The sequence below is a fragment of the Amblyomma maculatum genome, chromosome 1 (assembly GCF_055883805.1).
Source record: "Amblyomma maculatum isolate TAMU_Amacu chromosome 1, ASM5588380v1, whole genome shotgun sequence".
NCBI lineage: Eukaryota > Metazoa > Arthropoda > Arachnida > Ixodida > Ixodidae > Amblyomma > Amblyomma maculatum.
The window spans coordinates 379,626,983-379,699,071 of record NC_139344.1 but is presented as its reverse complement, the minus strand read 5'-3'; the positions used below and the strand labels follow the sequence as shown (position 1 = coordinate 379,699,071).

Here is a 72,089-nt window from a genome sequence, read left to right as displayed (position 1 = left end):
TGTGTCGGGAAGCGACCGGAAAGTCCGATGTTGCAAGGAGATGTATCACATAGCAACATGGAATGTAAGATCTATGACGCAAGGTAAACTGGATATCGTCAAGCGAGAAATGGACAGATTGAACATTGATATCTTGGGTATCAGCGAGCTCAAGTGGACCGGAATAGGAGAATTTAACTCCGGCGACCATTATGTTTTTTATTGTGGGCACGAATCCAAGAGAAGGAATGGGGTCGCTCTCATAGTAAACAGAAGAATGGGCAAAGCAGTGCTAGGGTACAACCCCAAAAACGACCGAATGATTTCACTTCGGATCCAAGGTCACCCTTTCAACATAACAGTTATCCAAGTCTATGCACCGACCACTACTGCTGAAGAAGCTGACGTTGAGAGATTTTATGCGGACCTACAATGCCTTTTAGACCGCACCCCATCATCAGACGTCATTTTTCTCATAGGAGACTGGAATGCTAAGGTAGGGAGTGAAGAAATATCCGGAATTACAGGCAAGTTCGGTCTTGGTGAGCCAAATGAAGCCGGGCAGAGGCTAGTAGAGTTTTGTCAAGAAAACAACCTGACCATAGCGAATACTCATTTTCAACAGCACAAGAGGCGCCTGTACACATGGACTTCACCGGACGGTCTGTACAGGAATCAGATCGATTATATTATTTGCCGGCAGAGATGGAGAAGCGCTATACAAGCAGTAAAAACAAGGCCTGGGGCCGATTGTGGCACCGATCATCAGCTTCTTGTTGCCAAGATTAAGCTTCGATTGAGGAAAACGCAGAAAACTAGAAGGCCTTTCAGGTATAATCTGGATCAAGTTCCATTAGAATATGCTGTGGAAGTGAGGAATCGATTTCAAGAATTGGACCTAGAAGACAAAGAGCCCGAAGAGATGTGGACTGATGTTCGCGATATAGTACAAGAAGTTGCTACTAAGGTAGTTCCAAAGCAAAAGAAGTGCAAGAAAGCAATCTGGTTATCTGAAGAGGCTTTGCAAATAGCTGAGGAAAGGAGGATGGCAAAAGTTATAGGGGAAAGAGAAAGATACAAGGTTCTCAATGCGGATTTTCAGAAAATAGCAAGGAGAGATAAGAATGCCTTCCTGAACATACAGTGCCAAGCAGTTGAGGACAACAGCCAATTAAGGAACACAAAAGCTCTGTATAAGACAATCAAAGATATCAAAGGAAGCTTCTGTGCTAAGCTGGCCGTGATAAAGGCCAAACAAGGCAAGGACCTCACTGAAGCCGCAGAGATAAATAAGAGGTGGCAAGAATACACAGAAGAACTGTACAAGAAGGACCCGAATGTGAAAACCCAACATAAGACTGTTGTGATCACTGATCTCGAGCCGGGCATCCTGAAGAGTGAAGTTGAATGGGCCTTAGCCAGCCTTGCTAAGAACAAAGCTAGCGGAATTGATGGCATTCCAGCTGAGTTGCTTCAAAACCTCAACCATGACGCTGTTAACATTCTGCATACATTATGTCAGAAGATTTGGACAACCCTGCAGTGGCCACAGGATTGGAGGAGGTCAGTTTACATCCCCATTCCAAAGAAAGGCAGTGCCAAAGATTGTTCCAACTACCGCACGATCGCGCTTATTTCGCATGCTAGCAAGGTGATGTTGAAAATCCTCCAAGGTAGGCTGCAGCAGTATGTGGATCGGGAGCTTCCGGACGTGCAAGCTGGGTTTCGCAAGGGCAGAGGAACTAGAGACCAAGTTGCCAACCTTCGCTGGATCATGGAAAAAGCAAGAGAGTTCCAGAAACCCATCTACTTCTGCTTTATTGATTATGCGAAAGCGTTTGACTGCGTAGATCACAGCAGATTGTGGCAAGCTCTCCAAGAGATGGGAGTTCCAATTCACCTCATCTGTCTCCTCAGGAACCTGTATGAAAGGCAAGAGGCCGTAGTCAGAACTGGGCATGGTCTTACTAATTGGTTTCCGATTGAGAAAGGAGTGAGGCAAGGCTGCATACTGTCGCCCTGCCTATTTAACCTATATGCAGAGTGCATCATGAGGAAAGCCGGTCTGGACGAGTCTTCAGCTGGAGTGAAGATTGCTGGAAAATGTATCAACAACCTTAGATATGCGGATGATACCACTTTAATGGCAGAAAGTGAAGCGGAACTCAAGAGACTTCTGATGCGCGTACAAGAAGAGAGTGAGAAGTTTGGGCTTAAACTGAACATTAAAAAGACAAAGATCATGGCGTCTTGCCCTATCAAGTCCTGGAGCATCAAGGGACAAGAAGTGGAAGCTGTGACAGATTTTCTTTTCTTGGGCTCCAAGATTACCTCGGAAGGAGACTGCAGCCATGAAATTAGGAGACGCCTGCTTCTGGGAAAGAGAGCAATGGTTAGCCTTGACCGTCTAGTAAAGAGCAGAGACATTAGTCTGTCAACCAAGATCCGTATAACTCGTGCTATGGTCTTTCCAGTTGTGATGTATGGATGCGAGAGTTGGACTGTGAAAAAGGCTGACCGCCGAAGAATTGACGCGTTTGAATTGTGGTGCTGGCGAAGACTCTTGAGAGTTCCTTGGACTGCCAGAAGATCAAATCAGTCGATACTGTCGACCATAAACCCTGACTGCTCATTGGAGGGTCAAATTCTAAAGTTAAAGCTCAGCTACTTTGGTCATCTGATGAGAAGAGAGGAGTCGCTGGAGAAAGATTTGATGTTGGGAAAGGTTGAGGGTCGCCGGAGAAGGGGTAGGCAGCGAACGCGATGGTTAGATGGCATCCTCGAGGCACTGCAGACTAAGTTATGTGATGTTAGGAAGATAGTGAGAGACCGGAAAGCGTGGCGTGACATGGTCAATAGGGTCACGAAGAGTCGGACACGACTGAACGACTGAACTGAACTGAACTGAACTTGAAGGGATTTATAAAATGATCTCATGATCAAAAGGCGATGACGGCGACGTGAATGTATCTGTTCTGGTATTTTGTACAAATTTGCATACTTAATTTTTTGTTTTGAAAGTTTAGGCTGCTCGCTCACATAAACACATAAATCATCAGAGATTGGTCCTTTGATCTTGTCTTGCAAGGCCTTTCACGTGTTTCGCTTTTCGCCGGACGAATAGATGACGTCGGCACCTATACTCCTTTCTAGAAGACACACATACCGACGACTTGAATGTTTTGTCATCGGTGATGTATTACCGTTTGAGGTGTGATATGAGCGTTTCAACGTACCTAAGCGACTCGGACTGTGAGGGATGCCATAGTGAAGGGCTAATTATTTTTACTATCGTATAATATTTACAATGCACTAACACCATACAGCACACGGTCAATCGCTAAGCATAGCAGTTATTCAGCAATGAAAAACAAACACTGCAATGCTTGGCGCCTAAATTAGACTACACTACACTACAGTGTGACGTTATACATAACGTGACGATGACTTTAATGGTTTTCAATCTTCACCCAACAAGCTATGCAGTATTACATGGACGAGGATAAGTAGGAAAAATACCGTGTTCGCCACCAATTATAACTACCACTACTACTGCTGGTACTATTATATCAGCCTGACCGGCACCAGACCGCAACTTTCCGAAACCCACCTACCACAGCCATTTTCTAGAATGCATGGAGATGACAGCGCCGTGTATAGGTGCCCACAAAAGTTTTCAAAATAGCGAGATTACGAACGTTTAAAAATTTTGTAATTTCGTGAAAAGAGGCACTTCCAAGCACTAAAGATAAACATGGCAAGTCGCAAAATTAAGTAGCCACCATACCATTCAAGTTGTGAGTGCATATTAGGGGGTCTCAGAAATCAATCTTTTCTTTTTCTACGTTTCTAATTTTTAAACGTTTAAAGAGCACATCCACATCCAATAAATATTGAACAGAAGCAGCAAACAAAAGCTGTGAGTGAAAACCCTTCAAAACTCGTCGGCATAGGAACTCATCCCAGACAGACGCAGCAGATCAATTACAGTGGTCAAACAAAGAGACCCATAGTGTCTTTCGACCTCAAATGATGATCAGCCGAGTGTAGATGCCATCCTTTCACGTTAAAGATGACCATTAGAGATTCATGCAATTTATTGCATAGACGTTTGCTCGATAACTTACTTGAGTAAAACAAATATTGCCAGACTGCATGATTGGTGTAATATTTCAGACAAGGAACGATAGTTCGAATAAAATGAACATGACGCGTTACGTTATTATAACTAGCGCATTCCCAAATTGCGTAAGAAGCGCCATCATTGGAGCAGCTTCGCTTCTCAATAATCTTTGCAGCGGCCAATCTCGCGTCTCTCTAACCCATCAGCGCTATCCTTAAGCTGCACTTGTGTTGTTTCAGCTCTTGATAGATGCCGGATATGATTCACTTTGAAAATGTGCATGCACGCTCTCCCCAACGTGTGCCGTAAGTCTTGCGAAAAGCACATGAGCAGGATGCCAGCAGAGGAGCTGGTAAGGGAAAAAAGTAGGAATGACCTACAAACATACATCAGTTACATATCAGTTTTTCACAGGTGCCAGCACCCATAATTACTCTCTTTTCGGAGTAATGAGGCCAAGGCGACGAGTAGAATGAGTGTGCGTACTGCGAATATACCAAAACAAGAACAAAAAAAAAAGTCATAGCTGGGAATAGATATCAGTGAAAAGGGGGGCACAATTGAACGCAGTGGATCTAGGGGGCGATTTTGGTCCTCCACGAAAATTTTATCTGCCATAGCAATCTGGGTTCCGTCATGATAACAGCATTAGTCACCTAATAATTGATATTGTTATGTGGTGACAAGCGAAGAGGACAGTCCAACATGGCGATAGGGAGGAAGATGAGGAGGATGAGGAGGAGGAGAATGGCAGTCGGTTGCCGCAGCGCGAGGGCTCCTCTCGTGCCACTGCCGATCTTCTTCTTCGTAAGACTTCCCGGGGCCACCGAGTGACCGTCCCGATCGGTTCGCTTGAAGTTGATGGTGACATGACGGTGAGGATGTTCAAGGAAAGACAGGAGTGAATGATTTGTTTGTCACCACAATGTCTGACGCGTGGGTGATCCGCCACCCCTGGAGCTCTTCAACCATCCGCCACCAAAGCATCCATGGGACCGATGCCTCCAGGTCGCGTAGGGCGGCTTGGGCGGGGGTTACGTGTTCGTGTCCATCGGTTCCTTTGGGTCCTTCGGATCTTTCGAGTCATTCTTCTCGATTCTGGTTGGTCTGTCTGTTCGCCTTGTCTTCAGATCCGGGCTGGGGGCTGGGCGGTGGTAGTTGGTCGGATCAGGGAAGGAAGGGCTGGGGAGAAGCTGTTCTGCGATGTTCCTAAGCCCTCGGTCGATGGCCCCGGCTCACAGATGGCGTCGATGCTCTAAGGCGAGGATGGGGATGACGTACGCCTCACCGCCAACCAAAATGTTACGTTGTGGCTAGCGAAGAGGACAGCACAACATGGCGATAGGGTGAAGGATGGTTTAATGGTTGGCCTAGCAGGAGGGTTCCTCTCGCGCCACTGCCGATCTTCTTTTTCGTAACAATATCACTGTATGATAAAATGGCTTCCAGTTGTTCGTGAAATGTAGAATGGGGGAGACGCATTTGATACTATCAATATAAACAAATGGTCTTGTAGAACACACCACTTGGAGAAGACGTTTTCGGTACACTACATGATGACGGTGATGCTTTAATAATGGCGATTAAATATGCTTGATGAGTGCTTTTATTTTAGTAAATGTGGTCCATTACATGTGTTAACCAGTGCGTACTATGAAAGCTGGAACGTAATCAAATGTCAAAGATTGGAAGGAGTTGGAAATGATGATGTTAGCAATTTTCACAAGGCATAATTTCTGAAGATCACGGTTGCAGGTCTCTCCACGCTCAAAAGAATCGACTGTTGGCTTAGTTGGTACTTAATATGAGTCGATATAAGGCGAAAAATGAGTGCCTTGTCTATTTCTATTTCTTTGTTTCATTCTGTCCATTTTGCGCCGTATATCTACTCGCTCCACGTTCTTGTGGACAAAATTTCACTGACGACGACCCTGATTACATGCAGATGTGAGTTATTCATTTCTATTTTATATATCCCTATTGGTCATGCATAAGTAAAGTAATCATTATTACACTTACCTTTTTTCGCTCTCACAACCACCGTACGTACTTCCGGCTTGTTTGCTACACCTCCATGAGTCGCCTAAAATCTATTGAACTGTCCCTTGTTGCTCACTGCTGAGCGCGTGGGAAGCGGCAAAAATATTTCGAGCTCGATCCGACTGGGCGAGTGGTATCCGCTCAGGACCAGGTCGACCGGAATCGTTCAAGGTTCAATGTTCCCATATTTAGCAAGTGTTCGAAAAGATGCGTGCACACTACACAGTACAGTTCACCGGGATGCAGTCGGCACGAACTCACAGGTGGCGGCGCAGACATTTCATGCGCGTAACAAACTGGCATGATCCAGGATGCGAGTTCACCGCGCTAATGGATACGGAAATCGGTTTCATGATCGGGACAAAATGCGACGACTCTATCAGTGCACAGTTTTTCAAATATAGCATAGTGCGTAATAATGAGTTCTGAACATTATGTTTGACAAATTACTTAAATTGCGAAGCGAAGTGCTCGCGAAAGCTACTCACGAAGGAATTAATATTTTTTTCGTGCATACCCGTATTTCTGAACCCGGTGTTACATTCAGCTCGAGCAATGTACAAAAATAGGCTCTTAGATGACGCGTGCTGTGGTATGACGCATGGTTCAAATTTTTTTTTGTTCTCACAGGGTAAACAAATACTCAACGAGTATGCCAAAATAACTGCGGGACTATTCCTTAGGTACAACTTGTTAGCACTGGTCCAGAGTAGGAAGCTGAACCTCATCCATGCTGGCAGCGAAATGCATAACAGGGCAGACATTATTGTTGTTTACATTAACAGCGTTTCATGTGCTTAATGCAGATATGAAAGCCTGCGTGGCTAGCTTGGAGGAATTTGTCTACTTCTATTTCAGTCGTATCACTTCTGCCCACCGAGCATGCATGATTAAGCGTAGGCGATATTTAAAGAGAGTTGCCCTGCCTATAACATGATGCCATAGACCTTTTTACCCTTATTTTAACAAATAGTATGAAACCAAAGTCCCTAATTAAGCTGCATGCGCAAGGGAAGGGAGGAATGTGAAGTTGACTGTGAAGATTGCATTTTCTTGTTGTATAATGCAATACCGCTCCTGCTGCTGTACCCAGGCAAAGTCAAGACCCAGTCTAGCCACCATAACCCAGTCAGAAGGTTCAGCACCTCCTTTTTTTTTGTCTCGTGGGCAATACCTGTATGTTGCCTGAAGAAAAAAAAGTTTACAATCTCGGTTTTGTTTTTCGCACTGTACTGTGTGAGTCCAGGCGTGGGAGCACTAGCCACTCATGCATAATTACCTAGTAGAGAAGGCTGCCGAGAACACCCATTTTGTCATTCCTAAAGTCGATAGCTTCGAAGATCTGACGCTCTATTGGCGGGTTCACCGTGGTCATAAATCATAACTGCATGGACCTCACAGGAAGGGAAAGGCGCAGTACCTTTCACACGTTTCTGTGGACACCTGATCGCGCCGTAAGTGAAGGGAGGGAGATGGGAGTGAAAGTGGATAGAGAGAAAGAGGAGCCGTAGTGGAGGGCTATGCAGTAATTTCGACCACCTGGGAATCTAACGTGCGCTGAAATCACACAGCACACGGACGCCTCTTCATTTCGCCTCCATCGAAACCCAGCTGCCGCGGTCGGGACCGAACCCGGGTACTCCGGCACAGTCTGTTTTATATTACGGCAGCCGAAATACGCATGTTTGATGTGGTGACGCTTGCCACAGTATGCAAAATGCAGTTCATAAACAGGCTACTGCGCTACCGGCTGCCGAAGTTCCAATTCTTTAATTCATAATTTCATAACGCTTTTCGCGATTCCCATGAGGAGGACAATTTCTTTTTTACTTTGCTTCGTTTACTGTGTAGCAGAACGAAGCACCGCATAGTTACACTCTTGTGAGGGATAAGCAATTTCCTCATAGTGTTTAGACGAGGGTTCTGATCTCAATTAGTATGCATTACTCTTTATAAAGGAGTTTTTTAGAAAGCTTTGCAATGAAATATCCGTTAATGGGCCACACATTCACATACTGTCACAAATTGGACGCAGTGCATTGATGTCATTGAAACACATAGATTTTCTGACCACCTGAAATACAAAAACATGCTTAAAAAAACAAATCCGCTTATCCTATCTTGTCAGCTTAGCTACCCACCCTAAAGGTATAACTGAATAATAAATTGTGCAGTTTTCTGTGATCAGGCGTGCACTTATGAAAACCAAATTCTGCTAAGCTCGCACTGTGATTCTTTGCACATTGTGATGTGGAGGAGGAGGAGAATACCTTATTGAGGTGAAATTGGAGTATTGTTTCTTCGTGAGAGGACGCTTCTTCCCATGCCGCCCCAGGGTTGGTCGTCGCTCGATGGCGTTCGACGACCTCCTTAGCCCAGGCCGTGATGGCGTATTGCCAGCCTGGATCAGAGCTAAACAATGCGGCCTCCCACTGTTCCGAATTTGTAATCTGCAGGCCCTCCGGCGGTTGCATGGTTTCACATTTAAACATGATGTGCTCTAGATCTGCCCCTGATCACCGCAGAGGGAACATGAGGGGCTGTATTTGCCTGGATACCATTGTGCTAATATATGCGGAATAAAGCACGTATCTGTCTGAAGTTTTCTGAGTACTGTTGTGATTTGCTGAGTGTAGGGTGGGGTTCTGGATATTTCAGTCGGTTGCTTTTGTACCTATTCGTAATTCCTTTGTACGTGCGGTCTCTCTCGCGAACCGATCTTAGCTCGGGGTAACGCCCCTTCCGGCCTATGACGAATCCTCGGACATACTGGTGCGCCGCCTCGTTTCCAGGGTAACCTTCGTGTGCGGGGACCCGCAAATGTTTGATCTAAAGTGCATTTTCAGAGTGGTCAAAAACCTTCAAATTTTGGCTGCTGGCTTATGAATTCTGCCTTTTTCGAAACTTCGAATGGCTGTTTTTGAATCGCTAAATATGAATTTGGAATTCGTCGTCACAATCGCCAGAGCTACAGCTGCCTCTTATGCCTCCTCTGGCGATCGTGTTTCGTTTATTATTGCTGAATTTTGTAAGTGATACGTGTGATCGACTAGTGCCAGGGCATAGGCTCTCTTATCCTCGTGTTCTGCCGCGTCCACATGCGAAATCTAACAGAGTTCACAAATCCCGGGCTACATTGGGAAATATACACCAACCTGAGTGCAATAAAACAAAGGAACAAAGCATGGGAGAACGCGGTTGTTAAATTGTACGTTTCATTCGTACATAGATTTGCAGGGGCCTTTACTTTCCTGACAAAAAAAAAAAGCTCCCTGCTGCCTGCCGTTCTTTATTAAATACGCTGTTTGTTTACCTCTCTCACGAGCTTCACAACTCTGAAGAGGCGACGGTCGCCTCAAGTAGCATATATGTCCTGGCTTTCATAATCTGTTCTGGTAGGAACAGACAGTGACAACGCGGCAACTTGTTCATGAAAACAAACGACGAAAACTGTATTAAACTTTTACATTCTAAAAGGGGTGGTAGACTATAAGCCCAATACGCATGTCCTTCGGTTTTCAGCAAAGTGAATGTGATCAGTACTCCCATTCGGCAGGCGGACTTTGCCGTCTCCCTCGCCGTTGGTCGAGTTCTGCCTCTTTAGGTCTAGATTTGCCGGCACCATGCAGACCACGAGGTAGATAGCAGATGTGTCGCTTGAGAAGCATCTTCTTACCCCGATCGGCTCTCAAGCCGCGCACAGATGGAGGTAACCCCCCCCCCCCCCCCCACACACACACACACACAACGCAAATGGCGGGCACACTTGTCAATTACTGTATAGGGCAAACCACCCTCCATTCCAAAGGAAAAGAAAACAGAGAGAGCCGAATCTTGATTTTATCGTTTCGAGTAACTTGAGAGCCATAGAGCTCATGCTAGCACTGTGAGCATAAGCGTGGGCATAAGCATGCTCACGTTTAAGCAAGTTTGAAATGGTTTGCGTAATCTTGTTTTGATTTGAGTAGTGAATTACTCTCCACAGTATTCTACCTTCTGCAGCTACAGAAATATATCTTGAATACCTTTAGAGATACCAATTGGCGGTTACCTCGTCGTGCGCAAGGTCTAGCCGGCTATCAGTTGGGGATGAATAAATGGTAAACTACACGACACGTTTACGTCATCTCTTTCTCTCTGTGATAAGGTGTGCAGGCGTACAGTCTAGAAATAAAACAGAGAACGCCTCGCTGATGAAAACCTCTCACGCGGAACATACCGAACGTTAGAAAGAAAGCTTATATATATGCATATGCCAGCACGTTCCGGGGGTGGGCTCACGTATTAGCCCTAGTATAACCCTCATACCTTCCCTACGGAACGCGTGAGATACCGCCAAGCACTAGAAGCGTGCTCCACAACACTTCGACACTTGTACGTGTACCATAACTGAAACCAGATTAGACAACGTGTTCCTAATCTGCATCTCAAACCGTAAAAAAAAGAGGTTCTTTCATTGCGTTTCATCTCACTAGCACGCATATGTCCACATGAAGTGAGCGCCTCTTCTTACCCAGAAATCGCGCCTAATATGAAGATTTCCACTTACTATATATCACTCATTAGAGGGTGTATCTTGGAACATTTCTTCATTTTCAAGTTTCCAGCGCTGCATGTGGTGCTTACAACTGCGCTTAACCCGCTGCTTTAAGTAATACACACACAGTTATTGCGTTTAACTAATGTGTCTAACTTCGAGTCTTGTAGCTTGTCATAAATGACAACCTCTGAGTTTTCTTCAATGTTGTGGCTAGGTAAGGGGAACAAAGAACTAAATAACTACATTTAAAAGGTCACTGCCATTCACACCAGCAGTTTATAACTTCGCCTGCGCATTTCACTATTGTTGCACAGAAAAAAAAAAAAATATTGCATAACGATGATGTGGGCCTGGTTGACATACCACGTATTTTGGAACCCTTAAAGTGCCACCTCATCATAACGCGACAACGCCGGAGTGGCACAGAGGTTAAGGCACTCTACCGCTGAACCAAGGGACGCGGGACCAAATGCTGGCCGCGGCGGCCGATTTTCGATGGAGGCGAAAAGCAAGGCGCCCGTGTGCTGTGCGATGTCAGTGCACGTTAAAGAACCCCAGGTGGTCGAAATTTCCGGAATCCTCCACTACGGCGTCTCTCATAGCCTGAGTTGCTTTGGGATGTTAAACCCCACAAACCAAACCAAACCAAACCAAAGGACCCAAGGCTGTCTAAATATCTGGACCCCTCCCTTACGGCGTCCCAGATAGCTTGAGTCACTTTGAGATGTTAAACCCTATAATCCAAATCATCATAACGCTAGCTGGAATTAAAATAATTCTCCCTTTCTATACCAGCCAGCATAAAAGTGGTGTGAGAAATTATCAGCATTGTTTTTGGTTAAAAATAATTGGCCACAATAAAAGGAAACATCTGCGCGCATATATATTATATAATATATTATTATAATATAATAATATAATAAAATATAATATATATTTTCATCTGGAAAGCAAGAAAGTAGACGGGAGCCTTTCTGTACTAAAAGAAATGCTCATTTATCACCATGGTCGTGCCACAAAATTGCGATGTTCATTACTTTAAAGGTTTAATGTTTTCTACGAATGAAAGTTGATTTATCGTTTGCTATTCGCAACTACCAAAGAAGCTAAAAACAGGATTATCACAAACGCGTTGAATGCCTCTCAGTTCTGGTACAAGTGTGTTGTCAATAGTTTACGTATGTAACGATTATTTCCCTGATTTTGTTTTAATATATCTTATGCATCTGTTTATAATACTGCTCTGCGCGATAGTTATATCGCTACGATTTAAGATGTAGATTCTCAAAATTCTGAAATAGGTTTCTGAAGGAGAAAAACTTAAAGGGACGATCAAATTTAGCCTTAAAAGCAGGCGCGACTAGCACTGTATTTTTGTTGACCGAATGTTTTCAATTTTTTGTTAATAATAATAGGTTCATTGAAAAAGGAAGGCTCTGTATCTGTCACACTTGGTATGTGGACCCCTGCTTGATTTATTTATTTATAGGAAGGGAAAGGCGCAGTAACTGTCTCACTTGTTGTCTGTGGACACCTCAACCGCGCAGTAAGGGAAGGGATAAAGGTAGGAGTGAAAGTGGAAAGAGGAGCCATAGTGGAGGGCTGCGGAGTAATTTCGACCACCTGGGGATCTTGAACGTGCGCTGACATCGCACATCACACGGACGCCTCTTCGTTTTGCCTCCATCGAAACGCAGCCGCCGAGGTCGGGTTCGAACCCGGGTACTCCAGCACAGTAATCAGGCGTCTTACCACTGCACCACCCGTGACCGCGTCGTTAGAGAGGGGAGGAAGGTGGGAGTGAAAGAGGAAAAAAACGGACACCGTAGTGGAGGGCTCCGGTATCATTTCGATCATCTAGAGATCTTTGACGTGCGCTGACATTGCACAGGTGACGGACGCCTATTTGTTTCGCCTCCATCCAAACGCAGCCGCCGGTGGCCGGGATGGAACACGGGTACTCCAGCACGGTAACAGGGCATCTTATCAACTGCACCACCGTGATTGTTTTTCCTTAAACATGGTATTTATTACACTGAAACGATGTCCTATGTACATGGACTATGACCCAATTATTTAGAAAAGAGCATCCAATCAGCACGATACGCAGTAGTATACACCAAGTCAGCAAAACTCTAAATAAGGGGTAATGTAGAGCACATCGCTAAGAATGAGTACCACTCCGGTTCAAAGTCAGCCTGTGCATACAATTCTATTAAATCGACAATCATCCTACAGAAGCGGGTTTTCGTAGAAACAACAGATTCACAATTTCTGTCTATCATGCGCTTTTTACGAAGCTGTGTAACCCAATTAAAGGTTTATCAAGAAATGGCAATGCGGCGAGATATCGTAGAGAATTGCGGTGTCAAATCGAGTCTTTTTTTTTTAATGTCCGCTGCAAAATATCCCGAAACAATATTGCATCTTTACAATCGATGAAACAGTACTCAATGGTTTCCAGAGAATAACAAAGGTGGCACTTTACTGTAGATACCAAAATGCCCCTTTTTTCCCTAACCACGTAATAACGGGCAGGGTCTCAGTGTTTAACTTATTAAAGAAAGACTTTGCACATGGCGAGAGCGGTACTTTCTGTACTTTTGAGTACATTGTCCTGGTAAACCAAAATACACAGAACGGTGCATGGGTGGAGGAAAGATCATACAAATTAAATCTTTGTACAAACACTTCCGCGATACAGAAAACAGGGACTCTGGCGACAAACGAACACGTAGGAATCGAAGAGATAAATACACCTCGCGCATTACGCCCCATAAGCATGGACGATCAGAAACGTTAGAAGACACAATATCTGGTAAAACATGAGCTAGATTAACTTGCTAAAATGCACGTACTATAGAATCGGACGCGTCACGGAAAAACATGAAACGCGAAACTATCTGCCGGACATACAGGTGGACCAAACCAAGGCCGCTGGTGCTTACAGTCCGAAAAAGGTTATCACGCCACATTGGTTCAAAAGATGAATTCCACAAAACTGTAGCGAACACTCTTTGGAAATGCTGGAAATACAGTATTGCGCAGTGAAGAATTTGCAGTACATAATAAATTTTAGTGGCTAGAAACGGATTACAGGCGGTTGCTCTACCAAAAATAGAGAGACCATGAGGGATAAAAGTCTGAGCGTAGCGCTGAAGAGTAGGCACACGGTCCTTCTAGTGAGGCGCACTCCAAGGTACTTGGGTGGCTTCAATGTCACTGCCACATCAGCGTATTTAGCAGGCATCGATCCCCACATTGCAAACCAGAGACAGCAACTCTTAGATCGGTTGATTCGAGCACCTGACACTGAATCGAAGTCCCCTGTTAAACGAATAACCTCATCAATGCTTGGTTTGTAAGCGCAGAAAAATGCGACGTCATCTGCATACGCTAAAGCCTTCAGCTCGTCGCCCATAATACGAAAACCACGAACTGCTTTGCTGCTTATGACATTTATGCAAAGCGGCTTCAAGTATAGAGCGAACAAGAGTGGGGACAGTGGGCATCCTTGTTTAACAGAGGACTCGAAGGGGACATGTTATGATAGTCATTTACATTCAATCGTGCGGAACATTCTTTGTAACAAAGGCGTATCCCAGTAGAAACAACTGGATCAAGATTAGCACGATCTAAGAGAGAAAAAAAGAATGGGGGGGAGACACACAATCAAACGCCTTTGCCAGGTCAATTTGCAGCAGTGCCAACTGCAATATTGCAAAACGGTACGCGTCACACGTAGATTAAACTGCATTGACCGGCCTCTAAAGCCACATGTTTGATGAGGTCCAATCAAAATAGACACTACAATCTGTAGCCAATTTGAGAGGATTTTAGCGAAAATAATATATTAAACATTTGAAAGCATGATAGGCCTGCAGCCATCCACGAATCGGAGTTTTTCTGTATTATCAGTTTTTGGTATTAACACAATGTGACTTTTGGTAAAGACTGCGGCAGGAACCTGACATCAATACTAGACTCAAAACTTTGGAGTAGGACAGGGGAGAAAGCAGTTTTGAATGTCTTGTTAAATTCACCTGATAGACCATCAGGACCAGGCGGTTTGGAAAGCTGCAAACGGTCAATTGCGTCTTCCACTTCAGTTAAGATTAATGGAGAACTTCTAGCCTTACATTCGTCCTCAGAAAGCGGCTTAATCATAGAAACAACGCGCTCCAGACAAAGGTCATCAGCATTACTTGTAGTGGCAGAAGAAACGACAGGTGTAATGATAGCCGTTCGCCTGTAACTCCCCGGAGCTCAAAAGTTTAGCTTCGGCCAGCGCTGCCTTGCATGTCACCATCCACACATGGGACATCTGGAACTGTCCGATTGAAGTATTATCACTGAGGTCTATGGCGCCACATAAGGCACCTCGGAAAGTCGTGGGCATGGTATAGGGACGGCCGGCGAGGTCGGCATGCAAGAAAACGGAGTTGAAAACCAGTTTACAGGCAGACAGACTGGGAAGGACGGTACGTTGAGTATTACTGGTGTCAGGCGCCGCAACAGCACCACGGCTGAGGGCCGATTTATCCATTTCGACGAAGAACATAAAAACCGCGACCGTTTTGAACGCAGTCTTCCATTTTTTCCTCCACCACGACCACTTCTTCACTGCGGCGGGACTTGCATTTTTGGCTTATTTGGTTTTTGGGAAAGGTAGGCGCAGCGTCTGTCACTTCTCAGTGGACATCTACACTCATCTTAGATGAGTATGTTGTCGGTTCGAACAGCTGCATCACAAATTTAATTCCAAATCCTATGCGCATTTCTCCGACACCGTTGTTTTATATTCTAGACTGCGGCAAAGGTAACCCCTTTCGATAGAACGAGCTTCTCTTAAATTATCTGTCAAAAATTACTAATCGTAAACACAGATAAGTATATTCGAGAGACAACAAAGGACACAGTGCGTCTGCAACGCAGGAAATGACTGAACATACTTGATAGTGCACATGTGTGCGGAGAGCAAAGCTGAATGTCGGATACACCAGTGCGCCCCATTTTGTTGAAAAGTGGTATTGTTGCGCCATCAGCCGGAAACTGAGCAAACCCTTTCACTTGGGAATTTGGGGTCTCCGAGATGGACGTAAAATATCTCGCGTTGCCCCAGTGTTGCATTTTTTTGCAGCGGTTTCGACAGATATAGTAATACGCGATTGTGAGCCTGAAGGTAGAATGAGATCTAATTTGTGGATATATTTTATTCTTTTGGCAGCAAAGTATTCGCTATGTGTCGTACGTGGCTTACTGGTGTCAGGCGGGTTACCTCGCTAGGGAACACTCTGTTAAATGAAATGCATATTGGCATACACCTCTTGGTGTGGGTTTCAACAAGTACAGCCATTTAATCAGAATATTTGTCAAACCTAATAAATTACTTTTGTATAACTAACTGCAAGGTTCTGCATAACTATGCCGCAACAAACTGTGCAACATATGCGAAAACAATTCTAAAAGTTTCAAAAGATGCACTGCGGTAAAAGGAACATTTGAACGTGCTGCACCAAGACACAGCTACGTTAAAACGGAAGGAAAATGTCCTTGCGCACATATCGTGACTCCCATCTTCCTCACATTCAGGGCATAGTTTTATAAATCAAACTATTACATTGATTTGCCGCTCCACGTGATATATTCTAAGAAGTAGACGTGTTTGCTAAAATTCTGTCCCAAACATGTGGTTCATATTTTTGGGCTAATTGTTATTCCGGTGTTGCATAGCAACGCCGCCACGAAAGTGTCCTGGAAGTATTTCGTAGTACGTCTCTTCCGAAGTCTGCCAGGGCAGCAGATGTTATGGGCCCACCAAACGGCATTTGCATCGTTCATTCATTCGTTGATTCTTTCGTTTTTTCGTTCTCTGTCTGCTTCCTTAGTTAACTTTAGAAGGCGAACAACAAAGTGGCGCGCAATCGGTACTATGCTGAGAAATCCAGTGCAACTCTTTTTGTGTATGACTATTTGAGATTGGTTAGAACTCTTTCTTTTTAGCCGGAAAAGCTTCGAAGGATGGTTAACTAGATGTAATATACTTCTCTAAAGTTGGATGGGGCCATGTGCAATACTTAGTAAAATGAGTTCCGTAGTACTGAGCACAAAAACCGAACGCAATATTTACGGTATATGTATGTATGTATGTATGTATGTATGTATGTATGTATGTATGTATGTATGTATGTATGTATGTATGTATGTATGTATGTATGTATGTATGTATGTATGTATGTATGTATGTATGTATGTATGTATGTATGTATGTATGTATGTATGTATGTATGTATGTATGTATGTATGTATGTATGTATGTATGTATGTATGTATGTATGTATGTATGTATGTATGTATGTATGTATGTATGTATGTATGTATGTATGTATGTATGTATGTATGTATGTATGTATGTATGTATGTATGTATGTATGTATGTATGTATGTATGTATGTATGTATGTAAGGGAAATGCCTTTCCTTGAAAACGGCGAAATTACGAATGGTACCACGCCTGGTATTTTAGAGCGTGACCTTAACTCTTCGCACTGCAACACCCATGGTCACGTGGCGCAGTAAATTTGGCCTTGAGCTGGGAGCCCATATGGCGGGCTCCGGAAATTTCGACCTCCTCGAACAGAAACTCCCAAGGTCATTCGCTTGCGCATTTGATCTTGAGCGGGGAAACTCCGCAATTAAAGGATCTGCAAGTTTTTACCGCCTGGGGTTCGTTAAAATGCTCTGACCAGCAAGTAGGTGGTAGAAAGAGGTGGGGTGGGGTGTTAACAACTGCTTCGCTGGTAATTGGTTGTTGTCTCACCAAGGATGAGATGCGTTCCGAACTGAGTGCGTCAAAGCCTCGACGCAGGCATTAGGCTGATGTATAGACATGATTAACAGAGTTGAACTGCGGATAACTAGGTTTAACGGAGATAAACCTCCGCAACTGTCTCTCCACATTTGGGTAAAAAATCATTCCAACATGAAAGAATTGGGAAATTCCTTTTATAACAGCGTTCATTTCTGACTTTTATGCCATAAAAAGTTTCGAATCCTAAATTCGGTTGATAGTTTGGTTTGTGGGGTTTTAACGTCCCAAAGCGACTCAGGCTATGAGAGACGCCGTAGTGGAGGACTCCGGAAATTTCGACTACCTGGTGTTCTTTAACGTGTACTGACATCACACAGAACACGGGCGCCTTGCTTTTCGCCTCCACCAAAAAGCGGCCGCCGAGGCCGGGATACGATCCCGCGCCCTTGGGCGCAGTTGTCGAGCGCCGTAACCACTGCGCCACCCCGGCGGGGTTCGGTTGATAGTTCAATGCTTTGGTTTAAAACTGTAAATTAGCCTTCTCGTTTCACTATAAGCGTACGCAGATACGTTCTTGTTACCTTTGTTATCTCTGATTTCTAGGCCAACTTTGACAACTAACAGGTACTCTACATGCAGAGAAGTCTTTCACATCTTTCGCCTGATATGAATTTGCAAAACCTATTAGAAGAATATAACACTCGAGTGTGCAGCCAAACGGAGTAGGTCTGACCCATGGTCACTCTGATCAGCGCAAGTTTCTCCTTTTGTGGCCGGGAGGTTGCCCAAGACACTGGGATCCTGGACTGAGGAAAACAATTCATGTTTGTGAATCAAGCAGAATTTATTCTCTTTCGCTGATATGAACTGCTTGTACATCTGGATGGAAGTTTTCATAATGTGTTAAATCACCAAAGTGTTCCAACATAGCTTGACGACACACTGCATGTGTGCTTTCTAGAATACATTTTTGTAACTCCGCGCTATATTGCATTCTAATTTCGTTTCGAAGAGCAGAACGCAGCCTCTTGGATGATCACAGAAATGTCATAGCGCTGCATTTTTTTCAACGCTTGCGGCACACATCCGCGAAGTGGCGGCACTCAGAGAAACTATAAGCACTCATGTGTCTCGTTCGATCTGTGCTGATACGACAGATATACTATCAGATTTGTATTTATTGTTTACTAGATGTCTCTTGTCACCGGGTCTGCATCAGTGTAATGTCATTCATCTGGTGACTTCACAGCTCTGACATCTTTAGATGTGCACTTAGCAAGGCGTTAGCAGCGTTGGGAAACATTGTAGAACTTGGTTAGATTGTTGCCGTTGATGCCGTGCTCTGCTCGAACTTTTTTTCAAGTTCTCCGAACGAAGGTCGCCAGGATCTCCATGGCTTAGAGACAACTCTAGGCGAACTGGGCATCGCACCTTCTCTTTTTGAAAAGGCATAGTCGAGAGACAGCTTTGTGCCATGACAAGGTTGCACGCTTGCTCTTCCAATCTTTACATTAGAAATTAGTTGCCTGACTGCGCCTCTGAAAGTGCGCGTTGCTGATGAGCATAAAACTATATCCTAAGTATAGATAATGCCTGTAAAAATGAGGGGGGAAATACTGCCTCTGTTGCGCTTAAGAGCTGAAACGACGAGGCATAGCACTTCTAGAGCAGGTTGGTATCACTGAAAAGCAGATTAAGAGAAGCCTGTCGGTTATTATTTAGGCAAAAAAAAAAAAAAGAAGCTTTTCGTTTAAAATTCTGGACAGCGAATATTCCACCATGCACTTGCACTGGGCGTTACTGGGTGTGTTACTGCCCTGCAATACGATTCGCAATAAGCAATAATGGCGCGGATATGCTCCGCTTGACAACTGGAGCTGAGCTACCATCGCGCAGGCCGTCGGCGTATTTGTATGAGAAGCCCCAGAGATGTCGTGATATTAGGCAACCTGTTTTGTCTTGTTTCTGCACGCTGCGTCCATCCAGAGCCAGAGAGTAAACGGAAGCTGCAAGATAACAGAGAGCATACGCTATGCACTGCTGTGCGGAAAACACCAAGCGATATCCACGTTGCATCGGTCCATTGAAATGTCTCACTCGACGTTTGCCCCGGTAATTATAGGTTTTGATACAGTAAGCATTATAGAAGAGCTTGGTTTTCAGCATGGCACTAGTCAACGATGCTCAGCACCGAAATGCAACTAATGTTTGCCAGTTAGTAAGATTTTTAACTAATATTGAGTAGTTACCTTTTAGCTCACCTATCTATTTTAGACTTTAGAATTCTCGAAAACCTATTCTCGTCGACGCTGCAGCGTAACAAAGTTTGGCGCCACACTTGGATGAAAGCAAAACTAGAAAAAGCGCTAACCAGGCATACGAGTGCGCCTTACACAGTGATGAGCCTGTCAGTAGCTCTCAGCCTGCAAGCCGTACGCAGTCGGGCGCTGTATAAGGATTACGAGACACTCGCACTGCAGCGTGATGCTCGCTAGTAGGCATGACTGTCACTTTCCCTGAATGAAATTAACAAAATAACGTGCCAAAATCAGCAATATTAAACTTACCCATGTTAGAAGGATAGCAAACATGACCATGCTTCCGTTTCTAAATCCGACAGCTTCAACTATGTAACCGGCGATTGGTGGAGTAACGATTGCACTAAAGGAAAAGGAAGCAAGAAAGAGATAGTATTTTTTAGTTTAATATTTCGTGATAGATGTGCAACTTCGTTTCGTGTCTTAAATAATGTTGACCGGATTAAGTTGAGTTAAGCAATAAGATTTTAATATTGTCTTTGGGACTTAGAAACGCATGATGGCATACCAGCTTGACTGCATATTCATGTTCAGAAGCACTCCTCACATTTGCATGTTAAAAGCTTACATCTGTTTAGAATTACAATGTCACAATAAGTTTATTTTTCATTCATATACGTCTATGCGACCTTTTGTACTCAAATCCTACATCAGTCTAACGCAGTTTCATCATCTCATGAATATACAGTCCTCTTTGATATAACGAGATGTACTCACCCGATCATTTGGAATCGAACCACGCAGCTTGAAACAAATGCGCTAGTTTGTATTGTTTCAGGATATCCTCCGTTCCTACGGTAGGAAGATAATAGATATCACAAGTTTCTTAGCCTTGCTAACGTATTTCGACCGACCGGCATCGCGAGTAGCGAATTACACTTACAGTGCGATGTTGTACGCGTTGTAGTATGGACACGTAAAAAGCAGAGCGCATGAGAAGCCAACAAATACCTGAGACAAATAAATCAACCAAAGAGCTCTGGAAGAAGAGAAAGCAACAAAAAACATATTGGAATACAGTTCGACTGCAGGCAACAAAAATATTCTTCACTGCACCTTTCTTCTTATTTTGATGTCAGTGTCATGAAAGTACTCTACAGTCAGAGAAATCTGCACAAGGACCTAATTCATGCTATTTAGATTGCCCTTTTGGTAGTTATCAACATTCAGGATTCTCCAAAGGAAGTGAAGAAGCAATGCACGAAATTAACGTTTTGTTAACTAATAAAGAGAACGCCACACGCCTACACAAACTATATGGGAATCAAGATGGGGATTGCAAAACTATTAATATAATGACACTCTTGACGATTATTTTTTTTAATTCGAAGAAAATCCTTCTACTGTTTATAGCACACACTGCAGATACCAGCGCAAATATACGCTCAGTTCTGGACAATAAAAGAAGAAATTAAAGATGGAGGTCCCGTGTGAAAAAAGGTCCCGTGTGAAAATCGGAAAAGTGCTATTTCAACCGAGACCTTAGGCTTCCAAATGACAATCGGGTCAACCTGGGTAGCAAATCGCAGGCTACAATTGCGACTTTTATTATTCGAAAGTCAGGATAACTCTCCTCTAACTTTAAGGTGACAGCGTTAATACCTCTGCTACTATCACACCTCTGGCGGGTGGTAGTTGACAGGTGACATGACCGAAATTCTTAGGGCGGTGGGTTAACTCAACGACGTCACGGGACCCCGCAACTTGGGCGAGTTGGCCTAAGCTGCCATTTCGTTTAGCCTCTGTGACATGGGAGTAAGACTTTACGGTAGCCGTCGATCCCGAGTGAGACACATCACTCTTAGGCCATGCAGGGGAATTAGTAAGGCTTTTCAGAGCTTTATATGTATTATAGTGATATGTATAATAATTATAATTAATCAGTAATATACATATGTGATTTTTATGGATTACTAATCTCAATTATCTATAATTAATTGCATGTACGTCAGATGGCGTCCACATAATGTACTAGCTTTCGAGTGCAAGGTGATTAGTTATTGTAATTCAGACAGAGGTGAAGAGATTATTTATCAAGCGAATAGAAAAGTGCAGGTGACGGTCAACGAAAGTAGCCTGTAGAAGGGCGCTTTTAACGCTGTCAGGACATACTCGTAAGGGCGGATCCTAATTGTCCCCTGAACTTTTTCTTTCACTGACGAGGACTTTTGCTGCTGGTAAATCGACGGAACCGGTATCTCTGGAGGGCATCAACTTTCTTGTATACTGACGAATAATTCTGGCATGCGGGAATCATTCGGGCATTTTTTGCTAGAATCATTCATGGTATTCAATAAAACTTGTTGCTGGGCTAGTTGGTGATACATTCTTAGAATAAAAGGTAGCGCAAAATGACGAGGATGGAGGAAGAGACACAAACACGAACGCTACTAACGACTGGCCTTATTTTCCGCAGTAGTTAACAATATATAGGCCTACACATCACATACACACATGACAATTGGACAGCCACAGCCTTCTAAGCAGAAAAGGAAATCTACTTACATATCTAGTAATCGCTGAAAGACAGGTAACAAGATAATCAGCCCAGGAAGGGCGTCAAAAACAACCACCGAAGAAACCTAAACAAAAGCGAGCACGTGCGTAAAGGACGGTATGCTTATTTCTTACAGATAGCTCTCCAAGAAGGTGCGCTAGAAAGAGTATAAATTAATTAAAGCTTCGCTTACACAGTGATTCGATTTTTTTGTGAATGTGGAAGGCCTCCAGCAAAACTCTGGCTTTTGTGCATCAGCGTCTGCCCAGAATATATATATATATATTGTTAATTTTCAAAACTTCTAGAATTTTATTTGAGTGTAACTTTTATCCTTTTTGAGGCGCCGCCTTTACTGCAACGCAATGACATTTGTGTTGGGTTCTGCGTGGTGCCTATTTTATGCGAGATTTTTTTTAGCTTTTATTGATCGCCTTTTGAATTAAGCTTTTAGTGGGGGCTTAGTTTTAAAGGTTTTTAGATATGTTGCTGATTTTTAATTTTTTAAAAAGCTTTTAATAAGTCTACTTACGAACTTTCAGTTCGCCAAATTTTGCAAATGTTTAATCACCATGGCAAAGGCTTGTCTTTCACCCATGAACTACCGCAGAATAGCGTGATTGATTTTTTAGACCTGGAGCTGAAGTTAAGGCAGGTTCACGCCTGCTGGGCGTATTTCCTACGTGCTAAGAAAGATCTTTTGTCTTACGACTCCTCCCACTCTAAGACTGCAAAAAGAGCCATTGCTTCGCTCTGCTTGGAATCTGCGCTTTGTAAGTCATGTTCACACGAAAGGTTTGATAATCAGGTTCGCAGACTTTTGGATGCTGGCTTTCCTTGTTCGGTCTTAACGGCAGTCGCAGAAACCCTCTTAAAGAAATTTAGACCTCGCCGAATGATGGCTGATAATCAACGCGCTATTGCCAAACCTTAGGTAATGTCTTACGTTCACAAGGTTTCTCATAACCTCAAGAAAGTGGACAGAAGGCACAATGTGCCGCTTGTTTTCTCGGCACCAAATAAGTTGGCCTAACTGTTACCCCTCATAGGTGGACATGTTAAGCGCGGTTTCAATAAGCGACACGAAGGAGCCTTCGTCAAATGTGTCTTGGGAGTGGTTTACCTTATTTCCCTGTCCTGTGGAAGATGTTACATAGGGCAGACGTGGCGGTGCCTTAATGACCGTTTAAGGGAGCAGGCCCTAAACATAGCACAAAACGATAGGTTCGCGAATTAGGTTTCGCACGTTCTGACGTACAAGTGCGAGCCCCGCTTTATTGAGGCAAAGATTTTGGGCAGAAACTCATGCACAAAAGGCAAAGTTTTGCTGGAGGCCTTTCACATTCACAAAAAATAAAATCACTGTATAAGCCAAGCTTCAATTAATTTATACTCCTCCGAGCGCGCTTTCCTGGAGAGCTATCTGTAAGAAGTATACCGTCCTTTACGCGCCTGCTCGTTTTTCTTTAAATTTCTTCAGTGGTTGTTTTTGATGCCCTTCCCGACTGATTATCTTATTAACGATCTTTCAGCTATTATTAGATATGTCAGCAGATTTTCTTTTCTGCTAAGAAAGCTGTGGTTGCCCAGTGGTCATGTGCGCATGCTATGCGTAGGTCTATATATTGTTAACTACTGCGGAAAATAAAACCAGTTGTTCGTAGCATTCTGTTTGTGTTCATTCCTCCGTCCTCGTCCTTTTGCGCTACCTTTTATTCTAAGAATTCTTGTATTACTTTTGGCTAGAAGAAAGCCCTGACACGTGCTTTGATTACCTTTTGCACTTAGACACAAATGAGGAAAATCAGCGTTTTTAGTTTCGTTGATTTCAAAGTTCGCTCTCCTCAAAGCTAGCAATGCCTACTTTCAGCAGAATAGCACGAACTACATGCATGACTATCCAGCTGCGTACCATCAGCTGCATAGCTGTAATGCACATGCATTCGAAATGTCTCGGACGATCTTGAGCTGGTCGTTGTGTGTGAAAACTTCAGTATTTCACGAAACATTTAGGTAGAACGAAAGGAAGAAGATGGTTTGCACGGTATAAAAAAGAAGAACCGAACAAGGGTAAATAGGGTACGCCTCAGGTCGCAGATGAGCCAACGTTTCGACAAGTGGACTTGTCTTCGTCTCCACTTGTCGAAACGTTGGCTCATCTGCGACCTGAGGCGTACCCTATTTACCCTTGTTCGGTTCTTCTTTTTTATACGAAACATTTAGGTAATATTGCATACGAAATTACATGCAGCACACACTGGCGTACTTGATTTAGTGCTCGAATAAAGGTGTTTTTAATTATCACCCCCCCCTCTCCCCACATCTACAACTCCCATTACTGCTACTGATTTGTGGACATTACATTAAATTAAAATTCACATGTAACGAATGTAACATTTGTCTGCATTGTATACCACCCCATGACGTAATGCAATCAGTACGTCGACAATAAAGCGCGTACGGTCACCTTAAAAAAATCAGCTATTCGCGTGATGCAGTCTCTTACGAATGTCATTTATGCCATGTAGTGGCTTGCTTTGTCTTTTTATTACATACGCAAGTGTTTCACGTACGCATATGCATGTCGACGTTATATAGAACCCGATTACATAAAGTGGTGAGGGACTTCATGCTTGAAATTATCTTTTTTCTTACATTAATCCAACCACGTGCTAATGATGTCGCTGTACTCGCTCGCTCGCTCGCTCGCTCGCTCGCTCACTCACTCACTCACTCACTCACTCACTCACTCACTCACTCACTCACTCACTCACTCACTCACTCACTCACTCACTCACTCACTCACTCACTCACTCACTCACTCACTCACTCACTCACTCACTCACTCACTCACTCACTCACTCACTCACTCACTCACTTTCACTCACTCACTTTTACTCAGAAATGAATTGCCAAATTTGGAATACATGAATCGACCATACAGCTTTATTTACAGTAGAAAAGGATGGATGTATTTGAAGGCTATCTTCTCAGCGGTCAACAAGTATTGACCCAATGATAAGAGCTGAGTCAATTACAACACGCAAACGCGAATTCACAAAAACATCATACAGTCTTTGTAAATAATTCGAAACTTTTATCTTTAATTCTGCTGCAACTGTGTACGTAATGAACCGCAATGACGTGATAGATCCCCGGTGATTGTTCGCGCACGCATCTTCTCTGATGGAATGAGTACTCACGGATCGCATGGAAGAAATGGAGCCGGTCCAACGATGAAAAATGAAATGGCAGCTAGGGAAATGGCGATGACTTCCCACATTGCGTCTTGCTAAAGAAATTGGAAACCAAGCACGCAGGTCAGATACCGAAATTGAATGGTATTTTTCTAAATAACATTTCACGCTTTCGCAACCAGCGCGAAAATAGAAGGTGCACACCGTTTTAAGAGTAAACAATGTAGTGAATCGGTCGTGGCAAGGGAACGACGATACCCTCACCCGTCTTCCTTAAAACAATGTCGGTAAATAGTTGCCCAACAGCTGTACCTAGCTAGCCTTTGGCATTAGTGGCACGGTCGTTTCTAGGTTTTGGGAATGAAGGAGTCGACGTCGTGGAGTTTATTTTCAGTCGCACAAATGTTAGTCGAGTACGGTACTAACATGTGTCTCAAATCCTCAAAACCAAAGAAAACTTCATTCATCAACGACGCAATAATCCACAAACCTTGAATTGACATGCGATGCCAGCCACAATGGCACCAGATGTATAAGCAACGTAGGTGGCCATAAAGATAGCGCCGACTTCAGTGCTGCTCAAGTTAAACTGTCAGAAAGGAAGATAGAATATGAGTTCGAACATTATTGTACCAAGTTATCAAATTGCGAAAGAACGTTTAGTGCTTCTGTCACAATTTCGTTTCAGTTCTTTTACTACGCGCACTTCAGCGTTCGGTTTTTTGAAGGTAGAAGAAGTCAAAGGTTAATGAAAGAAAGCACAAAAGATGTAAAATGGTGTGACTGCTAACGATTTCAATAATGGAATGAGACAAAGAAGAAAATAATATATTTGCAGTAGTGAGGGGTTTCGCATTGTGGGTTTTTAATGGGTACGACCCAACAATATTTAAAAAAGCATATCTTTACCTGGCGGGTGTAGGGTTCTAACGTAGGTTCGTAAAAGCCGAACATGACAAAGGTAAGCGTGAGAGAGCCCATGTTGATCATGAAACGAGGGTTAATCAACAGTCGGTAGTAGCTGAACGGCACTTTGGCGTCTTTTGAAGAAACTGGTTCTGAAAGGCGACATTGCAATCAGCATATCTTTTCTTAATATTGCATATCTGTTAAATTTTGTGATTCTATATCGACTATAATGAAGCTGCCTTTTTGGATTAGTAAAATGAATATTACCAAATTTACGTTCATCATAAATTGTGAGTGGAAAAGAGAGAAAAAAGGTTTCTTTTGTCGTTTTATCACGCTTTTGGTTAGAGCGAATATAAATTATATCCACGCACAACTCAAACACTAGATATAATATACAATGAAGTGAACTAGAATGCTTCTTTGTAATTCACGCTTAGCAAAAACAAAGGCCTTCATATGGCTTGTTACTGCTACAAAACCTCAAACTAAACCTCGCGCTTGGCGCATGATGGGCTTAGTAGCCCATGTGCCATTAAACCCCACTAAACTAAAACTGCTACAAAACCTTACCTGTATTTTGCACTCGTGGAGCCGTCCCCTTCGCTAGGAAGTATGGCACCATAGAGATGACCAGAGTGCCGAAAACATAGTAAGGCAGAGGAAAAGCCCAAAGCTGGAAATGATGATAACTTAATGAACAACTTCAGAAAGGCAAATAGCATGACTGAGAGAGAACTCCGTTATGCGATTGCGTTTAGAGCAGTACCCAGTCTCACTCTGTCCTTGACTAAGGTAAACACAAGCAACACTTAGGTGAGCGTGACCCTTGATCTTGGAGAAGAAGTAGACGAGAGTGGCCTAGTGGTTAGAGCGCCCGTCTCTGCTGCGGAAGGTGGTTAGTTCGAAACCCACCGCCGGACACCCACTGGTAAAAATGGTACAAGCGTCCCCCGGCCTGGCGCTCGGCTTTTCCAGGGGTGTGCGTTTGGGAGAAGCTCCGTAAACCCCGTTGCGCGCCCCTCCTCCGCAGTGGGCCCAAACCCAGTTTCGAACCTCGCAGCCTGCAAAGATGGTTCTGTTTGTCTTGCAAAGGTACTTCCTTTGAGCCTCACCTGAAGTGCTCCCTTAGAGCCTCAGCTGCAGCAGCTGCAGCTGCGTCAACCTTGTTGAGTATTATAGGTCGATTTAAATGCAGGCTTCCTCAGTAATGTTTTAACTGTTGTCTACAAGGGGCATGGAATTCGCTAGAACTTCTAATTTAACCGAAGAAAGTCTTGTATGGCAACTAACGAAGGCAGAATCTCACATGTGTCTTATTATTAATGCGAAAGCATTAACGATACACAAGGAAGAACAGCTCAGGCTAGACAAGGACAAAAATGTCGCCTCATATGGATGAACATGAAAACGTATAACGTCCTTACGTACGTAGTGCATTATTGAGTTTGGAAAATGTGATACTAAGGTTCACCATAATAATCGCTTAATGAATCGATTTAATTAATTTAATGTGTTATTTGAAGCGGCGTATTGTTTGAACATGTTGAATAAAAATAACGTTAATAGTGTGTAAAATATTACTTTGTGCTTAAATATACTGTGGTGAGGTTTAAAACAACATATGGAAATTAGGAGATTAATGTAAACTAAAAGCATAGGGCGAAAAGAAAGACAACTACACAGGTAGGGTGACGACACACTACACAAGCGCTCACTACCAACTTCTTTATTGCAGGAAGGTGACATCTTATATGCCGTAAATAGAGCGCGAAAAGTGTGTGTGTGGGGGGGGGGGGGGGAGGGGGAATCATAACAAAGATTGATGACAGAACCGACATAAGACGCACGGGCACGCGAAAAGGAGCATAGCCTTCAGACTAAAATTCTAACTTTTTACACTCAAGACATGAGAATGCCATATTACAGTATTACGATGAAAAATTGAGCGACATTTCAGTCGAATGATAATTGGGACTGCGAATGGCAGTCCTACTCGATGGACCTTGATGCCCCGCAACGGTTTTGTTAAGCAGCAGCAGACTTCAATATTTAATCTATATAGAGCTACGTTACCATTTCGTTTGTTTCGTTTTTTGCCTGTTTGCTCATTTGTCAGTCGCATCAGTCGTTTTGCTATTAAAATAGACTGAAATAGGCGTTGCTGATAGCAACTGCATCTTTGCTTTGAGGATAGCTGCTACTAAACGCATGGAGTGCGAAACTAGGCTGACAAGATTCTAAATCATCAGCCCGTCACAGTAGTGTAAGGTTTTAAATGTCATAATAAAGAAACTCGAACCCAAAGTGCGGTATTATTTTGCTACTGAGACAGTTATTCATTCATCTTCCGAGGGAATATAAGCAAGATTTTTGTAAATCAGATTGTTGCGTATTCATTTAGAAAATGGTATGGCGATGGTATCGGGCCCGAAGACACATGAGCACGCGGACAAAAGGGTGGGGAGACAACCGCGTTTCAAAGGAATTCGAAATGTCAATCTAGAATGCCTCTGTGGGTTTCTCCGTCAACTCCAATAAAATTTGAAACAAGTGAAGAGTAACAAACACCGCTTAGTAGTAGCGCATTACCGGGTACCGTGTGCAGTAGAGTGACATTCGGTTTGATGTCATTCGGAAAGTTAGTATAGCACGTGTATTGTTTTTGTCTCAGAATTCAAGAAGAATTCAATAACGAAAGTTCCTTTAGCAAGCACTTAAAAGACGAATACTTACATCAATGAGCACGCCACCTATTACAGAACCGAGCATGCAGCCAATTCCAAACATCGAGTCCATTATCCCCTTTGAAGAAAAGAACATGACATTTAGGCTACTGCGTTCTTGCTAAGGGTCAAAGAACAGCTTCAAAGGACAAGGTAAAAACAAAATCAGGGAGTGAATACTGCTCTTGCGTTCCCTTTGCTCCCTAAACGTATGAAAACGTTATCATACTCTATTACTTTCTCAGCACCCTCAGCCAGTCATTACATGGTGATTGTAAGCTGCTTACTTTGCCAAAGCTGGTCTTGGGAAGCTTAAGCAAAGTTCAAATTATTGAGGGTCTGCTGCGCAGTAAATTTCATCGCGTAACTCTTAGAGGGGGAGGGGGGAATATTTAAGTATAAAACTTAGATTAAATGCCGTCTTTGAGCAAATTAAACTATTTAAAATGCCTCAAAAGCCTTTCCACCCGCATGAATGAGACCTTCAATATACAGGATGCAAGCGTGGGGTTTAACCTGAAGAGACATTCATGCTACTTCACAAAAATAGTATTCCCATTAGTTGTCCAGAATTGTAAGAGATTGAGTTCGCGCATATCCCCATGAACTTTTTAATCCCGTCAGCCTAGTTTATGTGGAGTAAAGATACCCATTTTAAATTGAATGTCGTAAGCAATTTAGGCTCACAATTATTAATCCTGTATTGTGAAGGAAGGTCGTAGTGCATGTCCCATACAATGTGACGTAATACAAGCCTTCCGTAACTCCTGCCAGAAGTGCCGCGGCTATGGACCCACCTAGAAGTGTGTCTGCAGTGGGACACCAGTACAGTAGGCTGTAAACAAAAGAGAGCATGGATTGCAGAGAACCTAAATAGTAATATCAGGTTTACACAAAGCTAAACTGAGTTGTGCCCTGATCTTCGACGCTCCTCATGGTAGATATTCCAACTTATATTTTACAGCTTTGGAACAGACAAAGTGAGCCTATCAATTATAGAAAATGACGACAGCTTTTATTTCAGGCTTACAGGCGCGAAGATTGCGTTTATAAGCTGCTGAAAAAAAAAAAAGGCGAGATCAAAACTTGATCTCGTTCGCAAATAAGAGCGGGGACTTATCTTGAAAAAAATGTGGTGCTTGGTAGGGTAGTTTCTTGAGCTAAGAAGGCGTTTATTTTGTAGCACGGTGAACTCGCAAGAAAGAACAATTTGCAACTGCCCGCATATTAATTCATCCCAGCCGACATTGTATACGTTGTATAAAGGCTAGGCTTCTCAGTTAATATACACAGCCTTGCAATCTTTTTGACATAGTCTAGAAGTCTCAGACGTCAAAAGGGTATCAGTGACTGAGATCTCCAGAGTCTCATTTTCGAATCATCTATAGACCAACACGCTATTTACACACGAAGGGGGCGCTCGCGGACACCGCAGCAGAGTTGGGGTGAGAAGTAGACGTAGTGCCTGTAGAAATACATGCAAGCGAATGTTTCCAAACCAATTTTCTGATTTCACAAGACACCTACGATGTCGTCCTTTCGTGCCACATGAGTAGCATATTTTGTCTCATTTTATCTTAAAAATACTCGCTAACTTTTAGCCATCGGCTGCATCTAGACGCGCTTTCCGAGACCGGAAAGCTATTCTGGAAATTTGTAGTTAAATTTGTTTTCATGGGTCGCGCTCCGCAGTAGTCTCCCGGTATGTTCCCCAGAGTTTTAAAACTGCTTCGCTTCTGTATTGAGATTTCATGGTTTCAAAATCTGTTGAGTGATATTTATGATTACTAGGCACCTAATGACGACATCATAGACGCACTGTGAAATGAAGCGCCACTGCATCCTCCTCACATAACGGATCGGTGCCGGATTATATATATATATATATATATATATATATATATATATATATATATATATATATATATATATATATATATATATATATATATATATATATATATATATATAGATATATATTTGGCTTTCGGGCTTTATCTTGCATGGGTTTCCAGAACACAATGCTGAGAGGCTTGTCACTAGGTTCTTTTAGGCAGACTTGTACAGCGCCAGGTACCATTTGAGATTTTCGATGCATAAATACATGAAATGGCTTCTGAGCGAAAACACATTTGAAAGTGATAGAATTACGCGTGGTGTAGTACTCACGACAAGCCTATGCAGGCCACAAAGTACCCAGTTAGCCCGGAAACGTACACTGCCTTTGCGGACGTCCATGCCATCTGCAGTGTTTGAATGAAAAAACAAAGCATTGATTAAACAAGTTTTGCTCCTCTTACCACAGATAATAGAATCTGCTAACTGCAGTCGATTCCTATTTTAGTGGTAAAAACACCAAACTTTTAACTTTCTATTGTTAATGATAAGAACGGTATATGCAGAGAAAACAGAGTACGTAAGATGTGCCGTTACTTAGGTTGTGGCAGCTTGTACGAAATACATTACTGGAAATTGATAACAGAACAAAGCAGTGCCGAAAAGTCTGCATATCAGTAAGCGTTGGAAAAATTTAGGATGTGTATTTTAAAATATTATGCACCTAATTACTTTTGGAGATGAGCCGGTTACTACGCACATTTTGCTCCCTTTCCCTCCGTGTGGAAGAGAGGGCTTACAGCCTTCTAGCAGTGTGTCTGTATTGATTGTTATGCAAAAATGTACTATTATTTGGCCAGTGACTGGAGATGACCTATAGCTATGAGGATGCAAGCGTAACATAAAATGAGGCTAATTTTATGCACCTTAAGAATGCCTGCCTGCCCAGTGTGAGTAAATAGATGGCTAGAAGTTGCACAAAGAGACAAAATCTCCGCGCCATGGCTTCAGATAAAATTGAGCGCAGAGAGGCAGACAATTACGTAAATTTCCTTACATTTTTAGGGTATAAGACTTTTCATGTGGTAAATATGGATGGGGCTGCTGTATAGAAGTGTTTATGGTTCTTACTGGTCAGTCAGTGCCAGCCAACTACATTTTTCACATAATTTCAACTACTTCCACACTGCATTGTTAAGAAGCTGTAGGCTGATAAATAGATGCTGATAGTGACGTGGTTTCATCGCTCGTGCTTTTTATCACGCGCAAATCTAGCTCCAGTCTAGGGGAATGATAGTGTTAAAGATAAAGTCTTTTCAAGGTGGCTTTAAGGCAGAGCATTTAATTTCGGCTGGCAAACAGCTGGGAGCGCCGTCAAAGCGATTCCGATCACACTTGGCTGGTTTCGCTTGCGTCACAAGGTAATGCTTTAGCTCTGCTATCGGCTAACTATGAAAAATAGCATGTTTTCTAAGCCTTCATGCGTTACAGATAAAAATGTGAGTGGCTAAGAAAGCACCCAAGCATTTGCATTCCATAAAATGAGTCTGTTCCTGTGGAGGCTACTGTATGCTTTTGTTTGCCCAGCACAGAAGGTGTATGTTCGTTATACTGTTGAAGTTTTGGATAAAATATGAAAGCAGGAATGTGTACCAGTCTCTCTGAAAGTGTCGATCCGGTTACTATGGCAATCTTGAACGCCGAAAAGGTGAAGCCATATTTCCAAGCTGGCATCCCTTTCGCTGCGGCCTAAAAGTAGAACACAAAAAGCATTACGCATGCAGTGGCGACGTTGGAGTGTAATTCACTGAAGCGTTTCGTGGAACGAGATGTTAATCATGAGTTGACCATTTTTACTCAATGCTGCCTGTAGCAATATGAAATTTACTTATATTCGCTAGATATGACCACAAAACTACTGGAAGTACTATTATTGCGAAAGCTGGAGTCTAGTTTCAGCATGCAATTCCGCTTATGGCAGGGCCATCTAAAATTAGCTGGGTTGTTACGATGCTGCAAAATATGGTATATAAATGATCACATTTTAAGCACAGTATGTCTAAATGATTTCAGTAGATCACATGCAACTATATTTTAATCACACCCCTGCGTCCTACTGACAGCGAACATATCTTGTGCGTGGAGGTTTGGGCTAAGACATAAATGGGTCCCGTGCCTGGCTGCCATCTCATAAAGTAGGGTGAGCGGGCTTTCACTTTGGCCGGCAATCCATCATGCGCTCTGTTCACACGCTTTCGTGGCACCTACAAATTGACGTTGTTTTCTTCTGGCTGCATCAATGATGAAGTGTTTCTTATTAGCATTATTATGCAACGACAAATAACAAATATTTTGGACGAAAGCGCAGACACGCGTATTTAACAGTATTGCTGAAAAATAACATTTAAAATTCTATTGCTCGAATATATTTATTTCAAACAGCCCAAAACTGAAACTAAAGTTGATGATTTTAACGTCATAGCGAATTAAGGCCGAATATAAAATTATCATGCATAAATACGCTGTCTTGAAAAGTTAATAACTAAGAGAATAACAGATTCATAAACAAATATGACATAGGCCTAGTCAACAGGGCTTCCGTAAACAATATTATTCCGCCGTTACCGCGGTGTTTTGAATAGCAAAAATTGTTAATGCTGCGTTAAGCAATAATCAATTTGCCATAAGTGTATTTCTAGATATATAAAAAGATTTTGATTCAGTATATACTAATAGTCTTTTACTCACATTAGAATGTTGTGTTTTTCATGTCGTAGCCATTAATGTGTTCACCAGTTACCTAACAAATTGTACCTAATAAGTAGAAATTAATGGTTATTAGTCCATACTAAGAAAATTTACATGTGGAATGCAGCAGAGCTTGATACTCTTCACTGTATATTTTCTTTTTTACAAACGACTACCCTATTTTTGTACAAAACGCACAGCAAGTTTCTTACGACGATGATGAAAAACTCTTAATATAACTCACAAATCCTTAAACGAAGCAGAGGTACCTCCAAATATTGAATTTGAAACTAGAAAGCAGTGGTTTAGAATCAACAAGCTTTTACTTAATCCTAAAAGAAATTAAATTTATAGTTTTAATTTCTAGCAAAACGCAGGTGTCTAAAACATGTGCTGCAGTTCGTAGGAATACCCCTTAAAAAGGTAGAAAATTACAAGTACTTAGGAATATCCTTACATAAATTTGTTATTGGGCTGCTCACATAGTAACATTCAGTAAGAAATTGTCCTTTGCATGCGTTACATTAATTAAAGCAAGAAATCATTTCAGCGTTGACATATTGGTCTATTTCAGTATACTTCATTTTCATCTGACATTCTGTATCAAGTTATGGGGCTTCACATACTCATCATACTCCGCACTGCTCATTATTTTCCAGAACATCACACGTTTTCATATAATTCGCCATTAAAAACAGTGCTTTTAGTGAATAGTATTATCAACACAAAAATATACCACACTGTTCTTCAAGTCTCAAGATTCCTTCAAATAGCACTAGATACGCTTATAGCAATAATCTCAATTTACCTAAAAGACTTGTGTCTTTTAGGTAAATGCACGCAAGTTGAACCGTAGCATTGTCAGCGCCAAAGTTTGGAACGTCATTCCGTTCAGCATTAAGCCCCTCTTGAACATTTCATCTGTTCTAAAGAATGCATCTATCAGAACAGTATAGCTCCCCATACTATTGAAATGTTCATATTTATGCTGCAGCCACAGTCAACTGCCTAGATGCATAACATTTGTGTCATGCATCCGAAACTAGCCACCGACTAATGATCCACATGCTTCGATAAACATGAACATTGTGTATATTTTCTGTGCAATAATCAAGAAAAGAAAACAATTTCAAGGACATCACTTTAGTGTCCATGAATAGTGTCTTGTAAGGGAATTACACAATACGTAGGTAAAACTCAGACCGCTAACAACATTTCGATTCAGTGTATAGATAACCAAGTGGTTCAGCAGTACGTGATGCCGGCAGGGATGAGCCTGAGATGGCGGTGAAGTAAACTGAAAGGTATTCTAGAGACCTGCACTGGTATATCGCAGTAAACCTAGTTATCTAAGCCCAAACTGTGTTGAGCGTGGCTACATGGTCACTGTGGCGTTTCTTCTCTGTGCTAAAATTCTTCCTCTTTGTCAGTATCTGCCTTGAGCCAATCACGCTTTTCTTCGCTTCTGCACCATATATATCCGCTCTGCCGAAACATTGACGCCACGGCATCCAGTGCGATGCTGAGCAACCAAGCGCCGGCAAAGTAGTTATGTCCCCCGCTTAGTTACTTGGTATCACAGCGGCGAGAGTCCGTGTCTACGATCGGATGATCGCTCGTGGCCCGGCAGTGCTACGGATGAGGAAGCCGAAACATCGGGCAGTAACTTGTTATTCGTAATTATGTTTTCCTTATTTCTTTCTTACTACAATTACTATTTCTTAATCTCACAAATTTAAATTTCGGCAAGCCATGCACCACCCTCAACCATCACTGTCAGTGAACCGGATTAGCTGAAATTTTTATTCTCAGTTCCGCAGAATGGAATCTCAGAAAATGTAATCACCGCCTCATCAGGGTGAATCTCCCTTGTGAGTATGCGTCGCTTTTACGAGGACAACGACAGCGTGGGCAGAATACAAGAGAATTTTCAATGCTGAGAGTATAGTTATGCTTTAAAACATTAATTGAAAAGACCGAAGCAAGCTTACCAATGGCGGGAAGAAAGGTTGCAGGAGAGAGTGTCCCGCAGACTGCCATATGTGAGTGAATGTTAGGGGCAGAATCCATAGGTTACTTCGCAACCAGTGCCAAGACTCCTTCACCGAAAGCACTGACTCTCTGCGAATGTCGGTGTCCGAAGCAGTGCGGGCGTCCTGCCTCACCGAAGACATATTCTTCTCGGCTTTACAGGACTGCCCGTTTTTTGCAGCCTCCCATTCGTCTGAAGCCATGTTCCCCTTGGCTTTACAGGACTGCCCGTTTTTTGCAGCCTCCCATTTGTCTGAAACCATGCCTTACAGGAAACTATAACTGCGCAGGAATAGATTATCTCGGTTTGTGCCGATGTTTGCCGTTCGTACAATGTAGCCGCCTCCTTTTCCAGCTGTCGGAGCGGCCCGATGGAGAGTGTTTTCAGAGGAAGGATGCGCTATGCGAGTTGCATTTTTTTTTTCGTTTTATTTTAGCGTGCAGGTACGCGACCTTTCTAACTGCTGCGTCGCGGGCCTCAATAAGCATGAGCCACACACGAGGTCGCAAGGCCTGCAGTTCTCGCCCGTTTGTGCTCGCACACGCAAGAGAAGACCTTCGGCATGACATCTGGGCTCCCAGTGTCATTCGTGAATTCGAAACCTAAAACTGGCGGAAATAAGTTTCGTTTGCAAGAATGTGCGTCAAATGGACATAGTCATACGGATAATTTACAATGCCTTCGGAAGTACAAGAATGCGCATTGCCCTGCGCGGCTGAACATACGTCAGTGTTGATAGAAAAAAGTGTCGAGTAGCTGTTCCCTTCGCCCCTATGAATTGAATACGCCACGTGACCGCTGAGGGAATGCTTGCTGCTTGCTTCCCATGCAGCAGTTGCTCCCTAAGAAGGGATAGAAATGTCCTTAAGTTTGTGATTTTATTTTCAATGTTTCGTTCAGTAGAAGACACACTTTCAACGTTTCGTTCAATAGAAGACACTTTTTCCTTTTTGTCTAAGCCATGAACTAGGACCATTGTCTATAATTTTCCATTTGAGCACACATGTCAAGAAATGCTCGTGATCGCAATCTCATATTTCATTTTCAACATAGCTCGGTCAAAATACTGCGCGCTCAAACTGGAGTGGCTAGAAGCACCTTCCTATACTTACCCGTTTTATTGCGAAAGCAATACTACTCTAGGTTTCAAGCCTTCAGGGTAGCGCAGCGGTAGCCGCGCTACGTTGAAGGCTGAAGACGCCGGCGCTGCTTCAGCGTAGCGTTACGCTGAAGGCGCCCTAACCACTGCGCCACCTCGCCGGGGTGGCGCAGTGGATAGGGCGCTCGGCTATTGTGCCCACGGACGCGGGATCGAATCCCGGCCTCGACAGCCGCTTTTCGATGGAGGCGAAAATCTAGGCGTCCATGTTCTATGCGTTGTCAGTGCACGCTAAAGAACCCCAGTGGGTCGAAATTTCCGGAGTCCACCACTACGGCGTCTCTCATAGCCTGAGTCGCTTTTGGACGTTAAACTCCAAATTAAACCAAACCAAATCCTATATTTATCAGAAAAAAACATTTAGTTATGAACGGGTAGGCCTTCGTAAATAGACAAATTGACATGCATGAGCTTTGTTACCCGAAGTCCAAGGTTCAGTATCGACGAAAATTTGTTTTGTACAAGAAACATGAAACAATGATTACTAGGCGCCATTCAGCACTACAGCAAGCATTATGCACGTGCGATGAGAAATGAAGTTTTCTGTTTTTTTTTTTTTTTTTTTTTCAAATTAAGTTTTGTAATGTTATCAAGTGGCGGTGACAGTACCAAAAGTAATAGATGAATGAAGGGACAGGTTTCACATAATTAAGCTCATTACTGGGTTTACTTGCACCCGTAAAAGAATTAAGCAACCCGGCGGCGGCGATGCCAGCAATCGTGCTACGCAATCGTCGAATTACGAGTGTCCGCTGGATTCGGCAACTCTCAATCTTAACTTGGCGAAGGAACGTTTAGATAACCTGGTCAATGCTGACAAGAACATTCTAGAACAATGTGAAAATAGACGCGCGTGGTGGTAAAAGGTCCAGATACAGCTTGGCGCATTTTGCGTGGCAAACATGCTCTTTGAAAACCTGAACGTAGACAAAGAAAGTTATAAGGTCGTGGGCTGCTGGCTATTGAAGGCAAGAAATAAAAATTAAAATGTCTCGCGCTATTACTCACCCCCCCCCCCCCCCCCCTAAAACGCATTGCCTCAGTAGTTCTGAAAAGGAGGAGAGGAACATAAACATCAAAAATTAAAGCATTGAAAACATGCACGACTTCTGGGCGCGCATGCGCTGCTGCGATGTATCGTGCCATCAGGGATGACTTCGTAGTTTATAATTGTGCAATGGGGCGAAGGACTTAGTATGGGTCGAAGTACCGCATTAAGAGCTTTTTACCTAGTCCGCGACGGCGAATCGGCGTCCAAACAGAGGCTAGGTCGCCTGGCTTGTACCCTGCATCGCGTTGTTGCAAGTTGTATCCTTGGGCGTTGGTGCTTTACTGGTCTTTAATGTGCAGCTGAGCGAGTCGTTGCGCTCCCTCTGCGCACTGAATGTATGTGGTGGCGTCGAGGTTTTCTTCGTCTGTTACATGCTCACTAGATCCCACATGTTTGAACTTATTCTACCTGGTTGTGTCCTGGATGGCAGTGTTATAGAGAAAGATGACGTAAGTCAGGATGTTGTTCCTTGTCTTGTGTTCAGCGTCGAAGTACGTGGCAATCATGTTCGCGATGGTTTTATTCAGACGCATTGTAGGTCTGTTTGTCTGCGTATGGTAGTAGGTCGTCCTCCAGTGGCCTGTCTGACTGTAATATAGGATCGCCTGGGTGAACTGGGCCGTAAACGCTGTGCTGCTGTCTATAATAAGAATTTCTGGAATGGGATGGCGTAGTAAGATATGTGCAACCGCAAATTTCGCGACTTCCCCTGCAGTGACAGTTGACAGGGCTTTTGTTTCTGCGTAGTGCGTGAGATAGTCAGTGGCTACAATGGCTTGCTTGTTGCTCGTTGAAGAAGTTGGGAAGGGACCGAGACGATCCATTCGAGTTTTTAGAAAGGGCTTCGCGGGAATATGGAGTGGTCTGATCGGAGACGTCTTTCGTAGTTGATACCCTCGGCGTGTTTTTACTTAATGTGCTAAGTCAGCGGCTAGCCGGTCAATCGTATGCCTAGGTGACGTATGTCGTATTTACCTAGGGTTAAATGGAGTGGCGCTAATGGAACTTATGAAGACGTACGATGTTCATTGCACAGGTGTTGCTAAACTAGGGGGAGATCATCAACCATCGGCAATTGGTAGGTAGGCTGGTATTGTCACCAAATCCAAAGTTGAATAACAAAGAAGGTGCTTCAGTGAGGCGCTTACAAACTAATACGTATATTTGAATGCACTCTTTGCGTACCTTATGTACCGGACATGAAAGAGTATGATAGGTGTAGTTATTGTGGGGCGAGAGGCACCCTCGATCACATAATATGAGAATGCCCACACTCTCCCGGGGTAGAACAAAATATAGCTAGTAGAAAGAACTGGCAGGCCCTGCTGCGAAGCCTGGACCCTGAGCTCCAGCGGAAGATTGTCCGCCTGGCGGAAGAGGCTGCTATAAGCCACGTCTGTCAGCCGCCCTTAAATGCGGCAGCACCGATCTCCCAGGCCAGCGCGCCAGGCCAGCGCGCCAGGGGCGGGGTTAATCGACTTTTTCTGGTGGCAAACAGTTTTTTTTTTGTTCGAAATGACAAAGTGGCTTGTTGCGCGAGTTGGATGAACATCATGCTAAAACAACCCTAGAACCCGGACAGATGCCCCGCCGTGGTGGTGCAGTGGTAAGACGCGCGACCGTTGTGCCGGAGTACCCGTGTTCGATCCCGACCGCCGGCGGCTGCGTTTCAATGGAGGCGAAACGAAGTGACGTCCGTGTGCTATGAGATGTCAGTGCACGTTAAAGATCCCCAGGGGGTCGAAATTACTCCGGAGCCACCACTACAGCACCGCTTTCAATCTTTCCGCTTTCAATCCCACCTTTCACTCTTCCCTACGGCGCGGTGAGGTGTCCACGGAACAAGTGTGACGGATACTGAGGTTTTCCTTTCTTGTAAACGAATGATTAACACGGAAAAATAGAAAAAGACAACGTGTGTTTGTCTCTTTCTATCTGCCCGTATTCTAGTGCCGTTTAACATAACGTTTTTTGTTTTGTTTTTTTCAATCAATGATCAGATCACTACGGAGAGTGTTTTACAGTTGGAGCTTGATGAAGAGTAAGATGTTAAGTGCACAGTGCGAGCAAGGGCGTGGGGCAGTTTTACACTTACGAGGTTTTTACTTCGTTGAAGACATAGCGCAAAAAAGAGACGGGGACAACACAGATGTAGACAGGACAGGCGCTAACTGACAACTTTATTTTCGAGGAAAACCGCAGCACAATTTATGTCAAAACTCACGTGACAATCAAGGGGCCTTATACTACGACCAAATACAGTTTGACAAAGGGCGGCCGACAATCTTGACCCGGAGAAATCAAAAAAGAAACAAGGGGCCGGATAGCATTATCAACAGATTATATAAAACTCATTGTGAATATAATACAACAGATGGGGTGCGAACAATATCATGGCCAAGGGACGGTGCCACCCATGCGAGAAGTAGAACTAACACTCTAAAACAAAATAAAGCTTGTTTACGGCACAAAATGCAGCAGACCGGCGCCCTCGGATTTGATTGTGCAACGCACCTGTCATGTCACATTTGGGAAGCCTACAAAAATATTTTTCACAAAATCATCAACTTCCTTTAGATGCTTCCTATTTGTGTTTCTTTTTTCCGCATTCATTCGGGCGCTCGACTAGCGACCGCTAGGATGCAGTGTGGATCCGGGCCTCGGCGGCGGCATTTCGATCGAGGCAAAACGCACACCACCTATGGGTTTTGCAATCTCTCTACACTTGGCTTGTCCCAATTATCTGGCGCCCTCTACTACGGCTGCTCTCATAGCCGATCTCGCTTTAGGACATTATACTATATAGAACAAATCTATCAACGTTTTATTTTACTGGTAAAGCGTTCACGGAGGCTTCACTTCTTCGGGTGTGGCTGGTTGTTCCGTCCCAAATTTGCGACCCAAGCTTCTTTGTTTCGAGCATTCCTCTGTGCGATGTCCCGTGCTTCTGCAGTTGTACCACACTTACACGTGGTCGTGGCAGGAATAGAAGCCCAGTTCCTAGGCGATGTAACAGATTCAAAGGAGTAACTCGGTTCCGGTTAGCGTGACGACGATGGGTCTGGAGTTGCCAATTCTGCGACCGCGGACGACGTTCAGTTTTAGGTTGCGTTTACAAAATTTCGCAAATATTTTGTCGTCCGTCTCGTAGATTTGGGAATTAAAATGATTCCTCTTCCTGAGTCGCCAGTGGGAGTGCGCACGCGTTCATCTTGTAGGTCTGATCACCGATTCTTAATTTCATCAGCGTCTTGTTTGAGTGGACGCGTCTCGCCTTGCGTGCTTACGGGGAAGGGGTTGTTCTCCCGGTGAATCCGTAGTTGGCCGTCTTCGACCACCATCGTACGTGCAAATTCAGTCGCGCAAATGCCGGACGAGGTGCGCGCCACGTGTCCGGTACTTGCGTCAGCTGCAGTCGATCCTCCGTAGTCGATGAGTTTAATTAGGCTTAGAGGGCGTGATGAGGACTTCATGTTAGTCATCCATCAAGCGAGTAAAAGTGCTCCATCTCACTGTGGTCGGCGACGGAGAAGGTTTCTCCCTGACATTCAAGAATTGTTTTATTTATGTTAAGAAAAATTGAAAATCACAATAATAAATAACTACAGACAATGCTAGACAAAATCGTTGCCATGGAGCGCCAGTGGCAGCTGGTCGCCAGTTCGGTTTGACTCCAGCTAGTTACAGGTAGCCAACGTAGGAGGGGCAGGGGGAAAGATATGGCTGCATCGCCAATGGACACTGAAAGACAGCGCTAGAAAGGGAATGTGTTTCCCTTAGGGCAGCACCCTTATTAGGGGGCGCAGAGATATCTCTTACGTGCAGGAACTAAGCAGAAAGATGGGAACAGCAATATTCCTTCTTAGTAGATTTGAATGTATACACATAAACTATACTAATTGCATCTTTGGTCGAGTGCTTCATTTCTGAAAAAGTATGAAATAAATAAGTTTAAAGATGAAACAGCCTAGTATTTTTTGAGAAGCGTTTTAATTGAAATTTTGCGAGGGGCCTTTTTCGATACTATTGCATATTAGTTCACGTTCCTGAACGTGTCACTGCCTTTCGCGTCTGCTTTATAGGAGATACTGCCTTGTAATTCATCCGGACCATAGCCCGGAAGATGAGCCGCTGATATGAAGGTTATCGGTGGGGCGTGTCAACATGAGGGCACTACATCCATGCTTGCAGGTTAGGCAGCCTGTTTATTCTTCTTTCTGCACACTATGTAGATCCAGAGCCCGAAAGTGAACGGCACCTGCAAAATATTAGAAAACATACGCACTGCAATAGGCAATCTGCTGTGTGCTTAAACCACGATATCTTTTTAAATGGACATTGTACTAATATTAATATTTACTTGAATCCCATTTATTCTTAAAAATCGTTATTCGCCTCTTTTTCTGCAATGAAAAAACAAATCAGCTGTTCTGAGTTGCAAAATTGGGCTTTGTAAGCTTATGCACAGTGTCACCTTAAATCGCGAAGTTCCGCCCAATGCTTTTATCCGCAAAGAAGCAGATTAAAACAATTCCTAAGGGTCGGCGCTTCCATTCAGTCAACTGGAATTGCCCTTTTCCTGTTATAAAAGAAGGTAGTGGCAGTCGGAACCAAGAAGAATGAAAAATCATATTTGACTCTCGCAGATGTTCTTGGCTTGGTGACTGTCTCATAGCTGCAGGTTTCACTCGGCTTTACAATAATATCCCCGCAAAGCTCCCACGCTGGGAACGAGGTGTCCTTGCACATTTCCTGTCGAACAAAAGTACACACATGCGACCTAGCAATTAATTGTTTTATTTTGTTCCGCATGCAGAGGATGTTTATCTTTAATTGTGATCAGCGACGCGCCAGCAAAACTTGGCGGCATAAAAGGGCTTCTTGCTAAAGCGGATAGGGGCCAGACTGCTGGTTCCTACTGATCTGACTGCTAAAAATGTTTTACCACCTACTCGAAGGCGCGACATTATAATATTTTCACTGTCGCATTCTGTAATATTAGGTAAAGAAGATGGGAAAACCACAAGTCATTCACAAGTGATTATCCAAGGAAATATATACAGCTACGAAACAGCAAGGATGCACGGTAATTTCGACCACGTTGCTGATCTCGTTCTTGGCTATTTACAAATCGGCATTGAACTTACCCATGCAAGAAGAATCGCGAACATGACCATGGTTCCATTTCTAAATCCGACAGCTTCAACAGTGTAACCAGCTATCGGAGGCGTGATGATTGCGCTGAAAAGATACAGATTAGAGACTTAACTTGCGGTCACACGCATTGATGTAGCTGCAAGTAATTGATTATTTATTTACAAAGCAAAACGCTCTTAGGTTCCCCTAAAAAATGTTCTAAGTGGTAATGCATATATAAAGGGATAATACAGTGATATGAAATTTGCAACTCGGTACTGCAAATGATTGTATGTACGTACTTAAGACAGGGGCGGTTTGCTTAAATCCTTTGTGCAAAGAAAACGAATGAATTTGTCTGGAGCGATGCACGAATACATCTGGCACCAAGGCGCTTACGCTAAATTCAGCAGACAAACGACCACTGGCGGCATTTCAAGATCGATTACCCCGTGGATCTTTATTGAAATATTGACCCGCGCTTTCTAACGCAATGCTATCATTGCAAATAATGGTATAGGAAATAATCAATTTTGTTAGTTTGTGGTCGTGATTGGTACCTAAATCTCAGATCTGCCTCCTCCATTTGCTGAGTTTATCATAATGGCCCGACGTACTCACCCGAGCATTTGGAATACAAATATGCAGCTTGAAACGAATTCACTTGTTCTAATTGTTACAGGATGGCCGCAATCCCTGCAATAAAAAATTTGATCTCTCTTATATATTTGCCTTTTTCTGAACGCACTTAAACCAACATATAGGGAAGCTCACTTACAATGCGACGGTGTAGGCGTTGTAATACGAACATGTGAAAAGTACAGCGCATGAGAAGCCGACGCAGACTTGGGACAAATAAATCAGCCAAAGCGTTCTGAAAGTGGACGCAACATGGAAAATATTGCAGACTAGGCCTTTTTCAGTGTAGCTGAAGATACTTTTTCACTCTATTCTTTTCATCTCGCATGCCTTCTGTATTCTTCTTTTATGAAATAATTCTAGGGCGCCTCGATTGTGGCGCAGCCTATTCTGGTCTGACTTGGTTTGTGGGGTTTAACGTCCCAAAGCGGCTCAGTCTGTGAGAGACGCCGTAATGGAGGACTCCGGAAATTTCGACCGCCTTGGGTTCTTTAAAATGCTCTGACATCGCACAGCGCACGGGCACCTTGCTTTTTCCTCCATCGAAAAGCGGCAGCCGCGGCCGGGATTGAATCCCGAATCATATGGCAGAGTAGTTGAGCGCAGTAACCACTTCATCCCTACTGCGGGGTGCCTATTTTCTCATTCATCCTGTCACAAGGAAACAACAGACTTACTGAAAAGCACGAATAAACCCCCCGAAATGTGCACGGGGTGTGAAGAAATTTATTTTGTGTCAGTAAGCGCAAGAACATTACAAGTGCAAGTAGAGCGTTTTCGCTGGCTACTGAAGAAAATAAGGGGCAGTGTTAATATTTCCCACGTACTCCAATTTTATATTATAAGACGTCTTTGTCATAACGCGGAGTATTCCTTTCACTTAATGTTCCCACTATATCTCAGATTTCTTTCGCCGGTCAGGTACTCACGGAGAATATGGAAGGAATGGAGCAGGGCCGACAAGGAAGTATGCTATAGCAGACACGGAGGCACCGACGAATTGGAAGAATGCGTCTTGCTGAAGAAAAAAAAAAAAAAGTAAGGGCGCTGATAAGTTGCTGCAGTTGAGTTCGGAAGCGTTTTGTTGCTCAAAAAACGTTTTGCTTTTGCACAGTGTAAGGAAAATTATCAGGACGATGATGCTTTGCATTGAGATTAGACGCTTTTTTGCCGCCTTATCGTTCCGTGTTTTTTATATGTTATTTCTTTTGTTGAGCTGGTCTTTAAGGAAAGGAAGGAGCAGTATCTATCTAAATATTGGTGAACACCTTACTTGGAGTTAAAGAACGCATGAAAAACTACTTAATATAATCAGAAAACGTGTGCGATCTGTGCAACGCAAAAATATTTAAAGCTACCGTCACGTCTAATCAGCGGGAGCGCCCAGCCACTATGACTTCAATGGGAAGGTAGCGCGTGGCGCGCGGGGATGTCTCACCCAAATCAGTTACGAGCAGTCACTAGGAGCACTTTTCAAAAATAGGTTTTAGATTATAGGCTCCGTGAAAATCTTGCAAATTTGGGTCGAATTCTCACAAAGACCACTTCTGTGGATTTCTTGCATTAGCATATTACCGTAAGTAGCATTTAAGTGGTCATTTAATGACATAAATTCAAAGGTACATGTGTCGTTGGTTCGAATCGTTATAGCAAATTAGCCCCACACTTGATTAGCAGATGAATGCTTGATGGAAAGAGAAATGGCATGACAGCACCGGAAGAGCTGCAAAACAGCGGTTGCTTCATAATTTTGACATGGAGTCAAGAGCATGTATGAACCGAGTTCGATTCCATTGGCCTGCAAGACGTTGCTTTTCTTGCTTCATCCGGACTTTTGAGTTAAAGCTAAGACAAGGCCGACGCCGGCTATTCTGCGTAAACGGAAACGTGCCGCGCAACTACGCATAGCAATCTGCGGGAATCAGACAGCAAAGGAATGCTATTCCTGGCGGTTAGAGCTTATATAGGTAAGGTCACTAACTGGCATTTCAGTGACAGCACATAAGTGATTCAGATAGCTCTAAGTGCGGCAGGCAATAAACATTAAACTTTAGGAATTGACGTCACGTAAAAAAAAAAAAAAAAGAAAGCTTTCGGATCAAAGGGCGGGTCAGAATGTCTGTGGTTTCTCTGGTGTTACCGTTGGTGTGATTCGAAATATTTTAATACGTTTAATAATAGTAAAATATATGAGGACTAGAGCCTAAGTACGAAGAGAAATTCCCGCTCCTCAGTAATAAAATGTTTCACAAACCTTTAGCTGACAGAATACTCCAGCTACAATGGCGCCGACTGTGTAGGATGCGAATGTGGCCATGAAAATTGCGCCGACTCCCGTGCTGCTCAGGTTAAACTGGCAGAAGGGGAGAGAAAATAAATAGAGTTCAAATTACAACTGCATCCTTAAATTGTACACCGACGTCACTATACAGCATATTCATTTATTATATCCATTTCAGTTCCCCTATAGCACATTCCTTTGTATTTGGCTTTGGTGCTTCCTTAGAAATGCTCTTCGTGGCATAGAAAAGGGAGCAAGAGGGGGGGGTGAAAAGACGTTAAACTGCGAAAGTTACAAAAAATGCGCGTTTTTATTAGTAGGCATTATACATTGTATGAACAACGTTAACAATCTCAACTGAAGGACACTGCTTCCGTCTTTGAAAATGGAAAACAAGTGGAAATTACATTCGGATTCATCTTACTATGACATTATTGCATGAAAAAACTTGTTTCCCAGCAATAAACGTTCTGCTGCCTCGTGGCTGTCACTAATAGAGTCCGAACGAAGAACTCGTTCAAGGTGTCTAGAAATTTCCGCTAAGGCGGCAACTTGGAAATACCACCACAGTTTCTCTTTATTGCTTTTGCCTGTCAGTAAAATGATATCAAGGCGCTTTCTTTGCCATTCTCGTCGCAAGTAAGATTGCGCTTCTATACATCGCTTGTAGCCGCACTGCGTAATTTATTTTTGCTTTTTACTTAATTCTGCTTCTCGTTTAACATTTATAAAAACTGCGTAGCGAGGATATTTCGAAAGATACATTATACCTGTCGGACGTAGGGCTCTAAGGTGGGTTCGTTAAATCCGAACATTACGAAGGTGAGCGTCATAGAGCCCATGTTGATCATGAAACGAGGGTTAATCAGCAGCCTGTAGTATCTGGCCGACACTTTGGCGTCCTTCGTATGAGCTGGTTCTGAAATTACATACAGCATTACAATAAGCGAATTTTTAGCAAATATGCGACATATGTAAATGTTGAGGATGTTATACCAACCTCAATTGGACAACCGCATTGGCCCAATCAAATCAAATTTTAAGTATTATACCCTTGCTTTAACTAAAAGAAGTGCCAAGTGATTTGGTCGTATTGCAAGGGCTGCAGCGCATAACAATATTCGTCCTTCCCATCAAACTTTAAAATATTTTTGTAGCCAAAAGACATGTAGCGTATGCAACACTCTTCCTTCATAGGAAACTATGCAATCCTCTTCAGTAGCACGCAATGAACGTTTGAGAAAACAGTTGATATCTACAGCCTACGTATAAGGAAAATATATCAGGCGATCGTTCACGTGACCCTGCTTGTCAGCGTATGATCAAATTTGGTTGCCTAATATATTTTTAAATGTCATTTACAATATTCGCCTTTTAATTGCAGCTTTCCAATATCGCGCCTCGCTAGAAGTGGTACTGTTGCGTCCCTCCTCTCTTCCTTTCGATCTAGAGCCTATTGGTTTTCTCTGGCGCGATTACTAGTTCCTCGCAGTCCCGCTATAGGCCACTTTTGCAATACATCACTTCGCTTTCTTTACTTTCTCTTAAAAGAAACTTCCGTGCCTTTTTTTAATGCTTTGAAATTATAAGCACATCGCATTCTTTAACGTTCCCTCTCTCTGATACAAAATCTGATTTCCAGAACATCAAATAAGACTACTTAAAAGGAGCAAAAACCAAGAAACCGAGAACTAAGGTGAGTTTCGACCAACCTGGGTCGTCACGGCATGCCAACGTATGATGTCATGGATACGGCCACAAACCTATCGAGTGCTCGTTGATTAGCTAAACTGGCGACTGTTGTCTCCACTTGCCTGGCATGGCCTAAAGTAAGCTCAAAATTTCATCATGCAGCAATGGTAAAACGAATAGGCCATGCATCCAGCTACGACACACTCCTAAGATGGCCCGTAAAAATCTCCCCATTTGAAGCTTTGAAGCCACGAAACTGGAAACTAAAATTTATTGCCCTCCGATATTTATTCGAGGCGTTTAAAAGTTCGGCACAGAATACCAAAACACTAGGGAGGACTTTCTGTGAAAGTTTGAGTAAAATTTCAGAAGTCTGAAAAAATTCTGCAGTTGCCTTAAATCTCGCACCCCTGTGCACTGCCCTCTGCTCGCACGAAATACGGTCAGAACGCCCACAATACAAATTCGGTTGAAAAGTGCGCCTCATTGCTAGTGAGGTGAGAGAGCTATAGTTATTTGGGACTAGGACAAAAACTCACCTGCCAAACGCACTTGCGGAGCCGTTCCCTTCACTGTGAAGTATGGCACCATAGACATCAGAAGAGCTCCAAACACATAGTACGGCAAAGGAAACGCCCATAGCTGGAACCGGTAATAACATTTCAGCAGGAGCTCGAACAGCACCACTAGTTATGAAAATAGGTTTGAAGAGATATTTGAGACTGTTTAGATCTGATAATGCGAAAGCAGCAACAAAGCCGCAAAGGACATAGGATCCTCTTTACATTGCACCCTATACAGCTGGCATGACCTCTCGTGATCGTTCGAACCGGACTTAAGAGAATGCTGTCGCTTTGCCGATTGAATCGAGGCTCTACCTAAGGTCGCACACATTTCATCAAAACATCACGCATGTCGACCCTGCTTTGTGATGGTAGGGGACGCGCCGCCGCACGTGAAAAAAACGCCACGGTCTGAAAGAACATGGTGAAGAAGCGAGGTGTCGGCGTCAACCTACCAGCCGCTAGGAGATTCGAGTCATTTTACTCCTCGCAGATACGCGCCGCTCGCTCGTCAGACAACAGAGACACCGAGGCGGCATTTATCTCTTTCCACACGCGCCCGATCTCTTCGTATACTGCTGCAGACGAACAGCTGGCTCTTGGTACCGTGTACTGGTACTGGAACGGTGAAATGGCAGCACGCTGACAGCTCTATCAATCAATGGTGCTCGCAAAGATTTCGGTATAAAATTATTTCTTAATGCAGTTAAGCAAGTAGACTGGCGAAAGCATGTGTTTGACTTTGTGGGCGCATATTTTTGGTTATATTTAGTGGTTGGAAAAGACGATGAGATGGAAGCACGGGGCGAGAGAGTGGCAGTGAGTGAGTGAGTGAGTGAGTGAGTGAGTGAGTGAGTGAGTGAGTGAGTGAGTGAGTGAGTGAGTGAGTGAGTGAGTGAGTGAGTGAGTGGTCATTATTTTAAGGAGCCGGAACGAAGACCTATTCACCGGAGAAGGTGAGTAGAGACAGGGAGCTCGATCATATTTAGGCGCCAAAGCCTGCCTGGATCTTGTGCAAACTCTCATAGGGATTGTGCAAACTCGCATAGATCAGGCCCAAGCGCTGTTTCTCGGAGTATTTTAAGCACAGTATTTTGTCCATAGTCTGGAGCGCATTTTCTTCTGATGTGGTAACCAGGGCACTCCCGCAACTGGCGTTGCATCATTCCGCGGGCGTCCACTTTGCAGTTTCTGCACGTACCTCTGAATGCAGATTCGTCGTGACATCCTTGCTCGTGTTCAAGGTTGCTTAAAAACTCGCGTGCTGATGGGCTTCGGCGATAGCTACGAGGTTCCGAATTTCTTGCTAAAAAAAAATGCCTTGGTCATAATCAGCTCTTTTGTTTCTTCTTCTATGGCTGTTGATTTGATCTTGCTTGCCAAGCTGACAAGATCACTTCAAGGACAAGTTTTACACAAACCTCAGTTCATATTGATCACCTCGTGAAATAGCGCTTTCGTATACTAAAACAAACGTTCGATGCAATTCTGTATTGAGCAACGTTTCTCGCCCTCAGCCCTGCACTATTGTAAACGGAAGTAAAGTTGGGGCCTAAGCAAACTTAGTGTTTCTAGAAATTAACGACATTTGTTGTAAGTTTATACGATGGCACGTTGCCTTTAGATGAATGACTTTTGATTTTTTTACGTATGAACATATAAAGAAATATAGAGTTTCTAAATATAGTGGAAACCTTTGGTATCGATTACTGAACTGAAACAATTGAAACTTCGGCATTTTAACATTCATCGTTATACTGCTGCAGCACGGCTGTTGTCGAGTTTTTTTGTTTTATGTTCACCTACCTTGCACGTTAGAGGTATCAGCTGTTTTGTCACTATAGATGACGCTACAAGGTATGCAGTTAGTAAGAGCTGGAAGTTTGCTTTGCAGCGGGCAGCTATTGCTCATCTGAAGCCTGGCTGTGAGGAAGGTAAAGCCAGAAAAAAAACTTGGAAAGCAATGTAGAGATCTGCATTAGAAAAATGCGAAAGCATGTGCGTTGGCTGCTCTTCAATAGCTCCAACAGTGTCATGACTCGACACTTTTGAGTGTCATGACTAGACACTAGTCTGATAATGGCTGACTTACATGAGTCATGGACTCCTTAGTCATGCACTTAGATCTCCTATCTGACGGACTCACGACAAGTGACTACAATTCGTGACTAAACTATAATCCTTCACATGAGATGACTAGGCATGACATGACATTTATGCGCCATTTGTCCTTCATAAACACTCATGACTACTAATATCGTCTTATTGTAACATCATATCACACGCTACATTTCACTTCTGTGCTTTCTTCCACGTTCTGCGGACATGTTTTCGCAAACATATGCAAGTAAGGCTTTCGCTTTATTAATATTAGAGAACGAAAATCAGCATCAATGCCGCTATGCAGCACCGCAACAAGAACCACAAAAAGTTATGAAAAATATTCTGTATTACGTGCGCTATTTTATCTGAACTGAAATAGGTTGTCCCTTAATTATCCGAGCAAATATTTGTTTTCACGAATAAATAGTTACTGTTTACTTGTATTCTCACCAAGATTTGGAAAAATGGCGTTTCTAGTGCTCAGCCCACGAGCATAACCGTGTTTAGAAGGCATTTGAATTCTCGCATGGCTCCACAGCGCTTCGTCGATTCGAAATTAATTTGCCCCAAATGCCGTGGAAATACTTTCTTCAAATGTTCAGTAATTTCAATTAACAAAATGACAACGTGTCCGATGAGATTCGGAATCTCTATGTTGCAAGTGCACCACTTCTTTTTGCGATTGAATCTTTGAAAAGAAGTTCATTTAAACAAGCAATTACAAAAAAATACTCACGTCAATGAGCGCACCTCCGATTACTGAACCGAGCATGCTACCAATTCCGAACATGCTGTCCATTATCGCCTTTAAAAAGAAAAGTAGAAGACATATTTAGGTGACCACGTAGCTTTTAAGCGTTGATCATATAAAATAATCTTGTTCTCTGTTATCGCGGTAAATAAAAATATCTTTATAATCTTTCGCGCTTTAAAGGCGATTGATAACCGTTCACATTGCGTCAGCATAACAAGAACAAGCTTAGCAACTTTGTGTAACCTGTTGTGGGATATCTGAAGGATCACCTTGCTCTGCATGTCAGGCCCATGAAAATTCTAAACGTTCAGGAACCGCAATATGTTCTCCGCTAAGGCTAGTGCAAATGCTTCATATAGTAAGCCCTTTCACCGACGTGAATCAGACCCTTACCTATGAGATCCTTACCTAAAGGTGCAGTTATAGGAATTGTGCGGCTAAGCGTAGAATTGTTTTACGATACTTATAAGGGCCCTTCTGTTCATCTTATACCTTTACATAAGCATTCGTTCCTGAATGCGCGACAGAAAGAGGTAGTTTGGTGTAATCATTATTAGCTTAGGGAAGTCTACAGCAGAACAGGAGCATCTCCCTATTGATGGTATTGATTCTAAATTGATCCGATCGCAGCTCCCAGTTGGAAGCATCTTATCCTCACACGTTTCCTATTGTTATCCGTACAGCTGACACTCGGTTGGTGCCTGCCACGTTTAATTTCTTTTTAAATTAGCTTTCCTTCACACTACATTCTCTGTTTTAATTCGACTAGTGGAGGGTTTGTGCCCTGATCTACTCTCACCTGTTACCGTCGCGTATAACATTACTACATCATTTAGCCTTTCTATAGCGCTGTGCGCTGTCGCGAATGCAAGCCCAAAACTTAAAGATAGCTCCCAGTTGTTCGCCCTCCAGATGAGCCGTTATTCAGTTCTGTGAGATAGCCGCCAAATACTCTACGCATAATTCGCGTCCACCAAGCTCTCTAACTCTCGCGTTTCGCATGTGGGGTCATCGCCTGCCCTATTTTAAGCAGTTTGTAAAGAGAAGGTTATTGACAAATTACCTAAAGGACACCTGACCGTCTACAAATCTAAAAGGTCAGTAGCGCCTAATGTTGCCTAAGAAACGTAATAAAACGGAATTAAGTGCAGCAATATTTAATGGCTTCATTTTGAGCTCCTACTGTTAATTACGGCGCCATCAACAAAAGCAGATGGACCTCTCGACGTGGCACAGGTACTATCAGAGGATTTCAGAAATTCTCGTGTGTTATCGTAGTAAGCGTTACTTCAATGTACTATCAGGCGAAGTACTAACTGTGAATAGTCTTTTTACTACAGGTACCGCATGCAGCTACTCGCTGTCTTGAGCGACAGCACAGAAGCAGACGTGTGATTAAAACTAATTTTCTCTATAATCTGTACTTTGTTTATGCCAGCAGAACATGTGCCAGCTATACATGCATTCCTGCAGTGGAATAATCTAGGCGCAGCACGGATTATGCCGCCAATTGTTTCTTACCGATGTCAAAGTTTTAGTTTTACTCATAAAACATAATACCACTGGTTCTGGTTTAGTTTAAATCTTAAATTATACCGTGCTAATTGGATCCTTAGTTGCTTAGCAGTCCAGTGCCGTCATAAAATCTGGGCTTTCTAAAGAATTCTTACTAATTTTGATGCCGCACTCTTCTAAATTCAATTCTTGACTTACTTGCTATAAACGCGTTGTGATTAATACTGTACCGTAAAGTTTACGTGTAGAAAAATCTGCGCTTCTCAGACCTACTGACCGTGTGATAGCAGGGGGCGTCTTTGCGTTCAGCTTTAAAACTAGCCTTATATAAGTGTCTCAGGGTTGTTGTACCAGTGCATCTGTTGGACCGAAAATATCGGAAAGATTCATATTCCAGCATGTGAATTTCTTTTTGCTTCCTGGCATTTAAAGTATACCGAAGACTGAACTCGGTGCTCTGAGTTTTCACAGCGCAGGTCATAAAAATAATGAAAAAAAGCTAGCTATTCCCATAGAGTAATTTTGCCCAAGATCTATTCCTTATTGGCGATCTTGCACCTCATTATGCTGTCTTTTTTTCACTCTGCAGTTGTTTCGCCCCATTTATGGAACATGCTTGTTATACACTTTTGCCTTTTAATGACAATGCAAAACTTGTCTCTATGCAATCCCGGTATAAACAATTGGGAGGACCTGGGCGTTATGTGCACAACTCTATTTCCCAAAAAGAAACTCATTACTGAGAGTGTAGGTTAGGCTATGCGGATAAGACAAGAATATGTTATATGTTCTGCTGAGACCCTGGCCCTTTCGAGCATTCAGAAGTTGCTGCACAGTGATTTCTGTGCCTATCAAGTATGATAGCGAAAAAACACTCTAAAGTTGGTTTGGCGCAGAAAGTGGGGTAAAACGCTATGGATCTTTTAAGTTTATCTGGTCGCCAGAGATGCGATATAAATGAAATTGAATAGAAAACGTAGACTTACAATGATTACTCCAGTGTTGTGCAGGAATGTGGCCGTACATGTGCCATAGAGAGTGACAAGATATAGGCCTATCATGAAGCCTGCCATAAATGCTGCCGCTATCGATCCTCCTAAGAGTGTATCTGCAGTAGGACACCAGTAGAGCAGGCTGGAAGCACAACAAGTCAAATTTCAAGCAGATTAGTTAAATTTCGTATTGACATACGGCAAACGTTGTAAATGTCTCTCTCTCGCTACTTTGGGTGACAAATAACTGAGGTATTATGTACTTTAGAAGTTCAAAGCAATGATTACATAATAATGGTTTTGAAGAGACAGAAAGAGCAAAGGATGAAGAATAGAATGATGTGGTAATAAGTTTGATCGAAAAATACGGAGCGCTTGAAGTTGCGCTTTACGCGCTCAGTAAATGTTAAAAGTTATGTACTACACATTCTCAAAAATTTAACATTAAACAAAATCGCACAGAGCTCACAAATTCCGCAGTGGGCTGTGCTAATAAAAACACTTTGTTCGCAAGTATCGCAATTTTTTTGATGCGGCATTGATGACAGTCAATTTAGAATGGTACTACATCATTCCTAATGTCGCTTAAGTTTTACGCTGTGTTCCTGCTGCGACCTGTGGATGTAGACGCCTCGGGTGAATCAGTGACTGTCTTACACGATGCTCCTCGTGATAGAACAGGATAGGATCACTCATGAATGACGACAGGAAACATGGATGACTTAATATAAAGCGTTAATACGTTGAATGTTACTGAAAGGATTAGTTCAGTTACGTCAGAATGCGTCGTGAACTCACCGCCTATTTGTGTCCCTAGCTGCAGCTTTGAAAAGTCGTGCAGCAAGCACCATATTTTATTATCGTATGACAAGTAATGTGCCTCACGAATTCATATAGAGGAACGTACGGCCGCTGTACTACTCACGACAAGCTTATGCAGGCCAGGAAGAACCCAGTCAGTCCAAAAAAGTACACAGTCTTCGTGGACGTGCATGCTATCTGCAATATTGTGAAAAAGAAAGGGAATAATTAGACACTCTCTACGCAATTAAAGCAGATGGCAGTGTGAACACTCGAGGCTTTTCACACGTTTATCACTCGCCTGAATTCTTTTGTCCCAGTTTTGTATGGAGAAGTTGTCCTGACTGCATTCGAAACATTTTTATTTCAGGTAGAGCGTTTGAATGACTGCCAACGTCAGTGCGAGGTATGTGGAAGGGTGCGCCCACCAGTTATCAACTTTCGTTTTCTTCTCTAATACCTCAGAAATCGTTAAGGGTAATTCTGCGATTCTACATTTATCGACTATCCCACGGCGCAAGTCGGTTTGACCTGTTCTCATCGACGTATACACCTCACTGAATGGCGAAATAACCTATGCAAACTTATTCACCTAACATAGACAACATTGTTAGAGGATTTTAAATTTTTAGCATCTGTGACCATGCGCACTCTGTGAACTCCATCTATATAGCCTTTGACCTGCACCGTATAGATGCACTCAAACGCAGCATTGCAAAAAATATTGCCTAAATGTCTACATGTGAAGTTCAACTTTTAACGTTGTAGAGTATATTTAAAAATACTTGCTGCAGTGAAATGATCGTGCGGTCTACGCAAAGTGCCACATAACTGAAACCGCGCCTGCATTACACTCGTTGATGTGTCCTTGGGCTTGTACATAAGATATAGAAGCTGATGTAAGAAGCTTCTTTTTTTTTTTTTTTTTTTTTCGAGAAATATTCCACGATTTTTAGGAAATGCAAATTTGCAAAAAAGAGCTTCTAGAATATGAAACGCAGTGTTACAAAAAACACGACATCCACAACGTTCTCCATTCAGTTGATCTTATTGTACGGGTCACAAGTGGCAAACGCTTGCTCCGCGACAGACCCATTCACTCTTTGCCCAGCTCTCAAGAGAGCCAGCGAAGTGATGGAAGCCGCGAAAGCAACGAATTTCGCGCGGTCCACACCGTTGAACCTCGTATATTGGGCACAGAAAACCGACTCTAAACCGTTTTTCTAAGCATAGCACTCCTTTTTTGACGCAAGTGGTGGCCGGGAAAATTTTGCTAAATTGGAGTATTGAAGAAATAGTTCCTGCATGGGCCGTCTTTGCTTCTAATAGCTTCAACAAAATATCCACTGCTAATAGGATACTTTGTCTGAGCGCGTCTTTTCCCGAATCGGCATTGGAAACTGCGCCGAGCACTATATCAGGTGGTTATGAATGCGTGGATAAAATTCGCAGCTCTTCAAGCATATTGTATTGATAGGATAGGGCAATGACAGTGTAGCTGTCCTACAGTGTGTGGGGTTTTGCTGCGATGCAAGCAGGTGCTAATAGTGGTGCGCAGGAAAGTTTACACTGCGACATAGCTACTTTAGTTCAGTACAAAGCTTTAAACATAACTGCAATACACAGGAATCCACATTTCGTTCGCTTAAGAACAAAACAGTGCTGATAATGCGCACTGTTTGGATGAATATCGAATGTAGAGCATCTAGACAACGTTTTTTTATACAATAAAAATGTTCAGCAGACGATGAAAAAAAAAAAAAGAACGCAAGAAGTAATCATGATCGGGCTCGCTGCTACTTGCTTAGTTACAAGAAAGGTCTGTGGTTGGTAATATGAGGTCAGAACAAGTTGCGTTGAAACTATCATGACATTCAAGAGAACTTCAGCAATATCCAGGAAGCACGCAGAGCGGATAATACACCAGCTCTGTCCAAACAATACAGCGGCCAAACAAAAGCGCGGTGCTTCCAGACCCCCAAAGACTTTCGCATATCATCTGTTGGAAATCCTGTAAAAGTATCTGGTTTGCGGTGTTTAACGTCGCAAAGCGACTCAGGCTATGAGAGACGCCGTAGTGGAGGGCTCCGAAAAAGTTGTTCCGGCTGCACTTCGTTTGGGGCATTTGCTTGACAACAAACATGCAGCTAGGTGTGTCGTTTGCTCTGGTATGAACAAAAACAGAAAATGCACACTTTTCTAGTACCTCACAGACTCAGTCTTACTAAAGCCTAGGACAAAAGTTAGTGTGCTTGTTAGGAGGACAAGGGATTTTTGAACTGAATAATGAGAGTCACATTTCACAGCCTGCACATTTTGCTCGCCTTGAAAGGCAAGCGGTTCGTTATTAACAAAGAAAAAGTAGAAACCCAAAACTCGCACCAGCTTTTGTGACAGGATTGAGCCAAGCAGCATGGCGACCTTGAAAGCCGAAAATGTGAAGCCATATTTCCAGGCTGGAATTCCTTTTGCTGCGGCCTAAAAGAAAGTAATGAAAGCATTTCTCAAACTGGTCACAAGAACATAAGTTCAGTGTGAAGACGTCATACGAGCAGTTAATATATCCATTCTCATCCTACCGCTCGTTTTTGCTCCTCTGTAAGACAGTAATGTGATGAAGCTCGGTCTATATCATGCGCACAATATTAGCGCCAAACGATGGCAGTGGTGATGCTATGAGAAGTTGCGCGGTTCTGAGAAACAAATTACCCATTTAAGGTATACGGAAGGGTAAAATTTGCCGAAAGGTGATTTTTGCGGAGTCTCAGTGCACTTCAGCAACCAAAATTGTCATACGTTTTTATATACTGACCGTGTTTCCAAGCTGCTCCATAAATTAAATGCCTGAAATGGGGATTTGCGGTATGAGGGAAACTTCATTTAGGCTATGAAACATTCACAGCTGCATGCTGTTTTACTTGATTGCGATTAAGATCTAAAGATATAAAATTTGCAGGAGGGTTTGTTGCCGCAAGATGGTGACACTGACGCGCTCAAAGCTAAGCCCTGTTCGCACAATAAATTATTTTCGGTCGCGAAATAGTGCGCTGTAATGTACGAACTGTGTTCGTAGGAATCGGAGACTTATTTGCTCCTGTTGCTGTCTCTAGCCTCTACTACGCGTGCCAGCCGTGCGGCTAAGTTGTTTTTGAGGATTTTGCTGCATTGTTTTGTGTGAATATGTGTCGGCGCTGATGCATTCTTGGGCAACTCGTTGGCGCATCGTGCGCGACGTTTCCAGTGGCTTCATGGGCGCAGTGTTTCTGTCGCTGCCACTGATGCGAAACTGTTGCATACAGAGTTGTTACATATACGTCCCTGGTGCTTTACACATGACTTATAGTGAAGCTCGGCATGCGAGTGATATTGCTCGGGCACAGTCCCAAAAGCTGCGCTCGAGTGCGTGCACAAAGCAAATACAAATAACTGCGTGGTAGTGGTCTGACATCATAGCGAACCTTGAGCTGTACCGTGAAGGATAAAAAGTCGTGGAGGGCGTTCTAGACGGCTTATGTGCTGTGATTGCGAAAGTTTGAGATCGAATAAGACGCGGATTAAGAGGTAGATTTAAGACTGGGTTAACGTCTATTAGTAGCATTCACGTGTATATACTGCGGATATTGACTGGCAGTCTAATAGGCCACTGAGAATGTATGATTCTCCTTATGACATCACGTGATTTTTCATCCCGCTATTTCCAGCATCCAGAGCGATGTTATACCGTTTACTTTCAATTTAGCATTCACCTGCTTGTCATGTTGAAGGCTATTTTGTGAAGGATTTGCACCGCCTATATATGTGCCGCCGTTTGTATGCCGCCGGCGTAGGTGAGCATCAGGAAGTGAGACACATAATTAGCCTCCCTTTCTCCCAAAACCAAATTTACCAACATTGTTAACAATTTGTAGAATGAAGAGGGATGGCCTAAAGTGCTATCGCGCTTACCAAGATAAAGCTTGAGTGCCCCTTATATTTTATTTTAATTTTTTTTTTGCATGAGAAAAGGATGGAAAGCGAGAGAGCCACCAAAAACATCTGACAATGCGCTGTGCATCGCTTGACTTCGCTCCTTCCGCAATGAGCGTAAATATAAAATTCGAAATTTCAGTTGGCGATAGCCTTGGCAAGGTTGGGGTATTATAATTAAGGCTCGCTAAAATAATTAAATTGCTCATCTTTAGAAAATGCGTTTCTAAGCATCTATCGCTTATCTGACACAATGAGAGACAGGCATTCGACGAAGAAAGTTAATTCTTACTGCAAAGTTCATCGTTCTGCTGTTTATTTATGCCAAGTAACAGCAGTTTCCTCCTGTGGCTTTTCTCTGTATCACATTCCAATGACTATAGCACCAATTATCACTCATGCCTCCAGTTTCTTTCGCGTTTACTTGGATTCCGTATACCTATATTGCACGTGCCTCACCGGTTCGGGTAGCACTGGGAGTTTTGTTTGTAATTTAAGACAGCTCAGCCCGACTCGATGCATGTTTCTTCTCAACTGCCGGCGTAAGATTAACACCAACAGCTCATTTCAAAACGACTATCCTATGTTATATCTCATTGCAAGCATCATGCTGACGCCGTGTGAGTTTTGAAGCTTATCACAAATAAACGGCGAACATATGCGATGCTGTCGAGGTTGTCTACATGTGGAGGCGCGACATTGCAAAAAAACAAAAGACTGCTCACCAAAGGCGGGAAGAAAGGTTGAAGCAGGGATTGCGCTGCCGACAGCCATATGTGAGTGAACGTCAGGGGAAGAACCCACAAGTTACCTCGAAGCCAGTGCCAAGATTCCGTCACCGAAAGCACCGACCCTCGGCGAAGCTCGCTCTGTGAGACAAGGCCGCTTGTCTGCCTCACCGAAGGCAGATTCCCCTCGGCTGTACAGCACTGCCCGTTTTTTACAGACTCCTCTTTGTTGAGCTCCATGATTTCCACCGAGCTGCAGAATGTTGTCGCGCAGCAAAAGGGAATGTAGGTATTCGCCGATGTTCGCCGTTTGTATAGAGCGGCTGGGTTTCCAGCTGCTGTATCCATTAAGGAAAAGAAGTTTTTGCGAGAGCAACGAGCTCTGTCAGCTGCGTTGTTTCATTTCCCTTTTTGCCTTCAGCAAAAAAAAGAAAAAAGCACCTTTGTAAATGCCGTGCACAGACTTCATCAAGGATAATATTTATTGAAGGTTCTTTTTTACTAGACCCACGCACGAAGTGAGCAAGCCGAACTCTTCGCACGTGCTCACAGTGACGACCTTCTGTTCGAGGCCTCTTGATTTTTTCCCCGCACGCTGATTAAATAAAAAAGACCGCGATAAAAGTTTTGCTGTGCAGCAACAGGCACGAAAGTGTTGCTGTGTTGCAAAGCAAGTTTTTGCCAGAGTGTTATAGTAAGTACAAGAACTTCATCGCGTACAAACTTAGGGTGTCAGTAAGAGCATGTGATAAGCATAAGTCGTATGTGCACAGATTTTATACAGAAAGATTACATGTCGTTTTCAAATCTCGCCTTATATTAGTCTCTTCTTCATGATTAACTATAATTGAATGGATTTCATTCTACGCTTTGAGCATTCCAGAGTACGTCAGCAATCTGCTGATGACTAACTTGTAATCGACTCTCTTTTACGTGTAGGCTTGTGTGAATGTTCAAGGCTTGTTAATAGCAAATAAAATTTGGCTCATACATCTAAGTCTCCTTACGAGTGCATGAAAATGCGAAAACATAATAATGACTCTGTGTTATGAATCATGGTTATGAGTCGTGACTATATGTAATGTTTGTGCACACACTATACCTTATAGCCCAGCGAGCTGCCAACAAAATGGCCCTGATTAGTGCAAAAACCGGCAGCGCAGTGTCCATGGCACGAGATTAATCTGACCGACCAGTGTCCGGCCATGTCAACAGCCTATACTGCAACTTTGCGGAAGCATGCCCGACAGGAAGATCGTAATAAGAACAACCTCAAATTTGCAGGATTCACGTATAGCCCGCTTTAACCAAACCTGCCGAGCTTGTCTGCATATCCCAGAAGCAGCATGTCTCAACTCGGGAAACAAGTTTCCCCGCGGGTTCGATTCACACTTGAAATGAGCTGATGCTCGTGATACTGCAATGTGTAGAATGTATAGAAACGTTAGGCATATTCATGATCCATAGTCATAGTCATGATTCGTAGTCATTGTAATCACTGTTGCCATACTGCAGGTTTTATTACTAAATTTAGCGGATGTTTACACTGTTTAGCACTGCTAACAACAAATATTAAACAATTCTCGTAAAGCGAACAGCCTTCTCTACCCTTATTCTGTGAAATCAATGCAGTTGGCCAGGGTTGAAGAAATTAATTATCACGATGTATTTTTGACCACACCTTTAGCTTCCTTTGTCATCGCAAACGCATTTCTCTGCAGGCTAGGCGCACACTCGGCTTCATCTGCATGCTTTCGATAGAGCTCCGTACCCCACTTGCAATGCTGAAGCTGTACTTGCCCGTATTCTTGTCGTTTTTGGAGTATGTGTATGTTGTTTGGAACGGTGCGTGTAAATCGAACAGTGAAGAAGTCGACAGAGTACATCATTTTTCCTACACAAGGTTCACCTCTCGCTCCACGCGGAGTAACTCGCCGCACCTTCCTTCTCTTAAATGTCGTCGTGTCAGGACTGATATGATTTTCTTGTATAACCTTTATGGCCAAATTACGTGCCCTCAGCTCCTAGAGTGTATCCTGCTGCGAGATCGTAAACGAGTGTGAGAAAATTTAGACCGCTTCAAGGTTTTCTGATTTTGCATTCCCAATCGCCCCTCTGGAAAGAATGCAAATGTTTTAAACTGTTTTTGTCACCATGATATGTTCCGAAGCTCGGTCTCTTCTTTGATATTGGATGTTCAAAGCATCATGTTCTGAGCATATAACTGCAAGTTTCAAGAGTTTTGTATTTACTTCACTCGCGCTTTTTCTCCTATTTAATTCTGTCTATATCTCCTTAACTGTATTTTACTACCATTGATATTTTAACTTAAACTGTATACTTCTCTCTGACTGTACCACGTTCTTTGATTGTTATTCTCGATTCTATTTGACTGCAATTTGAACATCTAATTTAAGGACTACATATTCATTGCCATTTGGCATAGTCTGTATATTTTTGCACCATCATAGTCAATGACTGTTGTTTGTTCCTTTCTTTGGTTGACAGTTTTTTTTTGTGTGATGTGCTATGCAGGACATGTTCGTCGTCAATTACATCGAATCTAATGTCAATCTGAGTTAATTTTTTAAATTTCGTTCATTTTTTGTACTGCAGTACAGGCTTTATTCTGCTTTCAGCTTAAGTACCAAGGCCACATGACTGTTGCTGCCCATGTAAAGTAAAAACGTATTACTGTTTTTTTAATTATTATCGCGTAATAAAAATGGCTAATATTGTTAGCGTCAGGCCTCGTTGCACCTCGCAATTCTCTCTACAAGCGTAAATGTGAAATTTGTGTGGTGATGGCCTTTGGGAATTGGATATAATCGAGGCCTACAAAAGGATTTAAAGTGCCGAAAATAAATTGGCTTGTTTTTAAAGCATTTATATATTGTATAAAGCGGTGAGAATCAGGTGTTCAATGAAAACATTTTTTTTCTCAAGCGCTCATTATTGGGCATAATATTTATTGCTGAGAACGAAGCTTCCTTCGACTACTTTTCCCAGTGCTGCGGCTTAACGGCCACAGTATAATGCCGATCCGCCCCAAGAATCTCTTTTCGGCTTACTAGATTCCCCCCCATATTACCTCTATTCCACACGCTTCGCCCAGGCGGGTAACACTGAGACAAACTGCTGTCTGACAGGCTGATTTAAAATGTGTCATCTTACCTATCAACGCGAGATATAGCTCAGTCTACTACTTTCACCACGATGAGCCTACTCTGTCCTTCTTTTCAGGGCTCATGCAAATGTCATTCGAAGCTTATAACAAAACAACTGTCGATCGTATAAAATTTTGTGCGGGCGAAGGTACGACATTTTATAACAAGAAAGAGTTGTTGTTGTAGTGGTTATTTATTGTATGTACAAAAGGAAAGAAAAGATGTTTGCCAGCCCCGGTATCTGCTATCTTATATCTGAAGCACCTGAACTGGGGCGGCGGAAATAAAGGGATAGCGAGGAGAAGGTAGAGGAAATCAAAGAGGTGAGTGATAGGGAGAAAGAAAAGAGTAGGTAAAAATAAAAGAAATATATACACTATGGTACAGTATACAGTAGTTTGCATGAGGCCCACCCGCAAATGTCTTAGGTCACTGAGTACTCGGCACGTCGGGCGGGCCTCCGCAATAGCTCCACGTCCAGGCAACTGTTCACTACGCACGCACTTGCACACTGTACAAAACACTGACGGCTGTCGTGGGCGATCAGCCGTTATTGTGGGAAATAGCACACGTGGAGCGTTCAGTCCCAGCGCGCACTATCTGGCGAGGTGAAATAGGCGGGTCATCAAGCCCGCCTGTTCGATGTACTCACACAAGCTCACGTGAGCTCGCTCGCGGGCGCGCGCACAGCCCGGCGGCCACAGGAGCACAGCTACGCTGTCCGGGATTACCCCCTGCGCTCTGTAAGCCGCCAGCAACTCACGTCGTGGTTCGGCTAGCGCGGTGCAGCGCAGTAGAAGATGTTCGAGAGTTTCTACCTCGCCACAGCCGTCACACACGTCACTATTGGCAAGTCCGTGGCGCATCCGTCGTTCCCCAGGCCACACACATCCAATGCGTGCACGGAGGATCATCGCGCGTTGCAGCCGAGTCAGCGAGCGGCCGCTGACACTGTGAATGCGCTCACCTCTTGCGATGCGTGGGTCGGGGTGCTGCGTCCGGAGGTGATCGTCGATTACCGCACGCACATCCTCCAAAGCGAGTTGCTCGTCGCTAGGAGGGAGTTCATGTGCTGCGGTCGCGAGCTCGTCGGCACGTTCGTTTCCCTCTATGCCGCAGTGCCCGGGGATCCACTGTGCCCGTATAGCGCAGCCACGCTCCGCCAAGTGCTTGAGACGTGCGCGAATCTGGCACAGCAGCGGAGTTCCCCGGCCGGTGGTTCGAAGGCGGCTGAGGGCAGCGCGGGAGTCACATAGCACGGCACACCTGGGTGGCGGCGGAGTCAGTTCAAGCAGTAGATCCAGGCCTAGGCGTAGGCCCAGCAGCTCCGCCGTGGTGGAAGAACCCAGGTATGACAGGTGCAGCTGTCTGTGCAGTTGCAGGGCGGAGATGGTAGCCGCCGCTGCTAGCGAGCAACTGTCTCTGGCCACGGAGCCGTCGGTGTAAACGAGGAGGTGGTGTTGGAGTTCCTCGTAGATGACGGCTCTGGTCAGCTGCTGCACTGCACAGGGCGGTGTGGTGCGTTTCCCCGCGATTCCCACAATCTCTCGCTGAACCTCCGTAGCAGCGGGCCAGGGCGAGAAGAGGTCGTAGGGGGGCGTTGCATTGGTGAGCTGCTCGTACTCGAGCAGCGCCGCTCCCATGCGTGAGTGGCGATGATGTCGCAACCGATGTAATAGCGGGCCGCCGTCCTTTGCGCGCTGTAGGCGATCGATGTGTCGGAGCGCCCGCCGCGTGGCCTGAAGTTGTAAAGGCCACGCACCTGCCTCGGCCAAAGTAGCTGCGCATTGAGAGTTCTGAGGAAGACCGAGGCAAATGCGGAGCGCCTTGCGATGCTCGACCTCTAGCTTCTTCCAGCATGGTTTGCGAAGTGTGACGAGCGGTAGCGCGTAGAGTATTGCCCCCAGAGCCGCGGAGTTGTACAGCCGTAACGCTGCTTGCTGGGAGATGCCCTGGCCTCGAGCAGTAAGCCTGTGTACGGCGGCGGTGGTTCTCTTCATCTGCAGGCAGGCCTTGATCGCCGCGGGTCGGAAGGAAAGGCGCTGGTCTATGTCCAACCCCAGGTACCGCACCGAACGTCGCCACGGCAAGAGGGTCCCGTCCAGTGTGAGCGGCGGTGGTCGTTTGCGCGAGCTCGGAACACAGGCCATTGCGACGGATTTGTCCGCGCTGAGCGAGAGACCTAGGCCGCGCAAACAGTCGCTCACCGCCGTCAGAGCTGCCTGCAGGCACGCGCGCACCCGTGCTGTCTCGCCCGGCGGTCCCAGGCACCACAGAGCAATGTCATCTGCGTATATGGAGATGTACACATGATGCCGGCAACCTGCAGGCAGGCAGCCCGGCACCACCGACATCGCCACATTGAACAGAAAAGGTGACAGGACAGAGCCCTGCGGCACGCCTAGCCCGACCGGGCGAGGCGCCGAGAGAGCACCCCCCACGCGAACGCGCATGGGGCGCGCCTGGAAAAAGCTCCGAATGTATTGTAGCAAGCGTCCGCCCACGCCAGCCCTCTCAAGCGTCGCGAGAATGGGAGCGCGGCAGACGTTATCAAACGCGCCCGACACGTCCAGCAGTAGAAGCAACGCAACCTGCCTCACTGCCTTCGCGTGCTCGAGCGCGCTGACAACATCGGAGATGGAATCCGCAGTGCACCGCATTCCGCGAAAGCCCGTCTGCCGCTCATCAAACAAATCCGCCGCCGCAGCCTGCTCGTTAAGGCGATGTAAAGCCATGTGTTCCATGAGCTTACCAGCCGCAGATGTTAGCGCCACTGGACGGTATCCCGCGAGCTGGGTTGGTGGGCGTCCTGGCTTGAGGATGGGGCAGACGACTGCCGTGCGCCAGTCCTCCGGGAGGGTCCCGCGTTCCCACACTAGGTTGATCTGCTGCAGGAGAACCAGCCGTTGATCTGCGTCCAGGTTGCGCAGCATCTGGTAGGTCACCCCATCCGGCCCTGGCGCCGAGCGACGGTGGCAGCGCTGTAGCGCATTGTTGAGCTCTGTCACTGTGAAGAGGGCATCACAAGGGTCACCAGGGGTAGGAGCGCTGGCTCTGTCTCCGGGACTCAGAGGTGAAGTTTGGCTGCCTGCGTTCACGGGGCTTTGCGGCGCAAAGCGGTCCGCGAACCGCTCAGCTAGCTCCTCGTAGCTAAGGCCGCTAGAGATGGCGAGAGCGGCCAGCGGCTGCGGGTTCGCTTGTGGCGTTGTGATGCGTCGCAGGGTGGTAAAGAGCCGCCGCGAGCTACAGTCCTCCTCCATCTTCCTGCAGAGCGATGCCCACTGCCGGCGGTAGAGTTTGTTGGAATGCCGCCTCGCTGCTGCGTCCAGCCGATTGTATACTGTCCAGTCAGTTGGTCGGTCCGTCCGCCGTGCTCGTCGCTCAGCTTTGTCGCGTTTTTGTCTCAGGTCGAGCAGCTTGTTGTCGGGCGTTGGTTGCCCTGCCCGAACCTCTACGCGGCGAGTGGCTGCGAACGCGCTACGGACGAGACTGGAGAAGAAATCCGCGCCGGACGTAGCTGCGGCTTCTACTTCGCTGCGGAAGCGGTTCCAGTTGACAATGGAGTAAGTGCGCGTGGCGCGAGCTTCCTTGGCAGTGGGCTCAATGAGGATAGAGAAGTGATCAGAGCCCCAAAGTGATGGTGCGCGATTCCAGGTCGCCTCGATGCCGCTGGACGCGAACGCGACGTCTATGCAGGAGCCGGGTGTGCCGCGTCGCCGGAAGGTAGGCTCGCCGGTGTTCAGCGGTGTGAGTCCCAGCTGTGTTACCATGGCGTGTAGGTCGTCTCCTCGCGCGGTGTTTCGGGCACTTCCCCACGCACAATGATGGGCATTGAAATCTCCGAGGATGATTTGTCGGGTGGCACAACACGAAGAGACTGCACTGAACCACTGGGCATTCCACTGCACAGCTGGACGCACGTAAACACTAGCCACAGACGTGTCCACACCACGTATGCGGACTGTAACAACAACACACTCCTGCACATCACTCGTCGCCGCCGCCGAGTCAACGAGGACATGTTGGACATCGCGCCGCACATAAACCGCGCACCGAGATTTCCCTGGTTTGTGCTGGGGATCACTGCACGGCACTGCAGCATATGTAACCTCCTCACAGGTTGTCGGGGAGTGGTATCCGACGTAGCCGGGCAGCCGCATTTGAGGGTCCCCCTCTTGTGCACGAACGTACGTCTCCTGCAGCGCTACAACCTCAGGAGACTCGTTAGACACTCGTAAGCGCAGCTCTGAATAGCGCGCGGCAAGAGAACGTACGTTCCACTGCAGGATGGAAGGAATTCGGGGAGGTGTCCGGCGACTAGCCATGATGTTGGACATCCTGTAAGGAGGCGCCTGCTGCTTCTAAGCAGACGCGCCTGTCGGGAGAGTCCTCCGGGATATACCGGGCGAGGACGCGAATTGCAGCCATCAGCTGCTCGATCTTTTTATCTCGCTCGTCCGGAGAGGTGGTGTGGATGTTGCCCGCACCGAAAATGGGTTGTGCGGTGCGAGCTGTGGTCTGGGAGCCCCCGGGGTGCTGCTGGCGTTGCTGCTGGCATGGCCGCTGCTGACGCCCCTGCTGCTGGCGCGGTCCCTGGTCCTGTCGGGGCTGCTGGGGCGGGCGCTGGTGCACGCCACGGGAGGCCATTTGCGCATAGCTGGGAGCACGCTGGTGCTTCTGGCCACCCGAAGGAGTAGTTCCCTCACAGACAACCGCGCGAACGGCCCGCCGGGAGAGGGGCACTTCTGACGTCGCGAGGATAGTGGCCACGTGCCTCTCTCTCTGCCACGCAGGGCAGACTGGATTCGTGGCAGCATGGCGGCCTCCACAGTTTGAGCACCGTGGCTTGGCTCTGGCACATTCCGCACTTGGATGTGGCCCGCCGCAACGGGCACAACGCTCCATGGCGAGACAGGCTTCGGTTGCGTGGGCCAGGCTAAAACACCGAGCACACTGTAGTGGGCGAGGACGACATGGTCGGACCGGCAAGACCCGGCCGTGGATGGATATATGTGGCGGCGGGGCAGTAGCGGCGAACCTGAGCCTCAGGGTGCTGCCGTCCAATGAGGCCGCTTTCACTGTCACAGCAGAGTCCACCGCTGCAAGGAGCTGTTCGGCCGTGCGGCGGGTGTCGACACCAAATACCAGCCCGCTGCACTCGTTGAGCGGGGCTGGTTCCTTGGCCCGCACGGGCAGGCCACGGATGACCGTTGTGGCCAAGAGGGCATTGAAATTGCCCTCGTCGGCCACGTCCACGGCCACTACGTTGCGACGCGTGTTCACGCGCACTGCTAGCACGCCAGAACGTGGATGAAGCTCCTCCGCCAGGTCCCAGCCTTGTTCTCTGGTGAACCCAGTACCTCGGACTGCAGGGCGGAAAAGCACCGTCTTGTGTGGCAGCGCGGTGGGGGCCACCACAGCCGACGCAGCCCTACGGAGGGCCGCCTGACGGCGCCGCTGGGCCTTGGTTGTCTTGATTGTCCAAGGCACCAGGTTGGTGGGGTCCACTGCTGCCTGGGCACACGCGCTAGGCAGCTGCCGTTCTGTGCTGGTCTCCGCCGTGGAGCAGGTGCTGGAGGTTGCCGGTCGCTCCTGCTGCACCAAAGGCATCGCTCCAGCAGGCAGGGTGCTGGATATGCCCATGACTGGAGCGGCTTCTACTGGGCCTGCAAGTCCCTCCGGTGGGGTAAAGCGGGAGAAGGAGCCAGAATCAGGGGGCCGGTGGGCCTCCTTCTTGCCACCTGCTGCCTCTAGACTGTCAGTGTCGCTTCGTCTGGGGCTGGGCGAACGCCGCCTCTTGCGCAACACGGAAGTATCCATTGCGGAACCTGCGTCTTCGTCTTGGGACGCCATGTTGTGCACTGAAGTGGGAACTACAGTGTCTGGTTGTGCCTTTTCTGTTTCTGGTGCGCCGCGCAAGGCTTGATCGGGGGCGCATACACTTAGCCCGTGTCGCGTGACGATAGCAGACGGGATGTTGGACGAGCGCAAAGAGCGGAGTGCGTTCTTGGCGGCCTCCGCTGACTGGGTCGCCAGCATCTTCCGTTGGGCAGCGACAAGGAACTGCTGAAGCAGATCGGAGCACTCTTCAATCGCCGGGCGGCACGCGCTCAGGGCTCTCCTGGCTGTGGTGACCTCAGCCTTGCTTTTGCGAGCCCTGCCGCGAGACGCCCCGGAAGGCTCCATTGGCAGAGCTACAGGCTGGCTTTGAGCGAACGCTGCTCAGCTTTGCGCGAACTCCACGCCGCGCATCCGCAGTCGCTACCCTGCGTCTCCACGGCTGTTAGGGTTAGCACTTGTCCCGCTTTACGAAGAGTCCAACAGGTTCAACGCCGAAAATAAAGTCACTCACACGCTCGCTGGAGGTTCCTGGCGATGCCGAGTGCAGAAGGGAGCCCGCTGATCATGAACATTTGATGATGCACAGCTCCAATCCGCCATAACAGATTATTTCAACGGAGCTCATGCATCACACGTCCGCTCGTATGCGAGAGTATCAGTTTTTTTCAGAAAGAGTACTCACCAAAGACGGAAAGAAAGGTTGATGGAGGGAGTACCCTGCCGACATCCATATGTCAGTGAACGTCAGGGGAGGAACCAACCGGTTTCCTCGAAGCCAGTACCAAGACGCCTTCAACGAAAGCACCGACTTTCGGCTAATCTCGCTATCCGGGTCTAAGCCACTTTCCTTCGTTACCGAAGATAGATTGATTTCGGCTGTACTGGCCTCTCGTTTTTAGCAGACACCTCTTTGTTGTAAGCCATGGTTTCCACCTAGAGGCAGAAAGCTTTATTGTAGCAGGTAGGAATGTAGGAATGTAGGTGTGTGCTGGTGTTTACCGTTTGTGCAGAGTGGCGGCTGTATTTTGCAGGTGCTGTGTCTGCCCATCTGCAGTAAAGGAAGCTTTTGCGAAAAGGACGCGGTGTGTCAATTGCTGAGCTCGGTTTTCCTTTTGACTTTCAGCCGACAAATGCGAACAGTTCGCTACTCTTGTATATGACGTGCGGATACTTCAGCTAGTGGAAAATTGCGGGTTCCCACTTGTTCGACCGGCCCAAGAAGTCGCATAGCCTAAACAGAATTCTCCACATGTGAAAAAGAGCGCGAGATGACGCCTTTGTGTATTACATCTGCGCCCCTAATATCGCCGCCCGTTTATTGATTTTAAAAACAAAGGATGCGTGTGAAGTTCTACTTCTTCAGCAATAGTTGGCATGAACTGGTTGCGTAATTCAAGACCATTTTTTAAAAGCTACTCTTGGAAATCGAGCTTCTCTAGGGTGCGTATACGGGCGGAGGTTCTCATCGATAAGCTGAGGTTTGCACTCCTGTCCTCCTTTTAAGGTAATGACCTACGTCACATGACAACAGTGATCTGGTGCCTCCGGCGCGCAGAACAGTTAGTCAACTCTGAAAGAGACACCCAGTAGCTACCAGAACGTTGGATTTCTTATTCCGTTATCACTTGGTGCCAGTGTCCGCTTAAAAATTATCACGACTAAATGGACTTCAGTCAAAGGTGCTCCCGTTCGTGTGTACATTAATGACTGACTTGTCGGCTTTCGTTTGCTTGTAGGCGTGTGCGAATATACGAAATTTGAGTGTTCTAGCACCATGGCTTTGACTCTACCGAAAAGCCGTTGTCGGTTTGTCCGTCCGTCCATCTTTCTGCCCGGTCCTCCTCGGGAGCATGGCTTTGTCTGGCAGGTAATAGTAGTAAGTGACTGTGCATATTAGAGGAAGCGACAGACATCTCAATTATGGTTGGTGAAAATCTGCCACAACATGTAGTTCCGAGCGCCTGTCGAATTAAGAGTTCCGTTATTTGGTTAAAGTCTTGGGGGATTTAATATTAAAAAGAGATTCATGCTTGGGACGCCGTTATGAGCACACGGGAACGTTTGACCACCTGCGGTTCAATAATTTGCACTGACAATAAGCACACGGTTGCTGGTTTTTCGCCTCCATCGAAAAGCGGCCGCGGCGGCTGGGATTCTCCAGATCAGTTGTCGAACACATTAATAATTAAGACAACGCGGGGAAAGAGTTGAATGAGGGAGAATGGTATGACTGCGATATTCAGTCAATGACCACGACGTTCAATTCCAATTCCAATGGAATGTCTTCACTTGCATTGGAGTATCACTTACTGTAGTTGCCATTGCGCATGTAACGCCATCGCAGCAAAAGGAGTGGTGGGTAATGGTAATGGTAATATTTTTGGCATTTAGTTTGTAAAAAGAACCTGGAAGGAAGTTTGATCATTTATACCTTCTAAAAGACGAGCATTGGGCCCTTAACGAAAGTTGGGGAAGTCATGATCTCTTAATATCAACACGGAAGTTCATTCAAATGGTCTGAAATTTCATTTGTGGCGCAAAGCGGTGGCCGCAGTCTACTATAAGTTGAAAGGGTGCGTGTGTCACGAACTTGGCGGACGTGTTTCTAGAATACTTGGAGCTTGTTATCAGCAGAGAACAGTCGTAACATGTGGTTATTGCAGTGACTGACGCTGTGGTGTACTGTACGTATATTTATTGCAACTTATGCTTCTATAATTCTTCCTTTTGCCAGAAGGTTCCTTCTGCGTTTAACTATTGCAGTATCAATATTTGAAATACAGTGCCATGTAGCCATGCCGTGTTATTGGCGGCAAACTCAATAGAAAATCAGATCTATTTGAGGGCACCAATAGCAGATAAAACGGAAGAAACGTTGACACCTTGCGCAAAAAAAAAAAACGGTTTCTCCGTATGACATCAAGTGATGATTGAGACCACCTTCCCCACGTTTCTATGTTCCCCGTTCAAGAGTTTGCGAATATATAAAAATATGAATAGCAGACAGCTTGAAAACTGGTCCACACTGAGTGCAATTCGTCGAACTCCGGTAGGTGGTGACACTGCATGCTCGCTATCACCAGCAGTAGTGCAGCTGAACCGAAGAAAAATGTTATCCAGGTTTCACTTAATCCTTGGAACCCACGTGTGACCCAGCGGCCATCAGCAGATTGAGAGAAAAAAGATGGCTTCACAGTAGGAAAGAGGCACTGAACAAGGGTAGAGGAGGGGAGGCCTCATGTCGCAGGTTTAGCCAACGTTTTGACAAGTGGACTTCGTGCAGGCAGCGCGATCATCGCTGCTAGGGTATGCTTTTGCTTCCGAAGAAAAGCTATGGTGGTGCTAGGGAGGGGAATGGGGAGACGAAAGTAGGTTAAGGAGCTAAAAATGCTTCTTCGATATGTATTTGTCAGCCTGGAATCGGTGATCCTGTTGCCTGAAAATTAAAATAAAAAGTGGCAGCAGCAGGAAAAACTACAATGCAGGGTGGATGGTGAGTCAGAACCTAAAGCAGGTTTAATTCTGGCACACCTTTCTTGAAAGGGTACAGGCATTCCAAAGGGTCCTGATAAAGAGTGCATCTCCAGGGGAACAGGCATAAAAGTCTCTCCTCAAGGAGGGGAGACAGATAAAGAAACAAAATAATAACAGGTAAAGGAAATCACACCTGCACATCCCAAAAAAGGGTTCAAGGACGAAACAAAATAGGAAGTGGTAAGAAGGAAACGTATTTGGAAAAACACGTATAGTCTATGCTATTGCGGAGGTAGGATAGAGTGTGCACGTGCTGTGCATAAACTGTATACTTAACGCTGTATGGAATTGTTTTCCCGGCTAGTTATGGCGCAGACTAAATATATTTAAAAATTATAACTTTCCTTTCGAGATAATTATTCCTGCTGGTTCCAATGTTCTAAATTTTTGGATCAGATAGGCCACTCTATGT

The 72,089-nt window shown here is 44.8% G+C and overlaps 2 protein-coding genes across 2 annotated transcripts; both read right to left on the bottom strand.

The window, feature by feature from the left end:
* Positions 1-19,999: 19,999 nt before the first annotated feature.
* LOC146208344 (MFS-type transporter SLC18B1-like) lies at positions 20,000-35,957 on the bottom strand. Its single transcript, XM_084578409.1, has 13 exons — positions 35,715-35,957; positions 32,629-32,724; positions 31,309-31,382; positions 29,827-29,974; positions 29,150-29,218; positions 26,987-27,089; positions 26,414-26,562; positions 25,995-26,093; positions 25,511-25,599; positions 20,694-20,789; positions 20,528-20,602; positions 20,060-20,153; positions 20,000-20,008 (listed from the first exon to the last, which is right to left on the bottom strand). The coding sequence occupies exons 1-13, from the start codon at positions 35,955-35,957 to the stop codon at positions 20,000-20,002; spliced, it is 1,344 nt and encodes a 447-aa protein (XP_084434535.1).
* Positions 35,958-42,157: 6,200 nt separating this feature from the next.
* On the bottom strand, positions 42,158-68,488 carry LOC146208343 (MFS-type transporter SLC18B1-like). The gene is made up of 15 exons (XM_084578397.1): positions 67,886-68,488; positions 59,651-59,730; positions 59,126-59,388; positions 56,824-56,912; positions 54,566-54,639; positions 53,635-53,782; positions 51,116-51,184; positions 48,253-48,355; positions 46,792-46,940; positions 45,995-46,093; positions 44,670-44,758; positions 43,880-43,975; positions 43,723-43,797; positions 43,113-43,206; positions 42,158-42,223 (listed from the first exon to the last, which is right to left on the bottom strand). The coding sequence occupies exons 1-15, from the start codon at positions 68,486-68,488 to the stop codon at positions 42,158-42,160; spliced, it is 2,097 nt and encodes a 698-aa protein (XP_084434523.1).
* Positions 68,489-72,089: the final 3,601 nt, after the last annotated feature.

Coding starts and splice junctions, on each gene's coding strand:
- LOC146208344 (XM_084578409.1), bottom strand. CDS start 35,957: ATGGCTTCAGACGAATGGGAGGCTGCAAAAAACGGGCAGTCCTGTAAA. Junction 29,975..31,308: donor GTGGCCTGCATAGGCTTGTC/GTGAGTACTACA, acceptor TTTTGTTTACAG/CCTACTGTACTGGTGTCCCA. Junction 26,094..26,413: donor TAGAACCCTACACCCGCCAG/GTAAAGATATGC, acceptor CCTTTCTGACAG/TTTAACTTGAGCAGCACTGA.
- LOC146208343 (XM_084578397.1), bottom strand. CDS start 68,488: ATGGAGCCTTCCGGGGCGTCTCGCGGCAGGGCTCGCAAAAGCAAGGCT. Junction 59,731..67,885: donor TGGTGCAGCAGGAGCGACCG/GCAACCTCCAGC, acceptor TTATTTAATCAG/CGTGCGGGGAAAAAATCAAG. Junction 46,094..46,791: donor TAGAGCCCTACGTCCGACAG/GTATAATGTATC, acceptor CCCTTCTGCCAG/TTTAACCTGAGCAGCACGGG.